Source organism: Ammospiza caudacuta, chromosome 8, assembly GCF_027887145.1.
Source record: "Ammospiza caudacuta isolate bAmmCau1 chromosome 8, bAmmCau1.pri, whole genome shotgun sequence".
NCBI lineage: Eukaryota > Metazoa > Chordata > Aves > Passeriformes > Passerellidae > Ammospiza > Ammospiza caudacuta.
The window spans coordinates 5,104,434-5,172,736 of NC_080600.1; the positions used below are offsets into that span (position 1 = coordinate 5,104,434).

The following is a 68,303-nucleotide window of genomic DNA, read 5'->3' on the forward strand; positions in this document are numbered from 1 at the left end:
AATAGCACCAGGGCTACTCCAAGGTCCAGCAGGGCTGGCACATGGTGGGTTGGTGGGGTGTGTTTGAGAGCTGCCATTGTGTGGGGCTGGATGGGGAGCCTGTACACCATCTGGATCGCTAGCAGCCCCTGGATTGCCGGGCTGCTCCCAGGGCCCGGCAGTGACTCACGCCTGCCATAAACACATCCCCTGATGGATAATGAATCCCAGTCGTCACTGCCTTTCAGGAACACTCTGGATTCTCTGTGCAGTGCTCCCCCATTCCCCCTCCCTCCTGGCAGCCCTGCTCCCATGTGGGATCATTTCCTGATGCTGAGTGGAGCCAGGGCTCTGAGGCCCATTTCCCAAACCACGTTTTGCTTCAGGGCCTGAGTTTCCCCATTAACCATTCTGGGGGCACCGAGGCTTTTGTGCTGCGGGGACACCCCAGCACCCCACATCCCTCCTTGTGGGTGCCCCACTGCCCAAACCCCGGCTTGCTCCCCAGCCTCATTCCACTCACCACGGAGGGCATTTCAAGCAACAAAAGCTTTATTGCAATGACAGGGATAAGCCACGAAATACATCGCAAAGCATCGGGGCGTGAGGGGCGATGAGGAAGCGCAGATGAGGGCGGTGGGGAGCAGTGGCTCGCACTGGGAACCGCTGCACGCTGGCTGCACGCTGCTGTCCTCCTGAGACCTGCTGCCCCAGCCCGCGAGCCCGCTGCTGCCCCATGCCCCGGCCGAGGGAGCAGGGTCTGGACAGCCACGGGTGGGGGCTCGGGCAGTGGCCCCAAGGGTGCCACGAAGGAGCGGGAGAAGCTCACAGGACGCTGGCAGCATCTTCAGAGGGGGCTCAAGCATCAGCCATTGGCACCAGGTCAGGCGGTGAAGGTGTTCCTCCCGTGGGGGTCAGGGTCTGCAGAGCTGGGGGCAAGCAAGGGAGATGGTCAGGGCTCGGCCAAGGCTCCCACACCGGCACCTCCTGGCCTCTCAGGCTGCTTCAACACCCTGAGCAACCATGACAAATTAAGAAGAATGATAGTGAATTTATCTTGTGGTGGAAAAGTAGATTTTGGGGTTTCTAGAATGGGGATTCAGGGGGCAAGATGGAGGGATCTGGGCGTGTCCAGCCTTTCTCCTTATTCTTCTTGGCCTCCATCTTCTGCTGTGATGTTGGTACTTTCAGATTGGTTTAGAGTAGAAGCTCACTGTCTAACACAGGTGATAGGTATTGGAAAGTAATTGTAAATGTTGTATATGTAGTTTTTAGTATAAAGACATAACTCCACCCTGGGGGCAGGCAGAGTGCCTGGACTGTCTTGCTGAACTGACCTCAGCTGGACAGGAGAAAAAAATTTATAGATAAGGAGCAATAAACAACCTTGAGACTGAGAACTGAAGAGCTCTGACTCCTTCTTCAAGCACCAGGCTGGGAAAAGAGACTTTCTGACATTTCTCGGGGTCACTCTGACCAATGAGAGGCCCCCACAACCTCAAGCAGAGGTTTTGCTGCATTAGCACAGCTGAGGGCCTCTGGCAGATCAGTGTGATGCTGAAATCACCCACACCCCAAAAAGCCAAGCTGGAGGAGCCATGCCCACACAGAGCTCTGCTACACCACAACAAATCTCCCTTTTCTTCCATGGGAGCTCACATCCAGCATGAGCTGGGCTGCCAGGTAAGCCCAGGTGGTTGCACGGCATGCTGCATTTGCCTCATGGGTTCTCACTGAGGGCTGAGAGTGGCCTTTTGGGAGCTTCAGAGAAGGCATCTGAACACACTGAGGCTGTTGCTTGGGCTGAGGATCTGCCCTTTCTCTGCCCTACAAACCCATGCCTGCAGGGATGGTGACTGTGGAGAGCTGGTTCTGTTGGACCCCATCAGCAAGGCTTGGGGGTGATGAGCAAGGGCACAGCTGTGCTGGGGATGATGGGCAGCTGAGAGAGGAGCACTGGGGAGGGGCACACATTCCCTACAACCTCTGCCTGGTGCTGCACTGCACCGCCCTGCCTCTGAAAATCACACTTCAGCCCAAAATATGTTGAGGGGAGATCTACTTGCAACAAGAATAAATTTTACTCTGCAACTGAAAAATTGTTATAAGCATAGAAATGGCAGTTTCTCTGGGTTTGCATTTTTAACTGGCTTTTTACTGACAGCTCCTTTGCAGTGCTCCTGTAAGTGATTTAGGAGCATGGCTGCGTGCTGCACGGGGCAGCATCCCTTGAGAAAACCACATCACCAGCTGCAGCAACAGTGTCAGGTTATATCACTGCAATGTCCTCCCACCAAAAAACCCTCCACACCACTAGCTGACTGGTTTTGGGTGAGCACATTATGGCCTGCTCCTCTTTGCACTGGGAAATCCTGTTGGATATCGGTTGTGGTTTGATCCCAAGCTGTGCACGCAGCCCTCAGTTCCGGGGCAATGCTGCCCCATCCCTTGGGGCTCTGTGGGCCTGGCCATGCTGCCAGCTGGCTGCTGGCCCATCACCACTGTGCCCACAGAGCATCTCACACCCTACACGTGCCCACGCTCCCATGGGGCATCCTGTGCTACCCAGTTCCATTGGACACAAGAAAACCCAGAGAAGCTCCAGAGACAAATGCCACTCATCCCATTTGATCCAGACACAAATCCTCTCAGACACAGGCTTTCTCCAGGGACAAACAGTGACACTGCCTGCAGACAACCAGGACACGGCACTCCTAGTGTGCCTCAAATATTCCAGTCCTCATGCACATCCCAGCCTATCCTTTTGGGATCAAAGCAATTCTTTGATCCCAAACAGCACGTGTGTCCTAAATCAGCCACAGTTCTGCTGCTCAGCACAGGGCTCACACACAAAGCCTCCTCCCACTGCTCCGTCCTCATCCCCATCTCCTGGCTGATCTTCTTCCTGTTGTGCAGAGTGGACTTGATCATCATTTCTGGGAAGAGACATCACTGTGGTTAAACTGCCTAAACACAAGTGTGGGAATCCAGAGCCAGCCTGGCTTTGAACCTGGCAGTATTTGATCTCTGGGATGCTTTTGGAGCAATCTGGAGTGTCATCTTCCTCTTTGCAGGACAAGGGCGCTGGGGCAGTCGGAGGACGGCTGCACATCTGGGTGGAGGGAGTTGCACATCTGGTACATTCAGTACTTCCTAAAAGTCACTGCCACGTTACCCTTTGGACAGGGGCCTGGGGCTCGCTGCATAGCACAGCAGATCAGGATCTGCAGCTGCATTCCTTCTGAAGGGAAAGCAAAAATATCCCTCTCAGCAGAGTCCCAGCTCCCTGTAACATCCAGCATGGGAGCAGGGGGACAGCATGGAGACCACGACCTTTCTGCAAGCCATTCCGGCAGCTGCAGGGGCTCCTGCTGCCAGCCAAGGCACAGAGCAGCCGGCTTGGGAATGCCTCCCTGGGGCCCTCAGACCCGTGTGGCGTCCCCGGCAAGACCTTGTCCTTGTGTCAGCCAGAGGGGCTCGGGCCACCCATGGCCAGGGAGGCGCTCGACACACGTCCCTGCCCGTGCGGGCTGGCTCCAGGCAGGGCCCAGCACTGGCGGGGCCGTTCCTGCCGAGGGGCACGGCGCGGGATGTCGCTGCCGTCACCGGTGTCACGGAACACACACACACCAAACCCGCTCCCTGCCCGCAGCGCTGGGTGTCTGTCTGTCCCCGGCACGCAGCGGAGCGGCGGCTGGAAGCACGGACACCGCAGCGCCGCCCGCACCCCGGCGCGGCTGCGGATGATGCGTGAAGAGCTGGGCAATGGGGACATCTAGTGACCAGCAGGAGGCGGGGGCTGCAGCCAGGCAGGGCTGGGGGAGATGCCTTCCATCCCTGTGGCCAGGGAGCAAATGGGATTAAGCATTCATTCATCCCTGCCGCACCACACAGAGATCCCCAGAAACTCTACCTCTGCCCGTACAGGAGGCTGGAAATTACCCTTGGTAATGGGAATTAATATAATTAATATAATTAACAGTGACTAGCATGGATACAGTAACAAATGCTGGAATAACAGTTCAAAGAGAGTATGAAATTTAAAGAGTCTCCCCAGTGAAAGTCACTTTCCCTTAGGGGAAACAGTCTATTTTTTTTCAGCCTTATTCTGTACTAGAGGGAAAAAATGCACAGAACAATACTCCAAACAATTTTGGGAGCACAATAAGGATATGCAGGGGTAGTGGGGACCTTCAGCTGAGGCTAAAGGGCTGAGCACAGACCTCAACAGCCCCCTCTCTGATGGAGACCCCCACACTCCAGAGACAGGAGGAGGCACTGGACCAATACTTTCCAGTCAAAGTCAAAATATCACCCTAAATAACTTATTTCTAAAGAGTTTGACTGAGTTGGTTGCTTCCAGAAATGTTAAATCATTCTGGCTGGATAACACTGCATTGTTTTGGGAGAGAAAAGCAATGTACTAAAGCTATTCAGTTGATTAACTGGGACATTCACCTTGTACTGAATATTCACTGCAATATTCGAGTTTTTTTCCCAGTGGACGCATCATCACAGTATTTTAAGTTAATATAAAATGGAAACCCAAGACCTGTCACAAATCAAAGCAAAACACTGAGGCTCTTTCCAAAGAAAACAGCAAATCTCCTTTTGAGTTATCCCAAGGAAATCAAAGCTGAGTTTGATAGATTCTTTGTAATTTTGTTGTTATCCTTGTTGATATCAACATGCTCCCAGGAGATGCTGCAATGGTTTCAACACCTCTTTCTCCAAAGTTAGCACAAGCCCAGATGATGAAGGTTAAGCTGATTCCCACATAACACTGCAGTTTCATCTTTTTTTTTTCCTTTTTAAATTTGCAAAATAAGCTTGGCAATGTGACCCCCAAAGAAAAGTTGTGAAGTCAAGGAGAGTGCCAGGAGGAGGGATGCTTCAGGTTGTCTTGTGCAGTATCAGGAGCTGGACTCGATGATCTTTGTGGATCCCTTCCAGCTGAGGATATTCCTGGATTCTGTGACTGTGCAGTGCTCCTGTGAGGTGACCCAGTGACTGCTGCTGCTCGGACTGTCTCTTATCCCCCTGTGGCCACATCCAGCATTCCCTGGAGCACTCCCATGAGCACAGATCCTCGTGGCAGCACAAGCCTTGACACAGTGCCTCGGACACCTGCCTGGCGCCAGAGCAACACTCACATCCAGCCTCTTCTGCCTCAGCCCCGATTCCTGGGGTGGCCTTCCTGCAGCCTGGCTGGGTGATGGATGCCTGGCAGTGGGCTGGGATGGGGACGGTACCCAGAAGGGGTGTTGTCCATGGGTTCGCTGGTGTGGGGATGGGTGCAGAGGTATTGCTGCAGTCTGCTCCCCCTCTCCAGCAGCCTCTGAGCTCAGCTGCATCTGGCAGACCCAACCTGGCATTTGCTATTTTTGGCAGCAATCTCTCTGTGGAGGTGGGGAACGGCACAGGAAGCACACACACACACAGAGAGCAGGGGAATTCAGGGCAGCCATGATCTGCAGGCACTGTGCAAAGCCATTTCTGTGTCCAGGATGCTGTCACACTCCCCGGCCTTCCCCAGGTGTCTGAACCCACAGCCTTGTTGGCCTGGGATGGATTTCTCAGTCTTGGTCAACATGATTCTGCTGCTGCTGTGCCTCTGTCTTCTCCTCATGAAGAAGCTCTCCTCATGCTCCAGCTTGTCCTGCAGCTCCACAGAGGAGCTAAGAGTGGCAGGATGGGCTAGCTTCCTCCATACACCATCCCCCTCTGAGGGGACAGCACCCCACAGGCAGGCTGCCATGGAGTGTGGTGGAAGTGGGACGGATGGGAAGCTTTTGCCCTGGCTCATCCCCCAGGCCACCGGGGTGGTTGTTTTCACTGGGTCTCACACACAGATATTTCATTCTTCCAACAGATAAAACACTTGTTCTAAAGCAGAATGAGGAGAAAATGGGGAGTGCCCCTAGTCAACAGCTGACTCACCACCTTGGCAGGTGGGTCTGTGCTTTGCTGGTCAGTTGGTGACTTGGAGGAGGCCCTGTTTGGTGCCTGCCTCCCTCCCTCCATCCTCAGCATCAGCACAAACACATGGGGGAGGCGACAGCAAAGGGTGCCAGCTCCACCTGAGCTCCTCAGCACTCCCCACAGCACCTGTGCTCCTCTGGACGGGGAACCAGGGGATGCTCTTGAGCTTGTGTGGCTGCTGGGCCACCCAAAATACACAGCTGAACCCAAAGTGCCAGGGAGAGCAGCGCAAGCAGTTGGAGACAGGCAGCAAAGCACCTCATGGAGGATCTGGGAGCACCTGGGAGCACCTTTCAGCCACAGAAGCTTGGAATGCTGCAGACAGCTGAGCATGAACAGGTTTCAGGATACCTGGGCAGAGCAAACCCTGATGCTCAGCGGCACCACCTTCACCTTTCTAGGCTCCTGGGCTGGCTCTCATCCTCACCAGCTCCCTGCTGGAGCCCACAACCCCCTGCCCATCCTTGGCCCCACGGATGCAGTGGATCACCCGGGATCCCTGACACAGCCTGAGTGCTGAGCAGGCAGTGCTGGAGACAGGAGGAGAAGTGGCCCAGCATCCTGGCAGGAGAAGGGTGGGAAACTGCCAGTGGTGCCTGCTCAGTGGTACTGAGGGCTGAAGACAGGGAAAGGCCCAGGAAGTCTTGGGGCTCACCTCAAAAACAATGCATTTTCCATGTGGTACAGTGCAAAAATGTACTGTGTGGCTGCCTCAGCTGTCTTGGGACACAGTGTATCATGGTCCCCTCATGTGCAATCTGGGAAAAGGGACAGTCAGGAATTAAGAAATGAAAAATGTACCTTTCCCTGCTGGAGAGGCAGGAGACCGAAGAAAAGCTGGGAAGCAGAAGGCAGGGCTGGGCAGAGAGGGTCTTGGGGAAGGGTGTGGGAGACACACATGGCAGATCCGTCCAGACAAGGGGGCAGTGAAAGATGATGGTTGTCACACCATAACTTATGAATTAATCTCAGGGAAAACCAAAGGATTATGCAAGCCAAATACTCTCCCTTTGGAAAAAAAAAAGAAAAAACAGAAAGCATGGAATCACTCAGGAAGTGCCTTGGTCATTTCTCTAAAAAAATGAAAACAAAAAAAAATTATGATGCTGATGAGAAATAATAATAGTAATAATAGTAATAATAATGATAATAATAAAAAAATTGAGAACTCTTGCATACAACCCCCACCTTCCCTCCAAGTAGCTAAAAAGGTGTGGAAGGATGCAGAGGGAAGGATGGGGCTGGCATTGTTGGGGCGACCCAGGAGAAGAACAATCGGAGCCCATCAGTACCAGAGCTGCACAGACATTTATTGAACACAAACAACGACAAACACAGCTGGCTCACAGAGCTTCCTGAGGTTTTGTTTGTGGGGGATTGCCAAAAGAGTGCTTTCAAAGGCCCCTGGGGGTGTGAGTCCCATACAGCTGAGTTCTTCCCACTTCCAGGTGCTTGTTAGTTAAAAAAGAAAAGAGCATTTGTGTGTATCTGTGTGTGTGTGATTCTCTTAGCCTAGCAGGAAAATGGGCTTGTCTGGACCATGCCATGTTCCAAGAGAGAAGCCTGCAGGCTGAACCCGTACTTGGCTTCTGCTTCCCAAATAACACAGGGTGAAAAGTATGCCTTTACCCTAAGGGCAGGGGCGTGAGGCGGCAAAGGTGAGCCAGGACAAGCAAGGGGGAGCACCAAAGGAAGGAGGGTGAGAAAAATTAATTCGCCTGAAACATGCACAGCTCTGGGTGGCATCATTATGTCCATACGCTACAGAAAGTACCGCCAACATCAACTCAATGTACAGGTAGCTATGCTAGACTGACACTAGAGACCCCGCCAGCTCCTGAAGTGTCGCCAAGTGAGAGAAAATAAACAACGGCCCCCCCCCCCCCCCCGCCCCGCTGTCCCCAAGAAGCAGATGAAGTAGATGAAGAATTAACACCCTAACGCTGAAAACAAGGACCATAACCAAAGAGTTTGGGAGCAGCTTCGGGAGCACAGATTAAAGAGCTTGTAAAGAAACGTTCCAGTGTGTGCATACGCGCCCGTGTGTTTATATATATATATATACGTTAGTAAAGAAAAGAGTATCTGTGGAGGCAAAGGGAAGACGGTAAATGTACAGGCAGTACAGGCTGGGTGGAGTGCCGGTGGCTGGAGAGGGTCGGGTGGTGCGGAGTGGAGGATGGTGGGTGGAAATTAGAGTGCGCCCATTCCAGTGACCTCAGACGTCAGCCTAGAATAGACAGGGGCAGAGAGAGGGGTGGGGGGGAGACAAAAAACAAGCGCTTAATCACCAGAGCAGAAAAGAAAACGAAGACCCTGCGGGGCAGCGCTCCTCCTCTTGCCCAGATCCCGCGTAGATGGAGTGGGCAGAGCATCACTGGGTGGCCTGGCGGTCCCCCGAGGAGGGCATGGGGGGCTGGAGCACAGAGCCAGCACGATGGCTGGCTGGCTTTCCCTCTCCTCACTGCAGCCAGGCCGCGGCAGGGGTGTCACCCACCAGAGGTACTGGCAGGAGTCATCCCAGAGCACAGCTTCTTTTCCAGCAGCATCCCTTCACGGGGGACAGGCAGCTGTGCCAGCTCCCCAGGCTGCTTTGTTTTGCTCTGGTTGAGAGAGGCTGAGCCCTGTTGTGCTGCCCCACCAGGTCACCTCTGCATAGGGGCAGCTCAGCCAGCCCTTCCCAGCAACTAAGAGCCACTTCTTTTTCTTTTCTTTCTCTTTCCTGTCTCAGGGAGGGTGGGGGGAGACTGGCAAGGATCTGCAGGGAAGCCACTCAGCCATGCCCACGGGTGGGGGGCTGGCCCTGTCCCTCACCCAAGCAGGGCGAGGGGTGCCACGGGCATGGGCAGCGGGGTAGCAGGGCAGGATGGGATCGCGGGGGTCTGCTACGGGTCGGGGCTCAAGTGGGTTGGGTGCAAGGAGGAGAAAGCACATACAGACCTCACCGGTGCTCCCAGCCCACACCCCAACAAGTGTCCATCACCGCCAGCAGCCCCCCGTCCTCGGGGCCCTGCCAGCAGCCTCCGTCCTGCGCGCATCCAGGGCTGGCAGCGGGCTGGCACGGCATCAATCCTGCCCAGGCGGATGGGCCCATTTGAGTGGCTCTGCCAGGTGGGTGCAAAGATACCAGAAAGGTCCTCTATCCCCTTAAACTCACTTCCCACAAGTCCACAGACACAGGCAAACAGGTCTGAGTGAGCACCCTGGACACAGCTCCCTGCCTGCATGGAACAGGTCCCCAGCTCATCTCTGCAGCTACGCCTCACCATGGCACAGGCTGCATCTCTCCCCAGACAGCAGCAGCGCTGGGAACCCTTGGCCCTGTGAAGTCCTGCAGTACCAAGCTTTTCATGATGAAAAGGAAGCAGTCAGGCCATTCCCATGTCTTGCGTTTACTGGACTGATTGTTGTCACTGAATGGAGGAAAGCCTTTTGGAGGCCTGGAAGCACGTGGAAGAGGCAGTAAGCGATGCTGGGATCCCAGCAAGCAGGTCCCAAGTGATGCCTCCCTGCCAGTGGCTCAGCTCCATTCCTGTCCCCGTCCCCTGCCTCATTCACAGGAAAGACAGCGGCAACTTTGCCCACCCACGAGCAAAATCCTTGAGCGAGGGTGGATGGAAGGCAGGTGCCCGGCACGACCTGTGGCCGCTCCGCCAGCAGCATGGTGGCTCCTGGTCCCCAGCCAAAGTGCCAGCTGAGGCCAGATGTCCTGCTGGCAATGTCTGGTCCCTGCTCAGAGGTCTTAGCAAGACACCATCCATCCCAGCCGGCCTCAGAAAGCCCCTGCTGGCCCATGGCACTGGGATGGAGCGTGGGTGCTCCCAGCGAGCCGGCAGGACGGGATGGGCCATGGTGGGAGGCGGTGGAGGTCGGCAGGGGGTCTCACCTGGCGTTGATGAGGTACTGCGCAAGGCTGATGTTTGCAGGGGTTCCTGTGATGGTAATTTGGCGCTCCGATGACCCTTCCGTGGCGTTGGCAATTTTGATCTGCGCTCCCGACATCTGCCGAATTTCATTGATTTTGGTCCCTTGGCGTCCGATTATGCAGCCTATTAGCTAGGAAAGAAAGCACGGAGGGAATGTCTGAGAAGCAGCAGCTCTGGCAGTCACCAGCAGGACATGAGCACGCCTGGGACAAGAGTGACCTTAATGCTCATGAAAACAGGAGAGGGACAGCCCAGGGTGATTCCTACCAGCATGTGAGCACAGTCCTCCAAGGACACATCCAGAGTCCTGCCCTGCTCTGCTCCTTGTGGGGAAGAATCTCCATTATCTGCACATGATGCCCAGCACCTCAGAGGGCTTCAAGGAGGGCTCATTTCAGTAATAATAATTTTCATGGTTTAATGAATGATCAATGTTTTGCAAGTACTTATCCCCTTCCCAGTCAAAGCAAACCCAAAGGTGGTTTGGACACATTACTAGAAGGAAACAAGCCTGCTGCATTCACCGGGGACAGGCCAACCCCAGGAGTCCCCTCATCAGCTGGTGCAGTGACCCCATCCCACATTTCTTCTATCCCACTGAGACACCCTCAGTGTCTCTGCTACCCCCTCCAGCTCTTTTGGTGCAATCCAGTGGCTCATCAGCAGGCACAAGTGACACCCACAGAAAAGGTGGACTCTGCGTAAAAACACGTCTTTCATACTCTTCTGAAAAAATGAGAGCCAGATGGAGACTTGAATTTCCTTAACTGTTCATCCCTTGAATTTCCTCCGTGATCCTCAGTGTTTTGAATTTCTTCAATGGTCTTTGCTCATTTGTGCATCTTCCTCAAATCATCTCCAAAGCTTGGTAACACATATGGGGATATCCAGCTTGACCAATACAGGCATGAAGTGCTCTGCATGCCCTTTCAGGCCGTTTAAGCTCTTTTCCAAGGGCATTTTATACACGGGATGTTCATCTTGGCAGCTGCTGGATTTCTGTACAGTATAAGTAAAGATGATTACTCCTCCAAATACTCCCTGATCCTTTGATCAGACCATGGGGCTGCCATGGTAGTTTATCCCATATGGACCTGAATATACACTGGAAAGGTGTATATTGTCCCATTGTCAATATACATTGTCCCAGGGTCTGTGGGAGGATGTTCAGCCCATCCTGGTCTTCACATCACAGAAATAACTCCGAGCTGGTTCAGCAAATGAAAATCTGCTGGAGAGACTTGAGGAGCAGGTTTTATTTAGGCAGATGCTCAGCTACACCCAAGCTGAACAACGTTCAAGTTTCTGACAGTCAGAGGAGCAGCAAGATGGGTATCATCCGATTTCATTCCGCTGTAGCACAACTCCAAGCTACACCACTAAAACACACCTGGTGACTCTTAAAGGAACACAAACCTGTCCTCTGCTTCCTGAGAGGGTGTCAGTGGGTGTTTAAAAGCCTTTGAAACAACAATGGGGAGAGCTAAGGAGCAGTTTTTCAAGGTCCAGGTGATAACATCTAATATCTCCCAGGTCTGGTGAGAGCTCGGCCTCTGGTGAGTGAACGACCCAAGTGCTCCTGAGTTCTCAGAGGTCTCCTGGCATCCTTTCCTCCCATGTGAGTTCTTTTGCAAGGGGTCTCTTCATATTTCTGAAGATACCTTCACTACAGTCCTGCTACAGTCCTGCATGCTCAGCAGACATGACTGCTGGAACCTCAGGAGCGCTTGCAGAGCTCTCTGCAGCTTCCTGGACAGGGATCCTTGCTGGGTGGAGCAGATCTGGGATCAGCCCCCACTGTCTGCTCTGCAGATCCCTCCCGTGGTGATCTGACCGAGGGTGAAGCATCTCCAAGGGTTTCAGTCAGCAGGTACTCACAGGCTCTTGCACTGCATGTCTCTTGGGTGGACACAAGTCTTGGCAGAGGTGCCTGGCAGCTGCAGCCAGGATTGCTGACCTTCCAGGGCACTGCCAGCTGCTGCTGAACAGCAGGAAGAAAGAGCAACTGCTGCCAGGCCCTATCCAGAGACTCCTGATGAGGATGGGCTAAAGGTGCTTGTTAGTGATGGACATGGGAACGGAGACTGGATGTCATGCCTCCACTTGCCCTCATCCTGATCTGAGCACAGACTGGGTCTTAATCCATAGAAACCAGTCCAGAAGCAAGTGAGCTCATGGATCCAGGTGGTGGCTGTGTCATGCTCTCCATCCCACCGCCTCCTGGCCCAACATGGCTCCAGCCTCCTCCCAGCAAATATCCCAGTCCAGCACCCATGTTACCACAAAGCTTCCACCTATCAGACCCCACAGCTGCCTGCCAGCAGTACTGAAACACACTGCCCTTCAGACACTCATGTGGCACTTTGTGGCATCAGAAATGTCACTTACTTACTTACCTCCTCTCCCCCCCCACCCCACCCCATCACTACCCTTGAGCTGGAACATCATCTCAGACCCGCCACGGCCTGATTAAGCAATTAAGAGTTTAATCAGAGCTGGCATGGGAGCTCTCTCCCTTTCCCAATGCTGTCAACTGGGCATGTTTCATGAGCACTGAGTTCACTTGGAAAGGAAAATGGAGCATTAAGGATTGTACCTGGGCAAGCTACCGACGGAGTAAAGTCCAACCGGTGCTTTGTGCTACAGATTGATCCCCAACCGACTGCACAAGGATGAGGGAACATGGGGAAGGGATATCTCTAAATATATTTAACAAAGCCAAATGGCTGCACATTATACATAGATACATGTACGTATATATTTGTATGTATATATACACACACACACACACGGACATGCCAAGGAAGCACTTGGATTTACTTACATCATTGGGAATGGTGAGTTCATGAGTACTGGCCGGGGGACTGGCATCCAAACCTGGGCAGATGCAAGAGAACATGGTTAGAGCTGGCAGAGGCAACGCGATGAAGCTCCGCTGCTTTCCCGCAACACTGCCAAGGCTGCGTCCTGCTCCGGGCTGGGAGGGGAAGGGGATCACACATTCCGGGACAAGGAGGAGGAAGACAGTTGCTACCTGACTCTGCTGGAGCTGGGTGTCACCTTCCCTGCATCCCACGAGTGCCTCGCTTCCCACCCCTCATCCTATCCACTGGGAATGGCTTCAGAGGAGGGTGCAAGGTTCCAGCATCAGCGAAGAGAGGTGGGTTAAGCACATCCCACAAAGCAACAGAGAGCATGCTGGCTGGGCCACCCAGATGCTCCACAAGAATGATGTCCATGCACCCTCCAGCCCCTCTGGATGGAGCAGCATTGAGCTGCTGGCATGTGACAGCAGCTTGGTGCCCCAAAACCAGTGTCCCTGCGGGATCCGGCAGCACAAGTCCTCTGCAAGTTAAGTCCCACAGACTCTCATGCTGAATTTGAGCCAGACTGTTAAGACATGCAACCTAACTGGACCAGGACCACCTGTCCCTCTTATTCCTAAGAGAAAGCAAGATGAACAGTATGGAGATTTAGATCCTGCTTCCCTCCAAAATCACACAGTGAGGAGCAAAGGCAGGGGCATGCTTTCTCCCACCCTCCCCTGGGTCAGGGAGAGCTCTCTCCTCCATGGTGGGAATGGCTGGAGCCAGCAGGATACCCTGTGCATGCAGCTCCAGAAGTAAGGGGACACCATGCCATAGTGCTCCTAGGTTTCCCATATTAAATCACCTCAGTGCTGAAGCAGGGACGTCCTGTGTGAAATCTGCAAGAAAGAAGCTGTATGGTGCCTGACAGGAATTTGTAGTAACTGGAAAAAAACCCCTTATCCTTATGATATAAACCACTGATGAAAGGTTGTAAGAGCAGAAGAGACTGCCAGATCTGCAGCCATGGAAAGAGGGTGGTTAAGGAGGTGCAGAATGAAGAAGCACAAAGAGACTGGAACTGCAGGGCTCCTGCAAAACAAGACAGCAGCAGCACCCAATTCCTCACATATTTCCATGGAGGGCCTCAGCACAGAGGAAGAGGAGCTCTGGTTATCTCTGATGTGCTCATGCATGATCTTAGGATGTTAGGAAGTGAGGGTGAGGAGGCCCTGGCACCAGTTGTCCAGAGAAGCTGTGGCTGCTCCATCCCTGGAAGTGTTCACGGTCAGGGGTGATGGGATTTCGAACAACCTGCTCTAATGGAAGGTGTCACTGCCCATGGCACGGGGGTAGAACAAGATGGGCTGTAAGGGCCCTTCCAATCCAAACCATTCCATGATTGTGTGACAATGTACTTCCTGTGCTTTCCTGAATGCATCTTCCCAGATACACATTGCTGACATTTGCCTGCAGGAGGCTTCCTCACCAGACTTTTCACTTGGGACCACAGAGAGGAGAGGAATTGCAGAGAATGAGGATGCAAATCCTCCGGCTGTCAGCCCTTTGCTGTCATTCACCCTTGCCAGGGGTACTAATGCCAAAGCCTGCACAAAACATCTCCTGCCCGGGTATTATACCACAGTCAATGCTCAATGCTGACTTTACAGCACACACTTCACCTGGACCGGCCGGTACACTGAGCCTCCTCACAGTGTGGGGCAAGGTGGACTGCACCCATCACAGACATATCCCTCTGGTGAGGGTGTCCCTCTCCTTTGGCCATGCATTACAAGGCTCAGTTCAGCAGCAGCCTGGGTGTGGCAGAAAATGTCTTCTAAAGGGAGCAGAGCACCAGTGAGGGCTCTGAGCAGCACTGAGGCATCCAGGGATCTTAGGGAACAGAAACTAAGCTCCTCAGACTCCTAGGCAGCATCCTCCATCCCGCACTCAGATGACATGGATGATGCTGAAAGCCCTTGCGACACCTGGTGCCATGGCACTGCACCATCCCTCCATCCTTTGAGGAATGGCTACATTCTTCTCCATGATCTGGAGACTGTTAATTTCATCACTCCAGATCCTCCTTTTCTGATATCTACAAGCAGTCCTTGAGGCTGTAACAAGGGTGTCAGGGCAGGATTAATGCCTTGGGTGACTGCAAAGGGCAAAGGGGGCATGCAGAAAACATGGCTGCACAGGTTGGTGTCATGAAATCTGTATTTCTGCAATCTTGTGGGGTCTATTTGCTCAGGCTACACTTGCTTTCATAATTAGGTGCTGTCACCAAACCTTTCAGGCATGCATGGGATGGCTGTGTGCCCTAGGTCTGGCTCATCCTGCCTGTGAGCCTCCAGGTCTCAAGATAGCTCCTCTATGCAATGGTAGGAAACAAAAGACAAATCTTTTTCTCGCATATGGATGAATGTGGCACATCTGACAGCAAAATTTCTCCAAGGCTGCAGCCATGCTTCGGGTGGGTCCTCAGGGTCCTGTCCCACTAAAATTGCAACTCACCCTGAATGGCTCAGAGCCGCCTGTCACGGCTGCTCCCATCAGCACTGTTCTGTTGTTTCTGAGCAAAGTTTATGTAAAATTAAATGCAGGAATAAGGGTGATGACTCCGGTATCTTCCTGGTACACAGACAGCATTGAGGGAGACCTCACCACACCTGAGGGGCAGCACAGATCTCTGCTCTCTGTGGCCAGGGACAGAACCCGAGGGAACAGCATGAAGCTGTGCCAGGGGAGGGTCAGGCTGGACATCAGGAAAAGGTTCTTCCCCCAGAGGTGCAGGGGCACTAACCAGGCTCCCCAGGGAATGGGCACGGCATCAAGGCTGCCAGAGCCCAAGGAGCATTTGAACAATACTCCCAGGCACATGGTGGGATTGTTGAGGTGTCTGTGCAAGGCCAGGGGCTGGACTGGATGATCCCTGTGGGTCCCTTCCAACTCAAGATATTCTGTGGTTCTATGGCAATTGCACAAAAACATCACAGAGCCAGGTAATAAAGCCCAGGCACTTTTGCTTTGACATGCTGAACAAGGAGAAGGGTGCTGCCTGATCTCTTCCTGCACACCAAGACAATCTGCTGTCTTCTCCATGAATACCATGATTCCTCTCGGAGCACAACAACGGCACAGTCCTATTTACGGAATACATTTCAACCAAAGCCTGCTTACTTCCTTCTAGCTTTGTGTTTTACCTGATGACTGGCCCATCAGATTTTGAGCTTCTTCGGAGGAATGTAAGGGCAGCTTTTCTCCTGAAGAGCAAAGAAGAAACAGGTTTAATGCTTTTCCCTTCGAGGAGATAAGCAATGTCACTTCATCTAGGAAGCTCAAAATATGATGAACATACTGTCAGAACAGTAATTTCCAAGCAGTACTTTATGTACCTCCATCCCCTGTGCTCCATCTGCTTCCCAGGTCACCGGGAACGTGCCGGCCTTGAGGACAAGGCTCGGGCCATGCTGGGGCTGGCTGTCCTCCCATCAGCGCAGCCCCCTCCGGCCATGCCTCCTTCCCACCGCGGCAGCTCCATCCTGCCTGGCTCAGCACCGCTCCCCGCGGCAGCACGCCCGGCCGGCCCGAGCCGCTCCTGCTAGGAGGGTGGGGTGTCCCGCTGGGAGACCTCGGGCGTTGTGCCGGGAAAGCACGCGTGTCCTGCCAGAATCCGGAGCGGCGTGGGGCAGAGGATGTCGCTCCTCCGTGGAGGGAGGGAGGGAGGGAGGGAGGGAGGGAGGGAGGGATGGTGCTCACGGCCTCTGCTGGGAAAGCCCAGGCTGAGAGCTCGCCTTGAGCACCACAGCCCCCACAACATCCGTCAAGCCTCTCCTTAACCTCTCCCCATGGATATTGCCGCTTTTTACTTGCCCTGCTCATTTCCATTAAACAACAAGAGTTTAGAAAGAGAGAGAAAGTCTACAGGTAAGAGAAGGATATCTTGAAAGGGCGTGTGGGTACGTACCAGGGAAAGCGGGGGTGGTCTGTCCAAGGGGAGTAAAGGGGGTTTGCTGCATAGCCAACTGGTGGAGCTTGGTCAACTGCTGAGGGGTAGGAGGGACATTAGAGCTAAGAAGGTTATTGTCATAGAGTACAACAAGTCACACCAAAAAGCAAGAACAAAATTATAACGGGGCGGGTGGGGGAAAAGGAAAACAAACTGAAAAATAAAAATTAAAAAAAAAAAAAAAACAAAACAAAAAAACCAAAACCAAACCAGGAAGCCATGGTGAGACATGGCAAAAACATTAGCAGAAAGGACTTGGCCTGGGTATAGTGCAATAAAGCCCAAATCTTTGGCAGAAGTGCTTGGTCAGGGTCTGAAGTACGATACCAGCAAGAAGCCCATTCTTAGTGTCAGTTCAACTCCTCTGCCTCCGTGCAGGGCCAGCTGGTGGGCGTCACAGCCAACACCCAGGAACCCTCTGTGCCACCAGAGCCACATTGTCACCGCTTGACCCTGCAGCACACATTCCTGTGCTGTGCCTCCAATTGGAATGGCCTCTGGGAGATGGATAAACCGCATTTCTAAACGCCAGCTCATTAGAAATATGGGGAATTATGGGCTTCAGTCATGACCAGTAGGTATTTCAGATCCTTGTATCCCATGTTGTGCTGAGGAGGTTTGGCTGCCTGGTCAGAGAGTTTCATAGAGAGAGAGGTGTTTGTTTGGAATACATTTTGTGCTCAGTTTTACTGCTCCAAATTTAAAAAAACAAACAAACAAACAAACAAAAAACCACCAAATAAAACAAAAAAACAAAAAGACAGGAAAAGAAAACAAACCAAACTGGGCTGAAGACTGGCAGTGAGCAGGGGGGGAGACTCTTTACAGCCTCCCACTTTCACAGGTGCTCTGGGAGTTTTCAGCACCATATCACTCTCTAAATTTAAACTGCTTCTTTTGCCCATCATCCCTGGCAATGGGGAGGCAGGAGTTATAGTTTCAATGTTTTGGGGGGCAACAAGACTCAAATGTCTCCTTGCTGCTGCAGCAGGGCTAGGGAGGGAGAGTGAGGAGGTCCGGCTGGCAGCAGTGAGGGGGAAATGCTGGGAAGAGCTGACCTGGGGGCCTGAGCACATTGGGGGAGGCTGGAGGGAAGCAGCAGGAAGGAGTGAAACACCTGAAAATTCCTGGACAGGTTACCTGTGGGATACCTGTCCTGTCTGGAGAGGCATGAGGACACCCAGCCTCTGCTGCCTCAGGGGAGAGGTCTCACCACTCCACAAAATGAAGTGTCTGCACATCTCTGTGCCTATTTTGGCTGTCTTTGGCTTACTTTAGCCAAAGGTGTGATAGGACGGGCTCCTGCCACAACACAGCTGTCTCCAGATAACACCGGGCATGCTACTGCTCCTGCAGGGAGCAAGGACATCAGCATCTAATGCTTTTTAACTTCAGAACTATCCTGAAGTTGCACCCTGTTTCTGGAATTCCTTGTGACACCGTGTCCCACTGGCAGGACTCCAGATGAAATCTCTTTGCCCAGTGGGCTCCAGCCATGCCCTGGGACAGGGGTCCTGCTTTGCCACGTGGGGGAGACCAAAATCTTTTCTAACACTGACCTAGTAGATCTTCCAGACATAGTTCAGATAGTGGTATTTATGCAGCCCCTGCAATTAGAGCAATAAACAAGTCTAGGAGAGGAGAAGATGGCTGCATCCAGGTGTCATGGAAAAAGCTGCTACATCCATCTCTTCCAGCTCATCCGCTCTGCTCTGGTGAGACTGTACCTGAGGTACTGCATCCAGCTCTGGGGTCTCCAGCACAGGAAGGATATGGATCTGTTGGAGCGAGTCCAGAGGAGGTCATGGAGATGCTCCAAGGGGCTAAGGGGGGTCCAAGAGCTGGAGAGGGACTTTGGACAAGGGCCCAGAGTTACAGGACAAGGTGGCTTCACATTGACAGAGGGCAGGGTTAGATGGGATTCTGGGAAGAAATTGTTCCCTGTGAGGGTGCTGACGCCCTGGCACAGAGTTCCCAGAGAAGCTGTGATTGCCCCTGGATCCCTGGCAGTGCCCAAGGCCGGGTTGGACGGGGCTTGGAGCAGCCTGGGACAGTGGAAGGTGTCCCTGCCCATGGCAGGGGTTTGGAGTGAGATGAGTTTTAAGGGTCCTTCCAAACCAAGCCAGTCTCTGACTCTATGATCCCGCAGCTTTTGGGACAGCAGGCAGCTACCCATCACATCCCAAACAGCCAAAAACACCCAGGCAATGCTAAAGCCCCTTATGAGCCAAAGCTTTCCCTGTCCTGGAGTGCTTCTCCAGGGACAAAATCATGGCAGGAGAACACACCGGGCATTCAAAATTCTGCCCGTTTTGCAAAGGGCAGCCACTAAAAACAGACACCTAAAATGTGTTTAAAATGCCCTAAAAGCACATTCAAGACTGGGTTCTGCACTGAACATTGTTTGAAATGACCAGTCATTGAAAGAACAACCTGAGAGTAAGGATGTGAGTAGCCCCTGTACCAACAGCTTTATTCAGGAAATTTGCTGGGAGTGGGGCACAGTGCAGTCAGCAAATGTATTTTAATCCTGACAATCAGAGGAATACAGGAACAAGGAAAACACTGAGCTGTTGGCACCACTTGCAAAGAAAAACTGGGATAAAGACTGCATTGATCTATCCTAACTATACAGGTTATTTAGTTATATTCTGCTTTTGGAGGAAAAGCAAAGAGTACATAATTAGGAATATTTCTTATCAACCATCACAGCAGCCTCTTCAGAGTACACACATACTGGTGTCACAAGCCAAAGCCTGGATTCCTTTAATTCCAGCAAAAACATTTCTCCTAGGATGAAAATCCAGCCTATAGCTCCCTTATGTTCCCATGTGGGGCAGGCATTCATGGTATCAAACAGCCTTGCCACCTTCTCAACCACGGGAAAAGTAATTCCATTATTCAGTACCCAACTCACTCACTGGAAAAGGGAACTCTAAGCTGCATCAACCCCATGCCACAGGTGGATGACTGGAGAAGGCTTTCCACCTACTGCCACATCCTCAGCCCCACTGCAGAACCCTGCCTCACAGCAGGAAAGACCATCTGCAATGAGACCTGATGGGTATTTTATCCCCTTGGAAACACACTTAGAAAGTCCCTGCCTTTTCTAAAAGCCATGACCACCTCAGAAGCTGAGCTTCACTGCTTTCCTCAAAGAAATCCTCCAAACGGACTGATTTTCTATTTCCCTTGGTAATTTCAGGTGCACACATTCCAGCTGTCAATCCCTCCATGTCCCCCCACAGGCATGGGAGCCCAGGGGATGAGCTCAAGCCTCAGTGAGAGCAGCTCAGAGCAGCTCCTGTCTCTGCCTCAAGGAGCCCGAGGTGAAGTGGGGGCTGTCCCCATGCTGCCCTGCCACCCACAGCAGTGAAGACAGCGACCAAACCCGGGGTGACCACGTTGGGCTGGGGGCCCTCAGCAAGGTGAGATCCAGCATCAACACCTGCCCCATCCCTCTGGGAGACACGGTGGGGGGTTTGTCCAATTTCCATGTCACCCAAAGAAGCGCCCCTTCAGAAAGGCACATACCTGCCCAGGCTTGGAAGAAGCCAGAGCTCTGGCTTCTTCCCACCCCACTAAGGCACTCAGCAGCTAAATATGACTTTGGCTTACCAAAATTTTAAAGACAAGGGGAAAATAGAAGGGAAATTTTTGGGGTTTTTTTCCCCCTGTTTTGATCATTTTGAGGCACAAAATGCACAGGTTTCTCTCAGAACAAAGGGATAGCACTGAATAATGCAAACATTTTAGCATCAGGCCAAGTCCTCAGAAGTAATAAAGTTTAGTGCTTACAGGTTAAAAGGCTACTCAAGGTATTACAGATACTACACATGGCCAGTTACTTTGAAAATACACTATTAATATTATTGGCTAATATTAATATTATGTGAATTGACAGTAGCATGCAGGTGACAGAAAAGGGTATAAGAAAAATTAGGGTAAAACTCACATCTGGGTGTGGAATAGCGTATTGTCCCTGAATTGCATAGGCCTGTAAAGGAAAAGCAAAGATGTTACTAGGGCTGGCAGGACATGAGGAGAGACTCCATCCCTCTGTTGGGACCCCCTGTATCACATTAAATTCCCTAGGGCACCAAATCCTTGGGGCAGGAGAGAGATGTTCCACCTTCCATTCAACCTAGAGCATGCTGAGCTATCTGACTTCAAGGGCTCAGGCTCAGTTTGGCTTTTTCAGAGGGAAAGAAACAGCTCTTTATAGGTGCCAGCATTGCATAGAGCAGGAATATCAGGCTGTGGCTGGTCTTTGCTGTACAAAAAATAAGGATCAGTTGCACGGGGGTTGAAAGTGGACGATCTTTAGTGCCCCTCTAACAACCAGAATCTGTGTAGCAGGTGCACAGTGACATCGCTGCCCAAGCGTGATCCCAAAAAGCAAGCCAGCTCCGTGAGCCTCTCCATATTTCCAGGTGCACAAGTCCCAGTGGATGCTTTACATCCACCCAGTATATTCCAGTGCTCTGCTGGGGCATGGAGGCGAGGGCAGCCTGCACTGCAATGCCTTTCACCAGCTGTAATTGATAAATCCATGCAAGTATCTGCCAGGCAAATGGGTTTGTGTGTTTTTCCCATCCTTTATAGCAATCCTTTCTCTTTTTGTTTGTAAATAACCTCAAAATAAGTACCAATGTGGGTGAAGAGCCAGACACTAGAGAGCCCAATATTTAGGACTTAACCAGCAAGCAAAACATATCTCACTTGTTGACACATTATTCAGATGATTCTGAAAGAAATGGCAAAAGAGATGGAGAACACTTTGAAAAGGGAGAGTAAAGATTGCCAAGACAAATGAAAGGAAAAAACTCTGGAACCACCTGCAAATTTGCTGCATTGTTTGCAAAGAGCAAAGTGCTTTGTGTAAAGGAAATCCCCAAAATCATGCAGGAGGAAAAGGGAAAATGGCTGTCTCAGTGCCCACCAGCAACCCAGCACAACGGGGACGTGACAGAGGCTGAAAAGTTGCCTGTCCTGGTGGTTTAATTTGGCCATTGGTTTTTGATTAGAAAAACTGAGTCAAAAAAGGTAATCAAGGGCAGGAAGGTGTCTTGGACAGATGCAACTCAACTCTGACCTTTGAGGGCTGGTCCCTTTGGCAGCAGCCGTTGGCTGCTACATCACTCAGCCTGCTGAGCTCCTGGAGGCTCATCCCACCCCAAACACCTGTCACCAGCTGTCACCAGCTGTCCTTGACCCACCCGCCCCATGCCACCCCTCAGGCAGAGCCAAAGGGCTCCCAACATTGGGAAGAACTCTCACTTCAGAGACAGTTGCTTCCTCCCATGATGTTACTTCTGTCCAAGAAACCAGCCATTCACAGCAGAAGAACTGCTGCCTCCATCTCACTCTCCCTTTTGAACAGACCAGGCAGCTGGACTCGAAGTTCTTTTCCAGGACGGCTGCTCAGATGGAGTGACATACTCCTGATCCCAATGATTGGCTAATGCAGCCTAAAATAGCCTGTGCTCTGGACTCTGCTCCTGTTCTTAGTTTGTCCTTCTATTTATTATGATTGGAGAGAAATTAAGTGACTTGTGTGGAGCTGCTCTGGGTGGCATAAGCTGTGGTTTTGTGGTGCTGGCCCTGCCTGGATGCTGGAGCTCTTGGGAAGGTACATCCCCTGCTGGATGTCATGCACCTCAGCAGAGTGGCATCTACAGGCAGGCCCTCAGTCACCAGGTGAGGTGATGGGATGAGGTGGAGAAAGCAACAGTGCAAGTTCCCTCTTTAGAAACAGCCATGTGCTCAGTTGCTCTTGTTTCTGCTGATTTTTGTTTTCAGAATAACCTCCAGCTCACCCGTGTGATGGTCATCCCACAAAGGAAAAACCACCCCAAAGCTCATGGCTGGAAATAGCACGAGATGTCTGCAAGGCTGCAGTGTCACTGGGGTGACACAGTGCAGGCTCTGGCACAGGGGGAAGCAATACCCCAAACCAGCTGAGCGCCAAGGAGGGGGACACGGCTCTCCCATGGTGGCTGGCCTGAACAGAGAAGGAGCTGTGACAAGCCCTTCCTACGATGGATCAATTACAGCTACACAAAGGTATTTCTAATTGAGCTGGAGGTGCCAGAGAGCAGCGACATCCTCTTGTTCAACAATGCTTTTCTAATCCTCTCCTTCTCAACCACTGACAAATACTGAACTTGGGTCTGGTGAAGTAAATTCTAGCCTTTCCTTTGTGTCTCCCCAGGCTGGCTGTTCCCTTCTGCTCATTGTCCAGCATCCATCACAGGAGCTAAGCCAAGAGCTTTCAGTCCAGCTGCCATGGCACACAATGGATGGGATGACACCATGCAAGTCAGAAGGCAAGAAACCTGAGTGCACTAACGGGCAGCGGCTGGTGCTGCAGTAAAAGGCTGAGGTTGGCAGTGGAGGCTGCAAGCGGGTCGGCTCTTACCTGACCACCTGCAAAAATGACAGGGGTGGAGGCGGGCTTTGGGCGGTAGGGAATGGTGGCACCTTTTGGTGGGGACTAGGAAAAGGGATAAGGAGAGGGAGAGAGAACATTAGAACAGCTTTCCTGAAACAGCGGCAAAAAGAGTGTTAGAAAGCACCTAACAGAGCACGGCCCCCGGGGCCGCCACGGCAACACCCGCACCAGGCAACACCGCGTTTCTGGACAGGAGCACACAGGGGAAAGAGGGGTTCCATGGGCAACAAGGACAACCTGGGGCATGGGAGATCCCCTGCCAAGGAACAGGCCCCTAAATGGCCTCCTGGACCTCCGCTGCCTGCCTCAGCTTTGCTCTGCTCTGCGCAAACCGCATCACCTGCTCCAGGCTCTGGGAATCCTCCTCAGAATGCCCTGAGGAGAGCCTCAAACAGCAAGATGGGGAGGTACAGCCCATCTGAGCAACCCAGCACCATGCTCAAGCTCTTTGGCTGCCCTCATCTTCCTCACTGCCTGAAAAGGGTCACCTTCAGGCCTTGGTGTGGTCATCGCCATCTGAGCTGTGACATGGATGCTGCAAGGCACCTGTGGTCAGCTGATAGGTGTCCCTGCACATGGCAGCGGGCTGGAATTAGATGGCCTTTAAGGTCCTTTCCAACCCACACATTCTGTGATTCCATGATTCTGTGGTCTTGCTGCTCTGTTTCCTCCCTGGGTAGGTCTGAGCAGAGCTGCAGTGAACGAGCTGCAGGTGTGATGCGCAGGAGCTGCTCACCCAAGTTCTTCCTCTGGTTTTCTCCTGAACAACTTACGGGCTATAGGAAACATGGAAATTTCTAGGGATCAGGAGAGATTTCAGCTCTCTTCTTCCTTTCTACCCAAAGTTAAAACAACTCAGTGACTGCTATATAAGGACAGGCAATAGAAATTACACAATCTCATGGAAAAAAAAAATCCTGTACATTCTTTGGATATCCACTTGTAGGAAAGCAACATTACCTAAATCCTGCTGCTAAGCACCTCTCTGTGGGAAAGCTGATCAAAGTACATCTCCAGCATCCCAAACCCACTTGTTCTTTTATTGCATTACAAATCTTGGAGGCAACGAGATGGGATTATCTGTTTAAGACTGAAAGGTGATATGGAACATCTCTATGAGCCATTAAAGCCAGGGCATTTTCCAGATTTCAGACTGCAAGAAGACTTGTGGGTTTTTCTCTTTCCTCTCTGTACAGAGGAGCAGCTCATCTTGCTTTGTGAGAAAAACTTTTTAATACACCTGGCAAGCATCATCTCAGGCTCATCTCTACTGCAGTCTGATGATGACCCAGATGTCATTGGGTGCTGCAGTCTACGACCTGGTCATCCAAAATTCCTACGGCAGCAGTGCAGCTGCCTGAGCATCACAGCCAGCAGGCATGGGAAATGTGGCTCCCGGCTATCCCTGCTGAGATGTGCTGCTGCCAAGCTGAAGATGCTTCCATCTGGCTTTGCATCACCTTCACCAAGCCTTGCCATCCACATCTGATGCTTTTCCAGTGGGAAACAATGCAAGAGCGCCTCACATTGGTCCTTGTTTTGTCTGTCTCTGAGATGCACCAGAAGTGGAATGTGTCACCATCCTGTGTCCCAGGAGCTTTCCTCCTGGAGCTTCTCCCATCTGAGGTGGCAGGTGTGGACATGAGGCATGTGGCTGAGGTCATCTCCAGCAACTGGTACAGCAGCATTTCTCCATGGCAGAGATCTTCCAGCTCTGCTTGTCACCATTTATCCCAGAAAAGGGCACCTTGGACATATATCCATGTGCCCTACAGTCCCTGCTCTCCACCAGCCTTCCTCACTACCATTCCCACTGTGCCTCACTGGAACACAGCCTTGTGCTCCCAGTTGCAGCTCCCCCAGTGCATGGGATGCTCTGGCCTCCTCCTCCTGGTTGTGGTCCTTGTGAAGCAGAGACCAGGTTCTTGGAGCAGTGGCTGTCTGTAGCCCCCATATCCTTCTCACAGCACCCTGAGTGCTGCTGGGACGCCAGGCCAGGCTGTCCCAGCTTGCTGGCACCCCTCTGCCCTAAAGCCACCCCCTGCTCTGACACAAACCACCTCCTCTGGGGCACCCAACCAGACAGGCTTCCAGTGTGGGACTCTAGAAACTATGGACAATGGTGGGGAAAAGACACGGGGTGTATTTCCAGCAGAGGTACCAGGAAATGAGAGTGGTCTGACAACGCGTGGTGAAGGGGACACGAGAGACACGCTCTACAGCTCCCAGCACTCTGGTGGGGCCAGCTGGGATTTTTTTTTCCATATGTACTTTACCCTCTTTGTTACAGACTGTACCTCCAGCATCACCACACAGATCTGTTTGACACACTGGATAATTGCGTCGGGTGTCCCCGAGATTGTCACCGCCCGCTCCGTGGAGTTGGGCAGCATGTCCCCTGCCACTTGGACCTGAGCACCTGTGGACTGGAGACAGAAAGAGAGAGGAAGGAGAAATCCCACAGCTGAACGCCTTCACTCAGAGCCAGCTCCAGCCCCAACACCATGCGCCTCCTGAGGGCCCGGCACCGGGGCATCCCATGGGATGCTGCTCCTACATCAGCCACACCATTCCGGGAAGCAACGTGATCCGTGATGCAGCACAGGGATCCCCTTTTCCAAGGCAGCTCCCCTTTGGATGCAGATCAGCTCCGAGGAGCTGCACTGAAGGGCAATAATGAAACAGAATCTGCCGTACCTCTCGGATTTCCTTGATCTTGGAGCCCCCCTTGCCGATGAGGGACCCGCACTGACTCGCTGGCACCACAAGCCGCAGTGTCACTGGAGGCTTGCTGGTAGCGGTGCTGTTGCTCATGGAGTTGGTTATGTCCTTGGGAAGGAAAAGTGCAGCACATCAGCCCTTGGTACCTGACCAGAGCCACCTCCAGTGCCCAGGTGGCACATCTATACACATCGTGGTCAGGTGACTAAAGTGTTCCCTCTTAAACACTTCCAGGGATGGTGACCACTACTGCCCTGGGCAGCCTGTTCCCAGGCCTGACAGACCTTCCAGTGAAGAAATCTTCCCTAATATCCAACCCAAACCTGAGGTTATTTCCTCTGGTCCTGTCACTGGTTACCTGGGAGAAAAGACCAACCCCTAAATGGCTACACTCTCCTTCCAAGTAGTTGTAGAGAGTGAGAAGGTCACCCCGGAGCCTCCTTTTCTCCGGGCTGAGTCTCCCAGCCCCCTGAGCTACTCCCCATCAGACTCGTGCTCCAGACCCACCCTACTCAGAGATGTGTGAAAGGTTCTGTGCTGAGGCCATGTCCCAGTTAGTAAAACCCAAGCAGGCACTGCTGTCCCCAGCCATGGGCTGCCTCACATTTCTCACCTCCTCAAATTTGTAGGCGATCATGGCAAAAGCCTTGAAGATGGCATCAGTGGGGCCAGTGATGGTCACAATCCGCTCAGGGCAGTTCCCCTCCGAGATGTTGATCCTTGCCCCACTCTGGAAAGAGAAGAGGAGTCCTGGAATAGCCACGGCCAAGCAGGTTGGGTCCTCTCTCAGCCTGATACCTGTGCCAGCCTCACAGCATTCCAGCTACCCTTCCCAACTCGCACCCTCCTCTGCAGTGATTTCAGCCCTGCCTTATCCCAGCCCTTAGAAAGGGTTTCCAATGTTTTATCACAAAGCAAACCCATGGGATCGAGGTAAGACCAGCTCACAGGGTCATTGCCTGTGAAGAGTTTTGCTCACTGTCCTGACAATTCCCCAGGAGCTGCAGGCACAAAGACCCTGGAAAAACTCAAAGCATCTTACAAGTGACTTAATTTCAATGTTTCATTAAATACTTGACTCTGGAAAATGTGACAGGAGTTTGAGTGTGAAGGAAAAAACTGGTTCAAAGAGCTCTGGGGACAGCTGGCTTGCTTGTCCTGACCCTGGGAATTACTGCACATATCACACAGGGCAATATGCAGCTCTGGCCACTCTGCACTCCCTTTCTCCTACAAATCATCCACAGAGCAGGCTGCTCACCTCCTCACGCATCTTCTTCACGGTCTCTCCTTTCTGAAACAAGAGGGAAAACCAAGCCATTACTGAAAATTCACCACTTCTACCTTTAAAACAACCCTACCAAAATGCATCTCCCTAATACATGCCAATGTGTAGCCAAACACGTGGGGGCTGTGATGCCTGGCCCTGCATTCACACGTGACGGTCAGCTGAAGAGCTGAGCATGTAAATGATCAAATATGTATATACAAATTCACAACTGTGAATCTTCCCAGAGTTGGACAAAATGGAAAAATAAGGCACAAGCATACAGGGAAATGGGTTCATGCTGAAAATGTTTGCCACCCTAAACCTTTCTTTTAAAACCACCCAAAAAAACCCCTAATCCTGTATAGCCAGGACTTTCCAAAACACTGTGGAAACACCAGAGCAACTCAGGAAGCTTTTTTGGACAAGGTAAATGGAGTCCTCTGGCCTCAGAGACAGGGGCTATAGAATTACTTAAAATATAATTTAAATGTATCTGTGTGACATTTTTAGTATCTCTTAATGAAGTTATTTGATGAAAACACCAGAGCAACATGACTGTAAACTCCCAGCCATCACCCAGTGAAGCAGCTGGAAACAGGTGAGTTTGGTGAGGTTTTTAGGGGAATGGTCTTTTGACCCCTTTGTGGGTTTCTCCTAATTTCTGGCTCACAAATGCAGCACCTAGCTCAGGCACCCAACACTTTTCAGGACATCACAGGGAAGAGGTGACTGTGGCATATGTCACACCACAGGTGCAGGAAAAGCATCAAAGGTACATTAAAAGGCATCCTTACCTTCCCAATGATGCTTCCAACTTCCTACACAGAGAAAAAGCCAAAACCAGAGGAAATGACATTAGAAAACGTGATGAGAATCCAACCCAACCCCATAACCAAGTGAAGACCTGGTGGACATAGTTCCCAGCAGAGGGACAGGGCTGAGGGGCAGGAACGAGAGGGAGTGGGAGCACCATGCCGCTCTCCCCACCGGCATGACAGCTATTCCTGGGGCTGGGACAGCTGGACAGAGCTGTGTGTGGGGCTGGGCAGGTGGGACAGGGGCCTGTGAAGACACCCCCACTGTGGGAGCCCCTTACCTTGCCGTGCATCAGCAGCCGGATGGTGAGGGTGACGTTGAGGCCGCCCTCGGAGACCTTGGACTCCATTTCCTACCGGGAACAGGAGACGTGCACTAGCTGGGAGAGCAGCCCGGCACAGGCAGCACCTTGGCGGGATCACCTGGGACACAGCGGGGAAGGCTGGCTCTCAGAATGGGTTCCTGGGGGTGGGACAGACTCCACAGAGTAGCTAAAACCAACTCTGGAGCCAGGCATCAGATGAGCAGCCTGGCCAAGGGCCAGCGGCTGCAGTGGGGCTTTAAAGCGATCACAGCACCTGTCTAGCAAACCAAAGTTCACCATTTCCAGCATAAAGAAAACACAAGGCACCTTTCCTGTGGTCAGGATTGTCTATCTGACTCGAGGAGCACTGAATGGGAAGGACAGAACTGGCATCCTGGTTGCCATGCATCCTGACCTGAGAGCTCCCAGCTAGGCAGACTGTGGACCACACCCCTTCCAGCCACTTGTGTCACAAATATCTAAGGAAACCATGCTGTTTTCCCTTTCCATTTTCTCTCTTTCCTCCTCCGCCCTCTAGAGGGTCACTGATGTTTTGAAGTCAAGAGGATGAAATAAATAAAAACCACAGAATGGCAACAAATCCTTCATTTTTCACGCATGATGCCTCTTTAGGAGCATCTCTGCATGAGGACGTGGCATATGAAATGTCCCTGCAGCCCACTGCATGGGGAGAGCAGTCCCATCCCAGAGGGAGGTGCCAGCATTCTTCTACATGCAGTGCTGAGGGATACAGAGCAATCCTCCCTCACGTTATTTAATCCCTCAGTCTGTATGAGATGGGAGATTTTTCATCCTGCTCACAAGCATCTGGCATTTCCCTTTGCTCAGACAGGGACTTATTGAGCAAAAACAGCAGAAGATAAACACGTTCTCAAGTACTGCTTTAATGCAAGTCAGGATGAATAAACAGCAGCAATGCACAGACCTGGGATATGGGTTTGATGCAAAACCTCTTCCCAGAGGTTATTATGAAACCCAAAATGGATAAACCCACGTGGGTTGCAGGGGGATAGAATTCCCTGAAGCTAAAGGACACTGGCTCACTGGGAATGAGGCTGCTTATGACCTACATGCAAACATGGGGCTTGAGGCTGCTGCATCTTACAAATGGAAAAAAAAGATGGAATCTTCACAAGAAGGATAAGAAATGAAACGTGCTGAACACCAAAACAGATTCACTGGCACAGGCTGCCCAGAGAGGCTGTGGGGTCCCAATCCCTGACAGTGCCCAAGGCCAGGTTGGACAGGGCTTGGAGCAACCTGGGAGAGTGGAAGGTGTCCCTGCCTATGGCGGGGGTGAAATGAGATGAGCTTTAAGGTCCCTTCCAACCCAAACCATCTGGTTCTATGTCAAGACAAAAGGTGCTTTTAAGGGTGGGGAGAAGGAGAATATTTCCAAGGAAAAAGGCGATGACATTGGAGACCAAAATAACAGGAATGGGCTGAGAGACTGTAACAGAACAGGCAAGATCAGGAATTTTCAGGACTGAGCCTACTGTAAGGTGTACAATGAAGGAAAATAGTAACTGGCTGTGTTGGTTAACCCCAGGCCGACTCCTGTGCATAGGAGGCAGTGCCAGAAAGGGTCAATAAGCAGACAGGTGGAGGTCAGCATTTCCAGTGCTCACAATGTGCCAGGAGATATACTGCTCACCAGAGACATCACAGAATCACAAAATGGTTTGGGTTGGAAGGGAGCTTAAGATATCCCATTCCACTCCCCTGCCATGGGCAGTGACACCTTCCACTATCCCAGGCTGCTCCAAGCCCTGGAGTTCAACCTCGCCTTGGACACTTCCAGGGATCCAGCTTCTCCAGGCACCCTGTTCCAGGGCCTCTCCACCCTCACAAGGAAGAATTTCTTCCTAAAATCTCATCTAATCCTCCCTTCTTTCAATCCAAAGCCATTCGCCCTGGTCCTGTGGCAGGGAGAGTGTTTGCCATCTCCAGCTCCACACCCCTTGCAGGAGGAACCCTGCATCAGGCTGTTACGTAAATGCCTCCAATTGATTGAAAAAGTGGGTCATGTGTTAGCCAAATGCTCCTGGCTTTAAGATTTATCAGCATTATTAAATTAAACACGCTTCATGCTCCAGTGAGCAGGAAAGCTATATTGGCCTTTTCTTAATCATACTAGTGAAAGGTAAGTGTTTTATAGGGGGCTCATGGGCTCAATGGAAGGCATGGCAACAATAGATCCGAAGCATTTACTCGGGGCACAGGCCTCCCCCAACAGCCCTCATTCTACATGGACAAAGGGCTGGGAAAACTATCCCCCAGAATGTCATTTTGGGCATTTCAGAGCATTCCCTGCCTGGAGAGAATAATCTCAGCCCCTTCCTCTCCACCATCGTGTTCTGCCTTGTTCACCACAGCTCTGAAATAGCTCCTTTGTCCCCCACTTGAAAGCCCCGAGGACACCATTACATGCGGCCCAATGGACAGAGGAGACACAGAGCCCTGCTCCAGCCCAGTGCCAAGCAGGTGCAGCCCCACAGAGGTCAAAGACATGGAATTGGGAGACAGAAGTGTCAGGCTAGGCCCCAGAAGGGAAGCTGCACAGTGAGTCAAGCGAGGCTCTGCCAAGCATCACACCTGGGCAACCACAGGTGGAGGACTGGAGCATCCTTCTTCCATGTATGAGGAGCAGCCAAAAGGTTTTGCACCACAGCAAGGCGAGATCTGCCCCAAAGCAGGACAATGTACTTCCAAAGGATGATCCCATGCCACAATAAATAGGCCTGTTAATTGCAGCTGCCTTTGCACAAGTGCCTAGAGAAGACATCATCAGTTCTCAGAGCAATCTGGTTCTTCCTTGTTTCAAATATATTAAATTCTGGGAAATTTCCTTATTCTATCAGGAAACCCTTTTGTCTGAAAAAGCAACTCAGGAATCCAAGAACAAGGCATAGGAGGGAAAATGAGAGCCCAGACCAGCAGGAAGACTCCTCTTCCCCACGTGCAAACGTACACATTCCAATTTTTCTCTTTTCTCATTTTTTAGAGAATTTGGAACAATTGCCTCAACTGGGGCTCTTGTGTTTATGCTTGCTGATACTTCACAAATACCAAGACATCCCCAAAATAGGAGCAATTCCCTTCCAATTAGGGGAAATCTGAACACTGTGTTTTGAATTAATTTTATAACACAATCATCACAATCATCATACAGGAGGAGGCACATGAAGCAGAACAGGAGAAGGGAAATGGAGCTCTGGGCTGGATGTTGCTCTCCAGCCTAGCTTCCATACAGGAGCTGGAAAAAGCAGAAGCTGGGAGCCAGGGAATCATGCCTCTGATATCCTATCAGGGATGCTATCCCTGATGGCAGGAGGCTCAGCTGAGCTTGAGCAGAGGCCAAATCCCTGCAGGGGGGCTGGGGAACATTGCTGGCTTTGCCCTTGTCCTCCACTTGCTCTTCCTCCTGCCATGCATTCCTAGGGCTCGCTGGGTGCACAAGTCCCATGCAAGCAACCTTTGCTTCCTAGAGTTGTTTTTGGGGGGCACAGGAATATTTTGTTCAAGCTGTCCGAAAACAAACAGAGAGGACAACTCTGTGCAAAGATGCCCCACTGGCATAACTCACCCCCTCCCTAAAACGTTTGAGTGGAAAGTTCACAGGCAACACCAAGCCAATGCAAAGGAAAAAGTCTCCATCACCCCCCCACACCCATCACAGGGCCTCTAGAAAATCCCACTTTCTTGTAGGCATATCACAGAATCACAAAATGGTTTGGGTTGGAAGGGACCTTAATGCTCATCTTGTTCCCCCCCTGCTGTGGGCAAGGACACCTTCCACTATCCCAGGCTCCTCCAAGCCCTGTCCAACCTGGCATTGGACACTTCCAGGGATGGGGCAGCCACAGCCTGGTCAGTGCAGGCTGATAAAATCCAACACCTCAGAGCCCTGCTGACCAAGAGCCCTTGATGACCCGTGCAGGTAAAGAGCAGGGTGGGCAGGGCTTGGTCTGTGCAATCCCTGCTGTGCTACCTTCCCGAAGGACTACACCCAAAACCCTGCCCTGGAGCATCTTGGGTGCTCAGTGGTAATGCCATCCTGGAAAACATCCAGCACACTTCCCAGACTCTCTGGTGCTCCACAAACCCCACCAGCACAGATGTTAAAGACAGCCACAAACCCTTGGCATCCTCCAGCACACTGCAATGTCCCACAGCCAGGATTTCTAACAGAGGTGGCAGAATTTAGTGTTGGGAATTAACATCTGGGACAGAACATCCAACACTCAAGACAGCATTTTCCTCTGTGAGGGCGTCTTCACAAAACTCAGACCAGGGTTTTCTGACTCTTGGAAAACTATGGATGTGTTGAAAGTAGAGAAAAGCCAGGGAGGCCAGGAAAGAGGATGTTTTTCTGACATTTCAGGCTCTCTAGCCTGTTTTTTCAAGAAGGGCTGCCTGCCCATCTGCGTAAGCAGAGGAGCTTTCTCCCCACTCATCTCCCGCTGACTTGATCTTGCCATTAAGACCTAATCCAGAGATTTCCAGCGCAGTGTTTTAGAGGCTGGGAAGCTTGGCAATGCAGCCAGCTCAGGATTATGACGACGGCACAGTCTGGCCAGGTCAAGACAGGGTTGGAAGGAGGAAAAACCTTAAACCACACAGAAATGCATCAGCCACCAAAGAGCTTCAGCTGCTGGGAGATGAAGCTGTGGGAGGGAAGTAGCACCATCTACATGAGTGACACCAAAAGCCACTTGGGAACAAAGATGCAATTCCAGCTGCTGCCATTTTCCATAGCTGTAGTCATTTCGGTTGACTTTTCCTCCTCTCCACTCTCCAGCTTCGGTGGAAACATTTTACCAAAAAAGATGCCCTGTGCCATCCTAGTACGTCAGCCAGCAGGATATTCCTGCCTCTCCCCTGCCCATAACCATTAAAAGCAGCACAGGAGATGAACGTCCTGCTCTGGCCCCCACACCAGGCATCTCTGGAGGCTTCTTTCTCAGTCACCTGCTCTCATTTCCCTGCTTCCCTCCAGCTGAGATCACAGCCTAACAGAATCATTTAGGTTGGAAAAGACTTCTATGAACACCGAGCCCAACTGCTTCCCCAGCACTGTCAAAGCAAACCCTGTCCCCAAGTGCCACGTCAATGCGCCTTTTTAGCAGTTCCTGGGATGGGGACACCACCACTGTCCTGGACTGCCTGTGCCAGTGGCTGACCACCCTTTCCATGAAGAAATTTTTCCCAATGTCCTATCTAAACCTCCTGGAGCACATCCTGGGGCCATTTCCTCTTGTTCTGAATGTCTGCGCTGATACAATGGTGCAGAGCTCCAGCACAGTCACACTGCAGTGGGCACAGCCACATCCCAGCCAAACACCTGCCCTCCCCTCCAGGAGATTCCCAGCCGATTTCCTGGTTTTCTCCTTTATCTGGTGAACCTCACTTATAGGCTCAGGCATTAGCCTCCAACAAAGCAAGTTCAGTCCAGGGAGAATGGCTTGTTTTGTTGCGATGGTTCTACTGCAATCTTTTGTATCAAGACCACTGGATGAAACTGTAGCCTTTCCCTGCCAACCTCCCCAGGATGATGGTTTGGAACACAATTTTCCCCACTGCAACAGGACTGCAGGATGACAGTACCTATCTCTGTGCCCTGATACATTTGTGGGAGATAAAACCTTGAGGTTTGTGTTAATTGCAGGCTTAGAGGAAATTCAGGTACCTTAGACATGCCTCTACAGAGATCTAGGATGCAGAATTCCCATTCACTCACATGAGCTGCTGCAGTGTTGCAAGCAGGGGTCAGACACAGAGTGAGGGAAATGCAATGTAGTAGCAGCAGGATGTTAGATGTCCTTAGGAAAGCCAGAAAACCTTGTTTGGGCTGTTTTCAGGGCTTTTTGATTGTGAGACCTTGAACCCCTTTAACCACTACCTCAACAACGTTATTAGAATTATTAAGAGTTATTCAAAGACTAACTTAATTTGTTTAATTAAAGCTAATTTTGGAAGGTTGGGGTGAGCAGGGAGGGGATGGGAACACTGTGCTCTAATTCAGCCACTTCCAAATCACTCTTTTAATTACTTCTGGAACAACTCGCCAATGAGAACAGTATTTTCAGTGAATGTCATACTGCATAAGTGCATCAGAAACTTCCCCATATGAGGTGATGAAAGCCAGTGCTCATTGCAGCTGGGTCCTCCATGACTCAGTGACCAGAAGCACCGGCATGTGTCTAAGCTTTTGGCAAGACCCCAAGTGCCAAGGAAATAACATTTCCCAGGATAAGGAACATCAACTCTTTCTCCTTTTGTCTGCCAGCAGATTAAAGGATATATAAAAGGAATTACAGTTTTTTCCTGAAATATCAGCTGTCCCCCCAAGATCAAGCCATTATTTTGGAGCATCCATGGGAGCTGCTGATGGTGCAGCGAGGATCAAGCACTGGCTGGGTCGTGGCTGATGCCAGGCGCCCCGGTGGGCCGAGGGAGGCAGAGCCTGCAGCAGCGCACTGCCCGCCTTGCCCGGGCGCTGCCACGGGGCTCGGCACTGCAGAGCGGGGCGGGCTCTGCTGCAGGAGCCCAGCCGGGGGAAAGCATCCCCAGCGTCACCGCCTGGCACTGCAGAGAGCGGGGAAGGGACTGCTTCGGCGCCACGCTCTGCGTCCGCGTCCCTGACCGCCAGTGGGACCTGGGGAGCACCACGAGCAGCGCTGCAGCCGGACCGAGCCCACCGGAGAGCAGAGTAACTGTGGCGTGTGCAGGGAGCTGGGGTGGGTGAAACCACTGGAAAATGGCTGGGAAATGCTCTAAAACCCCCCAAAACACTGCTCAGGGACACTCCTGTTAAAATGCCAGGTGACAACCCAGGTGGGAGAAGCTCTTGGCGAGCAGAGCAAGAAGCCAAAATGAGTGCAGCAATGTGAAGAAAATAAGATAGAATTTTGCAACTTAACTGTGTGCAATTAAGTGCGCAGGAACAGAGGAAATGCTCCCCATCCACCTGAAAGTGGCTGGGAGTGACACGCTGAATTGCAAGACCAGGAGAAGGAAACCAGGAATGGTGAACTGGCTCTTCCAAGGAGATCCAGGCAGCAGAGAGCAACCCCACAGCCCTGGGGCCAGCAAACACGGACCCACAGGCAAGGGCTGGAGGAACCAGGGCTCTGCAGCACAGGAGGGCAGAGGGACACAGGGCCTTGAGCGAGGGGCTTAAAGCTACACTGAAGAAGAACCAGGAAAAGAGCTTCTCCACAGCCATGCCATGCTGCCAGTTATCCTTCTTTAAATCTTCCAAACATTCATGTGTTGGCAAATAAAGCTCATCTCTGTTCAACAACCACATTTACAACCTTGGCACCAAGCCAGATGCACCCAATTCAGGGTTATTTCCTCCCAGCCAAAGGCCAAGGAATGGAAGTCAGGAGGTGCCACCTTGCAGCAGGAGATGCCTCCACAGATGCCCCAGGGATGCCCTGTCAGGGTTGAGCATCAGCCCCAAAGAACCCATATCTTGTCCCAAAGGAGCCAGGGCAGTTGGAAACATGCCCCAAGGGATGAGACAGTCAAATATGAGCTCCCTAAATGCCAGATTTTATATGTCATTTTTCAGGGGAACCCAAAGGACTTCCCAAAAAGGATGCTCACGGCCACAGACCCGTGCTGGATGCCAGCAAAGGAGAGAGCAGAGGGAGATGTGTGGACCTCCAGAGACAAGCAGCTTGTTCCCCAGCATTATGGAAATGAGAGGCACAGCACTGCAAAAAGCTCCAGGCACATTCCCAACATCCTTGCAGCTGGGGGACAGCTGACAGGAGAATCCCTCCATGGACCTGGGAAAGCAGAAAGTGCCCACCTTCCAGGGCACCCTGCAAAACAGATAGGATGCAACCAGGAGCATCTCTCCACAGCGCCCAGCAGCAGCCATCCCACAACCCCCCTCATTCACCTCCTCCAGACCCTGCTGGCTGCCCTGGCTTTAATCCCACAGGCAGCATCATCCCAATAATTTCCTCCATTTTCAATCTACTTCCCTCCATTTTCAATCCACTGATCTGGGGGCAGTCCACAAATCCCTTCATCCTGAGAGTGAAGCAATCTACTGTTTCATCTCATCCCATCTCCATTTCTCTAATCCCTGGAAACAGGAATGAGGTTCGGAGCACGTGGGCTGCCCCGGAGCAGTCTGTCCAGGCACTGCTGGACAGAAACATGGGGGGCTGGGGCTACTCTCATAAATGTCACCCAACTTCCCAAAGCACCTGGGGCAGTTCCGAGCCCCTCCTGATCCAGGGATAGGGGAATAGGTCTTCCCACTCTCCCCAGCTGCCATGCTGGGGACGTAAGGGACAGATTAGGTGCAGCACAGAAACATGTGGGGATCAATCAAGGGTGATGGGGGGAGTTAAAAATATCCTGGTCCCATCAATCCCGGTCGAATCCAGTGCTCCTTGTCCGCAATCCCAAACCCATGATCTTCCTCCTGGCCATGGATGCTCTTTGGGAATGGTAGACTGATCAGTGGGAAATGGGACTCTTGTTTCTGCCTTCCCTGGAGTAGCATCCCAGCACCCTGAGGGGCTCAGTTGGGATGCAGACTGACCCCGTCCCTCCTTTGCCAAGCCCCCACTGGTGCAGGGCTGGAGGAGGCAGGAGCAGGGGATCCCACACCCACGGCCACCACAGGGCCGTGTCCCACCGGACACTGTCCCCAGCCCAAAGGAAGGGGCTGCAGGGCCATGTGTGACAGGGCTGCGTGGTGGCCATGCTGGGCTGCGCTGTCCCCATCCTGCGCAACGCTGCCTCTCCCCGCTCCAGCTGGCAAGGAGGAGGATGGGGGCCCTCGGCATCCGGGGGTGGATCGCCAGCGTGCTGCGCTCAGACCCTGACAGCAGGCTCCAAAACTGTCACTCCCGATCTGTTTTCACTTCAGCTAAACCTCAGCCCCGATTACAATCAAGGAGAGCCGCCTCTCCTCTCCCCTTCTCCCTGTGGTAGGTCCTCTGTAACCTCGGGTCTCAATGCTGAGCCAAACCCCAGCCAGGGAATGGGTGAACTGGCTCTGCTGGGAAATGGGGCTGCTGGAGGTGGGGTCACGACTGCCCCTGTCCCCAAGCCTGGCCCTGGAAGTGAGGGCACAGCCACTGCAGTGGTTGTATCCCTGAAGGGCCATGGGTCTGTCAAAATCCATGGGGGATGCACCTCCGATATCACCAAAGCCACAACCTGCCTCTGCCATGGATGTTATCCAGCTCCAAGGTTGCATCCATGGGATGGAGGGGGTTTGGTGGCAGTAGGGTGCCCCCACTGCCTGCTGCCAGCTCACTTAGCAACCCCCAAATTAAATAAATTAAACCAGATCTGTGTGTATGCATGCGATCACAGCACCAGGATGGATGTGTTCAGCAGAAAGCTGGGAAACGCTCAGCAGATGGAGACAGCCCTCATCGACTGGGGAAGCTTTCAGATTCCCTTTCCAACTGAGCTGGCCACAAAGCAGCTGCGGAGAACCATCGGACTCCCGCCATGGGGGCTGTCACCCATCCTCACGCTGCAGGACTGGGGGGCTCAAGGGCAGAGGTGCCACCCTGCGGGTTTGGGGACCATCCCCTGCTCTCCAAAGGCACACAAAGTCTGCAGTCAGGGCTCCCAGGGCTCCACTACCACCGGGACCAAGCTCATCCCAGTGTGCCAGGCATGTTCCGCCCCCAGCACGGAGAGCCATGCCGCCAGCAAGGTGCCCTCTCCACCTGCTCCGCAACAAACACCCATTTTCCAAGAGGGAGTCTAGAAAAAGCAACTGATCCCCTGGGAAAAGCAATCCTGGGACCACAAAAGCAGCATGGCTGGCTGGCACCCAGGGGAGTACCCCTCAAGGTGGGCGGTGAGCAGCTCCCCATGCCCCCTGGTCCACCACTGAGGGATTTGCTCCCTCTGCCAGTGATCCCAACGGCATTCCTCTTCCCGCATCCCATGCCACATTCCCGCAGCTTCACCAATGCTATTTTGAAAGTATTGAAATAATGTTGGAGGCACTTATAAAGAGATTTGTCCCAGCAGCCTTTTGTCCCCACCTCAAAATGACCATTTTTCTTTGAAGGAATAAGCGTCCTCTTGATGCAGCAAGATTAAAAGAACATTTCCTGCAGTTGTTTCCCAAGAAGAAAAATTTGCTTTTGTGTCTGAGAACGCTGAAAATATTTATATAAACAAATCCCTAAAAGGGGGAAGTCTGAGATTAAGTGCTTTGGAAATATTACCAAGTTATTCTAGAATTCTGTATTAAGAGCAAAATGCCAGCTATTAGGAAAGAATGCCTGTTTTTTTTTTTTTAATTCAGGGTTGGGTTTCTGTATCAAAATGCAGCCTAGCATCTGTCCTTGCATCTGTCAAAACAAAGGTCAATCATTTTATGGAAACTTAAACACAATGTCCTTGAGCTACTGTTTTTTTCTTGTTTATTTTTAAGCTGGACGTGACTTCCAGTTAATAAAATCAGACTTTTTAAGATGGTTCACATTCAAATCACATTATCCCAGAAATCTCAGATTATGAGAAAAACATACCTGAGAATATTTTTCCTTTATAGTATAGAGATGATAATTTGGGGTTGATTTCAACAGCTTTTAAGTACTCTACAACATTTGCCACTAATATTTCACTTTTCTACTTACAAAGAGATCATGAAACCAAGAAAAATACAACAGAAACATGACAGTTTCAGGAAGAATTTTGACACCCTTTTTGAGGAAAATGGGTATCTGAGGGCAAACAGAAAACAAAGCGAGCATCATAATAAAAGGGATTCCTCTCTCTGAATCAAATTTCCCCAGCAAAAGGAAAGAAAATGAATGAAAATAGGATGGAATTAAATAATAAGAATATTTACAGCATTAAAAATTAATGGATGTGGAATGGAAATAGAAATATTTTTTAAAAATACTGGAACTAGAATGGAATTCAAAATAAAAATATTTTAAGTTTGGAAATATACTGGAACTAAAAAGTAGAAATACCTAAAACCAAACAAAACAAAATAACAGAAGGTAAAAATCAAATTAATTGGGGTTGAAGGTTTTATTATGTAGCCACACTAAGACATGATTAACATCCCTGTTATTTTAGTGTCCATTCCTTGAAGGCAATTCCATTTGTGCCATTCCCACCCTAGAGCACACACAAGTGACACTCTCCAAAGCCTGACTTGCAAATCACGGAATTTAGGAAGAGCTGGATATTCTGGTTAAGGAAGAGATGGATGCCTCCCTACCCACGGCGGCACTGGCTGCTGGGCATGGGTAAAATGGAATTTAACTAAAATAACTAATTTAACTATTTAATAAATAATTTAACTAAAGCGCACGCTTCGAGAATGATGTGATTTTGCAAAACAAAGTTGCAGCAAGATTTGCCAAATTGAACTCACAAAAAATATTTGGATTTTTTTTTTGCAAAAACAAAACCAAAAAGATATTTGGCAAAATAATTTCCCACAAATATTTTGGGAATTTCTCCTAGGAGAGACTTGGGGAGCAGCCGCTAACTTAAGGGAATCCCATTGCCTGCGTGCCGATGTCTCCCACAATCCCACCTCGCACTGCCACACATGTAAATTTCCTCCAGGAGAGATCCCCTTCAAACTGCTCCTAAGCATTCAAAGCTCTTCCAACCCAACCAGAGCCCAGGACCCAGCTCATTCCAGGACTCTTCCCTGACTTACACTGGTGGGAAAAGTTGCCCGCGGCGGGTGGTCCTCCACCAAGACAATCTGTTAAATCTCCTTACCTTTCCCAAAGAACCGCTCTCGTGCCGCTTTGGCAGGAGGGGGATCCAGACAGATGGCCAGTCTTTTCACGTTTGGAAAGGATGAAAAATGCTACAGGGGGGAAGAAAAAATCCCAGTGATTTTTTTCTTATTCCGCTGTTCAGCGCAGAAGGGCTCCCAACCTCATTGGCCCTGGGAGATCCACCACGTGGCATGGGATGAAGGGCACGTGACCTATTTTCTCCCAAATCCCTGGGTTTGCTGGAAAGGGGGATGCACCCACTGCTGATGCTCTTGTCATTTCATGGACTCTGATTTATTTATTTATTTTTATTATTTTTTTTTAAGGCCACTGAGCAAATCTGGATGCCCTGAGGTGATGAAGGCGAACCAGCCAACACTTCCAACACGAAGGAGAAAGGATCTCAGCATCAGATGAGCTCTGGTGCACTGCCTGTGTGCAGGGGGAATTTTAGGCATGTTTTAGAGGGTGCCTGCCCTCCCAGTGCAGGGCCAGAGCCTCCAGGAGGGACAGGAGGGCTGTGCCAGACCCTCCATCTCAGAGGCAGCAGCACGGTGGGAAGGAGCAGGCTGAAGCCCTGCCTGCACATCCCAGAGTTCAGCTGGCTCCCTGCAGGAAGCGGGTATGTTACAACTGCTCCATCACCCAAACCAGACGATCTCGTGCCCCGATGCTGCTCCTGACCCCTCCTCAGCTGTGCCCATCCTCTGCTGCCCTCCCGGCTGATGCACCCAACAACTGCTCCAAAAGATGACAATCTCCTTCGGAGGCTGCTGGAACAGCTTTTTGGGAAGCTGGACCACAAGCAGGGAGGGAGCGTGGCACACTGCCCGCTCCCACCAGCCCTTGGCCACACCAGGCCCAAAAGGTGTTTCAGTGTCCCGCCCCACAGACACTCACCCAGCCCAAAATGCAGCACAATTCTGGGCATCCCAAAAAGATCCCCAAGACTCTGTGGAGCAAAGAAAGCCAAGCCACTGCTCTCAGTGTCTGATTTTGATGGGTGCTGGGGGTGTCCCCTTGTCCCAGCTCTGAGCCACCATATCCCAGCTGGCCATGGTCCACAGGCCAAGCATCTCCTGTCCTTCCCTAAGTAGCCAGGGCAGGTACCAGCACTTTGGTGTCCAGACATTCCATTTGGGGAAGGGAAAAGGAATTTTTGGAGTCCCCAGATAGCCTCATGTTTTGTCCATCAGAGCTCAAGCCAGTTGGACCAGCCAGAAGAGGCATTTTTCTGGCAACCCAAGTCTCCACTGGTCTGTGCCAACTCTTGACTGTGCCGTCTTTCCATGCCACACCTGTTCACCTGAAAGCAATGGCCAAATCCACCTTGGGCATCTACCCTTGGCAGAGCCCTTCTGCAGAGCAGCTGTCCCCAGCCACCCCATCACCCAAGGGCTCAAGACCTTTTATCCGGGGGGGCACCTAAGGCTCCAGAGAGGACCAGCTGAGCTTGGTGAAGCAGCCGTGGCCACCTCCAGCCCTTCTTGGCATCACCACCATGCTCCAAATGCTGGTTCTTCCTTGCAGATGTTCCCTTTCCACGGCTCTGCACAGAGACTGGAAGCATCAGAAGCACAGCCCCTAATTCCAGATTCTTCCTGAGGCCAGACTGTCTCACCATGCTGTTCCCAAAACCACAAGTACAGCCATAAAAGACCTCAAACAGTGTAGAAAAGTGCAGGGTTTCACCCAAATCCTCTCTGGCTCGGAGGGTCACGCTCCAGCCAGATCATGGACGCTCAATTCCAATAAATACACACTGAGGGAGAAACTTCCCACACTAGAATTTTCAAATGCAAACTATGGCCACAGCCCAAAGCACCCAGCTCATTGCTTGCCCCTCCCATGTTTTCTGATGGCCACAGAGAAGAAACCTGAGCACCCTGGGATAGTGGAAGGTGTCCTGGCCCATGATAGGGGTTTGGAACGAGATGACCTTCAAGGTCCCTTCCAACCCAAAGCATTCCATGATTCTGTGGTTCCATGAACCTCCACCCCATCTTTCAGCCCCCTCCTCCTTCCCCAGCAAAGCTAAAGCTGGGTCCCCAGTAATCTTCCCAATAATTATATAATAGAGAGGCAGTGGATAAATCATTTCAGGCCACTGTGCCGACAGAAAGCAAGCTGGATTAAAAGATCAGAACAAGCAAATACTTAGATTAAAATGGTTTGTTATTTTCAGCTGCAGGAAAAAATCTGTGGCCAAAGCACAGAAGATGCGAAGCAAAGGCGCATCATCTTCTTTCCCCCCAAAACCTGACCTTTTTATGGATTTGCCAAGACAAGTTCTAAGTTTCCAACCTCAAATCAGGTTTTGCTTCCCAACAGGTAAAATATGCACTTTGCCAGTTCATATGACTTTTTAGCTAAAGATTAAGAGATGCTTCAAGTTGTATTTTGCCCATGTGAAGCCATCAGAGCCCTTAACTCAGGAGAACCAGTGCATGGCTAGGCAGATAACGTCACTGCCTACGAAAAATGTGGCTCCTGGCAAGATGGGCAGCAACCCCTTTCCCTTGCCCCATGCCTCCCCACAGCCCCGAGCTGATGGCAGGCGCTTGCCAGGCTTACCAGCACTGCAGAGGCGGCAGTGGCAACTGGGAGAAGCCCATCAGACAGTGGGTTGGCTCTCCACAGGGACCTATATGTTGTCCCCCTAGCCCCCAGCAAGGTCAGCGGCCTGGGGTGCTATGCTCTGACTGATGGCTTTGGAAAGGCGTGAAGGGGAGGCAGGAACAAAAGGGGGGGAGAGGGAGGTGGTGCTGGGGGCTGAGCTCTCCGCAGGGCATGGCGCTCATCAGCCCAGTTTGGATCGATGGGTGATTCACCTTCAAGTTCAGATTGAGCAGAAGGGTCAAACTGGGAAATGGTTTGGCACTGGCAGGCACGTCCCCATCACCACCCTGCAGCCTCATGTCACAGCTGTTTGCCTTGCTGGAATGGACAACTCCCACCCGACAGTATCTCCAGAATCAGCATTCCCACCTGAACACATTGCTAACCCCGTAGAGTCTCCATCTTCCAGCATCAGCAGTGACCACTCATCCCATCACCTGGATGGGAGATGGAGCAGCAGTTTTTTCAGAGTGAAGTACCAGAATATCCTGAGTTGGAAAGGATCCACAAGGATCATCGAGGCCAGGTCCCGGCCCTGCACAGGACAATGCCCACAATCCAACCTTGTGTTCTTCCAGGTGTCTCTCCCAGCTGTAGCTTTGCTATAAAAACATCACGGTACCACACACACAGGATCCGCCTAGAGTTCCGACGATGGAATCCCATGGGGCAAGAGGTCCAAGACACAGCCTTGGGGAGGGCTTGGACAGAGACAAGCACCAGGCTCCTCTCCCTCCTGTGGATGTGGGAGAGGGGCTGGGACACAGACCTGGGAGAAGGGATAGGATGGTGGGCAGGGAGCATGAGAAGGCAGAAAAGTTATGTCAGAGGCCTTAGCAGAGGGAGATGGGAGCTATGAGATGTTTTGATGTTCACCAAAACTCCACCTTATATTGTAGGAAAGTGTATTCACTAAAGCCAGAGAACAAAACACACTTGCTGGACAGGTGATGGTGGAAACTCAGACCAAACACAACCAGTACCCACCACATCAACAGAGGCCATGGGTAAACCTCCTCACAGTTTTCTTTGGCAAGTTCTATCCTTGCTGCACCTCACTGGGTCACCTGCAGCTCCACTGGGAAGCCTCCATCCCCCTATCCAAAACCCACCCTTGTGCTGCAGGTGCAGGCTGTTTGCTCTGGCCAGTCTCTCCCAATGTTTTCCGGGCAGAAAACAGGGATAAGTGACACTCATAAAAGGAATGGGAGAAAAGAGAAATGGGTTTGTCTGTCGGTACATTTCTGCTTTATGGAGCTGTCTTCTCCCTCGGAGACACGCATCCTCCCCTCCACTAATGGAGACGCTGCCCTGCCATCCATTCGTGCCAGTCAATGCCTGGGACAACACGATGGCCTAGGGCCACTCCGGATCTATTTTAGTCACAAAAGCAGAGTGGCTGATGAAAATCACTCCATCTCTGCACTTCCCAGCTAAGTTCTTTTACTGGTTTTAATGGAATGGCCAGCGTGGTGGAAAGCAGGCGGCGAGGGCAGAGATGGCGGATTGAGAGACCTGCACAGATGCAGGAGAGAGGCCCCAGCACCCTCCTTGCAGGTGCTTTACAGCCTGAGGGACCTGCAAAGATCACTCCTCCCAAGATTTGCCCAGAGAAGCTGTTGCTGCCTTGTCCCTGAAGTGTTCTGGGCCAGGTTGGACGGGGCCTGTGGAAGTGTCCCCTGGAACAAGATGAGCTTTAAGGCCCCTTCCAATCTGAGCCATTCTGGGGTTGTATGACTTGGAAAGGACCTTACCTTACCCTAGAGAATGGCCTCAAGCTCCAGAGTGATTCCTGGGAAGGTCTGGCTGCACCAGAAAAGGGCATGCTGAGTGTGGGGGGGAGCCCAGCAGTCCACGGCACAAGCCTGCAGATAAGGACACAGCAGAGGTTAAGGCACAGCACAGAGAAAAGACCAAAGCTGCTTAATGTGAACTTGACAGAGAAGTAAAACACAGACTGGGTTGGGGGTCAGGGGAGAATAATCAAGAGCATCACCTCCAGGTTGTGTTTAGGTAGGCAAGCAGATTTTTTTTTTCCTACATTGCAAAGAGGTTTGGGCAGACCCTCAGCATCCACCAACCACACGAAATCATCCTGTGGAGGAGGAGATCCCTGGAATGCCAGAGAGACCCCGCGGTGCTCACAGCCCAGCAGACCTCCTCTGTGGTCACCTCCCTGTGGCTGTGCCCAGCTGTGGAGCCAGGAGCCTGCTTCCTGCAGAAATCCAGCAGTGGTGGAAAGGATCCAGCACGTTTCAGCACCACGAGTTCCAGGTGCCAGCTGGATTTTTGCTGCTGCTCCCAGTAAGTTAACTGGGGCATGCACTACCCGTCAATACAATCGATGGAGCAGCCTCAGCCACTAATAAACTGAGTGCCAGAGGGCTGGAAAACCTCTCCACTGCCCAGCATATTCCCCAGGCAGCAGGGTGAGTGAACTGCAGATCCCTTGGTTGAACTTGGTGCTGCTCTTAACGTGCTGGGGCACCTTATGTGTTAACAAGGAAAAACCTGCCTCTCCCGGTGACTCAGCAACCTCCGTGCTCATCCTCAGTGACCCCGGCACTTTCCTGCCATGGGAAGGAGCTTGTCAGTGGAAGGGGAGCCCATGGGACCTCCTGAGGTCAGTCTTCAGCCCTGTTGATGCTCACAACAGCATCAGCACTAAGGTCAGACCAGGTTGCCCAGGGCTTTATCCCTTTGGGGCTGAAAACCTCCAAGGATGGAGCATACACAGCCTCTCTCAGGAACCAGCTGTCCTCAGAATTCATGTTTTTTCTCTCAACAGTTCTCTCCATGTCCTCCAAGGTACTGGCTATGTCCTCAGCTAGTGTCACCTACAAGCAGCACAGGTGCCAGGATGGACTCTGAGGGATTTCCCGGCTCTCCACTGAGCCTACACCAGCCAGATAAATTTTAAATCCCAGTAACTTCTGCAATCGCAACATCCAGTGCCATGGGCTCTGGCCAAAAGGAAAAGCCTGGAAAGGATGGAAATCTCAAAGTGTGACTCACCGTTGGAGGACCCGCAGGGCCAGGTCAGGGACCCCGTGGAGTTGGTGGTCAGCAGTGCAGGAGGCAGGGAAGGATCTGGAAGACAGCACATGCTGAGGAGCCCACCTGGAATCCACAGAGCATCCTCCCAGCCCTGCTGCTGTGGCCAAGGGCAAGACAGGGAACAGGGAAGCCCAGGGCCATATCAGAGGAGTCCTTGGTAATTGTTTTATTCCAATCAGTACCAATTGCTGGTCACTGATTCCAGGACTGATAACAAGAAGGGAAAATCCTCATCACAGCACCAGTCTCATCTACATACCCATGAAAAGGGAGCTCAGGCAAGCATTTAGCAATGCTGGAAGGACAAGGGGTTGCAAGGAAACACCAATCCTTCTTCCCAGAGCCAGTGTGGGCACAATTCAACCTGCATCCCATAAATGGGGGGAAGAGACTTGTACTTATCTCCTGGGTCCTAGGTTTGAGTTTTTCCCAAGGCAAGGCTTACCATCCTGCGAACTCAGCATTAAGGAATTTTTTCGCAGTTTTCTTAAACAAAAATGGGTCCATCTTTCAGCAGCTCTGCTCCTTGTTATGCCCCATCCAGCACCTGCCACATAACACCACAGTAGCTCCTTCCTCATCACTGACCAGTCCAAGGCACTCAGGAATTGTCCTAAAAGGTATCCTGAGATGGATAAACAACATTTGGGCTGCTGGGGGACTATCACCCTTGCCATCTCCCAAATCCTCTCTCCAGCATGGCTGAAGGCCCTGCACCTTGTGGCTGCCCTGACAGTAAAAGCAAAGGAGCCAACTGAATTTTTTTTCCTGGTTGCTCTCTCCAGTGAAGCATGCATTTCCAGGAGAGGCAGCAGTAGGCTTCTCCCACCAAAACCTTTCCATCTGCTGATCCATGGCAGTGGAGAGCACAGCTCCATCCCTACACAGCCAGCTTGCCTGCTAGCTCTCATGGACTATGTCAGGAAATTTGGTCAGGAATGTTCAAAAGCATCACTCAGGATGCTGAAGGAGTCATTTCTCAACAGCAGAGTGCCCAAATCTCAGCAAAATCCCGCCTCCTGCTCCCAGATAAAAGCACCTGAGGATGCAAGGAATTCCAATGCATCGAGATGTGACCAATCCCAAAAATCAGCCTCTGGAGACTACAGGATTTCACTGCCCTTAGCTCATCCCAGTGAGGCCACAGGGACCCAGGGGCTGGGCAGCACCTGCAGCTTGATGACGCCCCCTGCACTGGAGCCCTCGGCCACTCCATTCCAGGGGGCTCGAAATTTGGTCTGGGATGGGAACAGAGGAAACACAAACACGTGGACAAATCTGGGGCCATCAGCAGAATGCCAAGGAGAAGGACTGAGGGTGGATCCTTGCTCATGCCCATCTTCCAAGGTGAGCTGGTAGCACTTCCATGTGGGGGCAGCTCCCATGCCTGGTCCCACAGGGTTGTGAAAACTCCCTGCTCTCCTACCACCCCAAATACCACATCCCCTACTCCACACCACTCCCCTTCCCCAAAAACACCAAAGCCTGCTGTGACACCCACCCTGCCTCCCCTGCAAACTCAGGACTTCAGCTTCCCCTCGCTGGTGAGTCCCTGGATTTTTGTGACCATCAGGAACCTTCCTTGGGATGTTTGGGACCATGGGGCACATGTGCAAGGTCCAAGCTCTGCAGAGAGCGTAGAGAGCTTGGAGAGGTCCTATAGCTTTGCTGTGACCCTCCAGGGAAAATTCAAGGTCTTTTGGAAGGCATGCCGTGCAATGGTGAGAGAGGGATGGGATGGGAATGGGAATGGCTGCGATGGGATGGATGGTATAGGGATGAGACAGGATATGACGGGATGAGATGGATGGAATGGGGCAGGATAGGATGGGATGGGATGGGATGGGATGGGATGGGATGGGATGGGATGGGATGGGATGGGAATGGAGATGGGATGGGAATGGAGATGGGACAGGATGGGATGGGGATGTTCTCCCACCACACCACCAAACCCTGATCCACAGTACACCCCAAGGCAGGAATACCAGTGAGATGGCTCCATCTGCATTGACCCCCAAGCTGCCAGCCCCTTCTGTGCTGGAGGGAACTCCCCTTCTCTCTCCTGGGGATGCAGCAGCCCCCACACTGCCGGGATCTGCGCGGCTCTGGGGTTCTGGGCTCCCTGCACAGGGAGAGAGGGATCCTGCCCTGACCCATGTTCCCATCACCCGCCCGCCCGGGTGCTCCACGCAGACAGAGGCAACGATTGTGATGTCCCAGTGAACAAGCTGTCGGGATGCATCAGCCTCAAAGAGCAGCCTTCAGAGCTGCCTTCTCGTCCCCTGCGCTGCCTGGGCAAGGAAAACGAAATCCAGCTCCGAGCACGCAAACACACGCGCACATACACACACCGCATCACCAGTGCCTGAGGTTTTCCAGCCTTTTAGCTAAAAATCCTTGCAAACCTTGCCCACGAGGAGGGGGAGGCAGCGAGCCCGGGGCGGGGGTTGGAGGGGAGGTGCTGCCCAGCTGGCAGAGGGGCAGCCCCACGGGCAGAGCCCCGTGACATGATGGAACCTGAGCACTGCAGAGCCGTCAGGAGCATGGGCAGAGATGAGCTGAGAAAAGCCATGAGCAGAGCTGACATCTGCCCCTGGGTGGGTACCTAATGAGCGGAGACACTGTCCATTTGTGGAGATGAGGAAAAGTTAAAAGATTTCCAAGCTGACACCTGGCAGCCTCCATCGGTGTTCCTGACCACACAGCAGGGCAAGGAGAACAGCGGTTGCCCCCCGGCGCTGCAGGTCTGGGTGAGCTCCATTGCCGTGGGGTTGACATCTCAGCAGCTCATCCACGCTGCCCAAATCTCCCCTGCTTGTGTTTTTCTGTCACCTTAAAAGAGAAACTGGTGCTTTATGGGAGCTGGGGTGGTGTGGTCTGGCAGGGTCCCATGCCACCCCATACTCCAGGAAAAGGCAGCAGCATGGCAGGGAGCACATTCCTGGGTCTAGCAGCATGCCAGACCTGCTCTAGGCTGGGATCTGGGCACGGGCAAAGGCTCCCTGTATCCTGTGGTCTCCACATCCCAGGAGCAGGATGGCACTCAGCAATGCCCAGCAGCCCCCCACGCTTCCACAAACCCAGTTCTGTCAGTGCCTATAAATCCAGCCTCCCTAAGCCCACTTGTCACAAGCTCTTCTGTAACTCACCTCCAGCCTCTTCCCTACCCACCACCTTCCACTGGTGACAAGACAGGAGCGATGGAGCAGGAGAAGGGAGAGCCCTGTATCACTCCAACCACCTCCCAGCTTTCTCCTCAGGAAAACCTGGGTCTAAAAGTACTTGTCAGCCAGCAAACAGCCCCATTCCCCCCAAAACCCACAGTGAAATGCTCTTCTCCCCACCTGCCTGCCTGCTTTCCTAAAGGCCAAGTGGATTTACAGAGAAAACACCTTTCTGCAAGTATCCTGGCTGAAAGGGGAGACCCTGGAGCATCCTCAAGGCTTTTCACCAGCCTAAAAAGCAGCTTAAAAAAACACTGACATTACTTCACATGGTTTTCACCACCTCCATCAGCGAACAGTCTAAGGTCTAAACCCCATTACAAGCATGACTTTCACCTTCCTGGCTCCAGAGATTTTTGCTCCTTTCCAACAAATATAGCCAGAAATGACCAAAAGAAGGGTGCAACCCTTTCCCTGGGATGCCTGGGAGTACAAACAGCAGCTGGGTTCAGGCTGCTCTTCCCTGGCACCCACTCACCTGCTGGGCTCGAGCAGATGGAGCAGCCACAAATCCCCCTGTAAGCCAGGGAAGGGACTAATCTTCTAGAGGACAAATCGGTTGGTGAGGGGGGGGAACCTCAACATTCCACCTTTTCCTCCCTCCTCTGGCAAATCCAGCAGCACGCAGCACACCCAGAGGGATCACAGCACTCCCCAGGGCAGAGGAGGCACCAGGAGTTTGGGTACCTGGTGGAGACCCAGTCTGGGGACAGGCAGACATTCAGGTCACAGTGAGCTAAGCCGTACATGCCCTGTGCAGACAGGGGCAGCAGCCGGCGTGTCTCTGCAGAAAACCACATCTGGTGAGCTCTTAAAACTTCCAAAATGCTCTCCAGCCATGACGGGCTGAGGCTTCTTCAAGACTGAGAGGTCCTTGGTGCGTGTGGAAAGCCAGAGGAGCAGCCACTGGGATGAGGTGGATTACCCACAGTGGAATCCCTGGTCCTTCCTCACTGTTGGAGGAGGATTACGTCCACTGGAGAGGGTTAGTCCAGGTTCACAGGATGAGATCCAGAGAGCCAAACACGCTCTCTCCAAAACACAGATATGCCCAGAAGGACTGGGAATGACAACGTGCCGATGCCAAAGCCCCACAGCAGATCCCCCCACAGACATCACCCACAGCCACGCCCACCCCATGTCCTTCAGAAAGGTGTTTCTGCCCCAAAGACCCCAAACCACAGGTCAGCCCAAGGACGCACAGCCTGGTCCCGCTACTGGGGCCATCCACAAGCGCCAACCCTCTCCAACTCATTCTCCTTCTGCTCCAGAGGCCACAGAAAGTAAGAAGGTCAGCAAATTTCGTGCCACCCTTCATTCTTCTGGGTTGTGTTCTTTTCTTTCTTGTGCTCCCTCTTCCCTTGCCTAAGGGCTGGAAAATTCCTCCTGTGTGCTTGCAAGGGACAAATGTCTCGCCAGATATTGTCGGCCCTGCTCAGAAAACTCCAAGACAGGAGCGCTGATGAGGACAGGCACGAGAGCTCTCAGAAACGCTTGGGAGGAGGAGGCTGCAGCCCAGGGAGAGGATGGACAAGGTACAGGCTGGGCTGTGCGCCATCTGGGTTTGGATTGCACCCTGCCCCTCAGATGGAGGATCAGGAATGGCCAGCAGAGCCTGGGGAAGCCCTGATGAGGTGTGATACCCATGAGTGCAGCACAGCACCAGTGCCACTGCACATCCAAAGGAATGGCCTGGAACAGAGGGTAAGCCATTGCTGTGTCCCTGGGGATCATGGCCACTCAAGCTATGCAGTCAAAATAGGCAATTTCAAGTCCCCCACAAATCCATCCCGTTGTTCTGGAGGGGAGATTTGGGGAAAATCACAAAATTTCCCTGAGGGAACCCCAGAAAAAACTGTTTTCCAGTTGGGGAAACTGAGTCACAGAGGAAACCACCATGGACAGGCTTGCCTGTCCCATGGAGCCACACAGTGCCAGGGAAGGGCTTCATTTCCCAGATACCCTGGGCTCATGTTGTCATGCCCTGCCTTCATGTTATCAGTCCAATAAAAGCCTTTAAATGGGAAATTGTTTCTACATTTTAAGGAAAGTTTAGAGGCACAGAGTGAGTGAGCATCTCTGGAGGTCTCTGGCCCAGCTCCCACACCGAGCAGGGTCACTCCAGAGATGGATTAGGCTGCCTGGTATGAAATTACTCCACCCTGAAACCTCAAAACTTTTTCCAAGCCCTCCATTTTCTGCCTGCACAAAAGGAGATGTTCCCTGGATGCCCTCAGCCACTGCCATTGCCCAAAGGTCTCATTTTTATCCTTTTCTGATCACACTGGACAGCAGGGACATCATCACCTGGATAAAAGGGGACCAATCCATGGTGGTGCCCACAGTGGTGACATCCCCATACCCACAGTTGTGACCCCATGCCCACAGCAGTGTCCAGCCTGGAATGGCCACCAGCCTGCGTGACCTGTGCCGGGGGGAACGTGCCACCATCACCCCAAGGGTCCCCTGGACAGCCCCAGGCCCGGGGTGGGGCTGTTCCTGCCCCCTCACCTCTGGAGCAGGCTGCAGGTGCAGCACAACCTGGAGGCACATCTGGAAGGGTGGTGCTGCAGCTGGATGGGCGGCTCCTTCCCTGCGGAATAAAGGGAGGAGAGTCAGTTATGGAGCAAAAGCATCCTCCAACCATGTGCCCCCCACAGGTCCCCATCGTGGGGATACCCACACAAGCGTCTGAACCCGTGCCAGAGATGTCACCACCACAGCTCTCTCAGGACAAGCAAGTCCTAGATGCAGCTTTCCCCAGCCCAGCTGAGCAGAGTCCTATAAGGCATGATCAGAGGACTCTGGGGCACTTGGATTTTCAGGAAATCATCACCTTGTACTGAGAAAGTAGGGACAAGAGGGTTTGCTCCTGGGTGGCAGGGATGCATGAGTCATCCTCCAGCCTGATGCCCTTGAAACAGAGCCAAAAAAGCTTTTATCCAAAGTAGCCAGCAATAGGATACCAGAGCTGGAGTTCCAGCATTAACCCTTTCCTGGCAGAAGCTGGCTGGCTGCCCTGCCATGCAGACCCTTTCTCCTCCTCTGCTCAGTGCTGGGTTTTCCCACTGTGTGCACCCACCAGGTGCCAACACTGCCCTGGCAAGGGCAGGGGGGGACATGCCGTGAGACCCCAGACCTGGGCTGCTACCAGACCAAATGGGGTTGGAAACACAGGCCCCTCAAGTGGGGAACATCATTTCTCTTCCACATGTCTCACCACAAAGCCTGCCCAGCAAACAGGACAATGTTTGGGGTCCACCAAAGTGAAAACACAACTCAAAAAAATAAAGTGGAAAATTTAAAGCTCTCTATTTCCATTGCTTTGAGGGGAAGGCTCTTGATCCCTGCAGTCCTGAGTCCTTGCTTCATTTAGGAACCCACCAACCATCCGTAGTTCTGATGGGATCCTCACTGTTTGGTGTGCCAAGACTTTATGAGCTTTCCCCAAATAGGGGGAACTAGCCTGCTGGAGAATCCCATATTTCCTCCCTGATGGAAAAGTGCCCCTTAGGGACAAGTGGGAATTTCTGTGTTAAAAGGAGGTTTTCCTCCCTGCAGGCAGGCAGAGAGGTGGCAGCACTCAGCTTTCCTACCAACCTGATGACAATGGACCTATTCCTGCAGTGTGGAAAGGTGGGAGCTTCAAACCATGACCGTGGCAGTGGGCACGAGCATCGCTGAGCTGGGACAGGGCAGGAAGATGGAGGGTGATGCGCCCAACTCCCAGGGCTGGGAGTGAAGGCTCCACCCAGGAGTGGCTGCTGCACTGCAGCCTTGCTGTACCGGGCCCCAAAACAAGCCCAGCCTCTCCTGGGGCTGTCAAAAAGAGAATGGAAAGGTGCTGGGGGTTACACTGGTACTAAGCTGGGCTGGGGCCTCCTGCCATGGCCCCATGGACCCAAGCACCACTCGACCCACTTCAGCAGTCTGGCAGTGCTTTGGTACCTGCAAGGACTAGCCCAGGGCATTTAAAGCAAGACAGAGATTTCCCTCTCGCATTCTCCCACAGGCCGCTACGCAAATGCTCCTTGAAAGCACGGATCAGGTCATAGAGATTTTGATGAGCTTGAGATTGCCCAGAGTTCTCCATCCCCAGTTTGCTTCCTTACAGTCTGCAGCGGGGGCTGCTGAGCATCCCCTCAATGCTGGGGGATCCCTGTGCCCCTGCCACCCCACCCAGAGCCACCAGGACCACCCGCTCCCTGGTACCGCATCCCTTGTGACGCACCGACGCTCTCGGCTCTCCCGAGGATGGGCAGCATGAACCGCCCAGGCCTGGAAAGCCTGGAACACCCAACCTGTGCCACAGCAGCAGTGGGCATTCCCCAACATCCCCAGCACCCAGATGGGGCCCCAAGCTGCCCCACCTGCCCTGCGTGCCTGCAGTGATTCCCGGGGAGCCACGCAGCACCCGCATGGCGTAGGGATCTCTGCAGCGCCTGCTGGAGCATGCTGCACTGGCTGGGCTGCTGCACAGAGCCCTCCCCAGAACGGGGGTCACCCAGGCCCCAGGAGCACCTGCTGAAAGGAGGTCAGCAAAAGACACAGCCCTGGGAGCCAGAGCTGAATAAACTGGCCCCTCCTGAGCCTGCTCCGTGGGATGAGAGGTGGTGGCTCCAGTGGGGAGCACAGGGCACCCACTGCTCCCTTGATGTCCCTCAAGGCACATGCTGAAGAACCAGCTCAGTGACACAGTGGGTGACAGCCCTGTCTGTGGCAGGGAGTTAAAATTAGATGGTCTCTAAGGTCCTTTCCAACCCAAATCATTCTGCGATTCTATGATGATTCTGACTTCGGAGGAAGGACAGAAAGTTCTGCCTGGGGAAATGGGTTCCCAAGAGATATCTACCCAAATACAGCAGAAGTTTTGAGGCCTGGGACCCTTTTTCTCCCCCCAGTGCTGATGCTAAGGCTGCATTTGCACCACTTGGTAATCTCCACACCTGGAGGACGGCTCATAAATGACCACCAGCCTGACACTCTTGAGACGCCACGGGTGCTGGCACCCAAAAACAGCAGCCACGGCTCAGAAAAGCACCGTGGGACCCCTTGGGATATTCCCAGCCAAAGTCATGAAGTATCCCCGCCGTCACCCATCCCTATGCACACTTCTCCCTGTGCTAGCGAGTGGGGGTGGAATTGGAAAGCCGTTCCCTTTGGGGATCCCCACTTATCCCCACGCGAGGATAGCACTTTCGGATTGTTTCAGCAGAGCCCGGGAGCCTCCCAGGGATGGGAGCCAGGGACCGCAAACTCCCAGCAGCCGGGAAGGCGGCAGCACACGCGGGCACCTCTTGGGGACGGGGGGGGACACGGGGACAGGGTCGGTGGGCGGACGCCCTCAGCTCCCCGGAGCGATGGGGAGCGCCGGGAGCCGCCCAGCCCCGGTGCTGCCGCCCCCACACGCATCGGCGGCCCCGCACCGGGAGCCTCCTTCCCCGCTCCGGGTCCCGGCCCCCCAGGCCCAGAACGCGCCCCTCAGAGAAGGCAAAGTCCTACCTGTGTCCGGACGGACGGACGGACGGACGAAGCGAGGGACGGCTGGGGCAGGGCGGGGAGCGGCGGGGCTGACCCAGGGGCGGCGGCAGCCGGAGCCGAGCGGGAGCGCCCAGCCCTGCCCGGCCCCCCGACTTCCTGCCCCTGCCCCGGCCCTTCCCGTCCCAGAGCTAGTCCCTGCCCCTGTTGCCGTCTCTAAACCTGCTCCTCCCCTGCCCCAACTCCTCCTCTAGCCCCTGCTCCTGCCCTAGCCCCTCCACTGCCCTCTCCCTAATTCAGCCCCTGCCGCAGCCCCTGTACCTGCTCCTCCCCTGCCCCTACTACTGCTCTTCCCCCTACTCAGTCTCTGCTCCTGCCCCCGCCCCGTCATTGCCCTCTCGCTAATACAGCCCCTGCCCCTGCTCCTGCCCCTAAACCGGCTCCTCCTGTCCTAGCTCCTGCTTTCCACCCTACTCAGTCCCTACTCCTTCCCCCGCCCTTCACTGTCCTCGCCCTACTGCAGCCCCTGTTCCTGTCGCTAAAGCAGCTCTGCCCCTACCCAGTCCCTGCCGCTGCCCTGTGGCGCTGGGGGCAGTCCCCGGTGACACCGCTCACGGTGACTCTGCCCCAGGGTGGCTCTGCCCCAGGATGCTGGCATTTCCCTGGTGCCCAACACCGCCCCGGACCCACACCCTGCGGAGCTCCTGCACCCGGAGCCGGCTGCGTGTACGGGAGGAAGCCAACCCTGCCTCCATCCTGGCCACCAGCGAGCGACAGACAGGTCCCACCTGCCCGCGGGAGGGACAGCGTGCACACAGGGAGCTGACAGACACGTCTGCTGTGGTCTGGCCACCCTCCCCAGGACCAGCTGGGGGGCTCAATTGGGCTGGGAGCCTCTGGGTTGGAATATCCAGGGCTGCCTGGACCTTACAGGCTGACTTGAGTGTGTGTGTGTGTGTGTGTGTGTGTGTGAGAGAGAGAGAGAGACAGTCCCCCAGTCCCCGGACGTCTGGGATCCTGCTGCCGCACTTCCAGGCGGGAAGACATAAATATTTCAGCGGAATAGCCGAGCCCTGTCAGCTTGCATTTGCTTCTGGCAGGGTGAGCGCTGGGAAAGGGGGAGGAAAGGCGGGGAGAGAGGATGCCCTCGGAAGATGCACTCTGAAGATGCATCATCTCCCGGGAGATGGGGCACTAGCTCCGAGGCGCGATTCCCCGCGGGCTCCACCTCCTCTAGGGATGCTCTTCCCTCCAGAAGAAGTGCACGGCTATGCTTCAGTCCCTCCAGGTCCTGAAGGTCGGACTCACCCCATAAGCAACTCTCGGGGGTCGCTGCCAGGCTGGGTGAGGGGACGTGAAGTTTCGGAAGCTCTGCTTGGAGCACAGCGGGGAACTGTTCGGGACCCTCTGGGATACGGTACAACTGCGTAGACTGGAACAAATCCACCCCCAGGAAACAAACGGGCTGCAGAAATAAATCCAAGCAGCCATGGGTGTCATAAATCAGCGGAGGCAGCCAAGGCGGGGGCAGCGTCCCCCAGGGCCCGCAGCCCAGCGGCCACGGCAGATGGGCAAGGAGCGGAGCCCGGCTGAGGGCAGTGGAAAAGGGGGTCCTTCACGCCCTGCCGACGCCTTCGGAGGGGGATTTGTCCCTATACGGGACTCAGGGGCCGGCACAGCTCTGTTCCGGCGTGGCCGGGCTTTTCCTGTTCCTCCTCCTCCCCTTCCTCCCGCCCGCTGCACTGTGGGCTTTGGAGTCCCCACGCCGCCCCGCACCTGGACAGCGACTACATTTCCCGAGGTACTCCTACATTCTCCTCCTCCTCCTCTTCCTCCTCCTCCTCCTCCTGCTGCTGTCGCTGTCCCGGGCTCGCCGCCGACCGGACTCGGGTGGCAGCGGGGAGCCGCGGATTCCACCTAGCCGCGGCCCGCAGTGCCCATGCCCGCAGGTACGGGGTGCGGGCTGCGGGGTGCGGGTGCCGTGCCCGGGGGCGGTCCCTGGGATGCCGGCAGTGTTGTTTCCCCCGGGTGCTGGGCATGTGTGCCGGGTGCTGTGTTGTTTCCCCCCGCTCTGTTGGTTCCCCCGCCGTTGTTTCGGGGTGAGCAGGTGCCGCGTACCCTCAACACCCTCCTCTGCCAAGCGCACCCTGCACCACCCCGCAGCGCCCATCCCTTGGTGCTGGGCGGTGGGAGGCAGAGAGGTGCCCGTAGGGTGGGCGAGGGTGCATTCTCAGGAGCTTCCCAGCCCTTGTTTTAGGGAGGGTACCCCAGGGATTCGCGCGCCCCATTCGGCGCGGCAGCTCCGCACACAGCACTTGGCGCCTTGGCAGTGTCCCTTGTGTGCCCCAGGGCTGTCCCCTCCGGACCGCGGTGGCTCTGCCGCCCGTGTCGCCTCTGACCCCGGGATGGCAGCGGTGTGTGACGTGACAGTGATCCATGTCAAGGTCACACCCAGGTAACTCGGTGATAAATCAGTTCACACGGTGATAACGGACCGGCTCTGCTCCCTCTCCCTCCCTCTCTCTTCTCCTTTTTCCTCTTTCCTCAACTCCCTGGCTTGCGCCAGGTACTCATGCCCGCTCACTTCGAGCTAAGTAGCTCCCTGGATGTTCTGGATAAGGGAGATTGGGTGCAGCTAGGTGGGTTCTGGTCTGGAGTCCCTTAGTGTGTGGGGACACACATGCTGGAAGGTAGGAGCCAGTGCTCCTGGGAATGGAGCAGCTTTGTCCTGGATTTGGTGTGGATGGTGTTCTGTGGGCCAGGGATCCATGTATATATCCCTCCTGGATGGACAGGGCAGGAATGGGGAGCAGAGGGTGGCAAACATCCCACAGGGGTTGTGGTGCACGTGGCGGCAAGCAGCTGCTGCAGGTGACATCTACAGCCCAGCCTGGGGACAAGAAAGTGATGGAGCAGAGTCCAGGCTCTTGCAGCTGGCAGTGGCCCCGGCACGGTGCTGGGCTGGGTGTTTGCCAGGGCTTAGCCCTTGCTCCTTGCTCCTTGCCCTTCCTGCCACCGCAGGGGCCGGTGCTCCAGCCGGTGCCGGACAGGCAGCGAGGGAGCAAGCAAGCGCCTCTTTGATCCCCAGGGATCTGTTTAGGGGCTGCCCCAGCCGTGAGCTCTGGCACACACATGTTTTGGTGATACTCAGGCACCAGTGCTGAGTAAATCCCATGGGAATGCTGCTGGAGTGGTGGGTCCTCACTGGGGCAGATGGACACTTGGCATCCTGTAGGTTTAGGTCACCACCAGCTTCCTCTGCCACCACTGGTGCTGGCTCATGTCCCTGTTTATCCTGTGTTATCTGGCAGCAGGGGGGGGGATTATCCCCCAGTTTCACCATGCAGGATGCAGTGGGACACAGACTAGGACCATGAACTTACTTTTTAATGACTGTGATTAGTTGTTCTGTGGTTATCTGGGTAATCAGGTTTCTAAACCTTGCTCCTGTGGTGTGTGTTGGAATACGAGGAATCATGTGGCATGAAAAGTCACCTAGGTGACTTCTTGTGGGAGTGGGGAGTGCTGGGAGGACATCAGTCCAGGCCTTCTCCTGTCCCTGCCCTCATCCCATGACTGCTAATCAGGTCTCCTGGCACTGCCAGCTTTCCTGCAGCCAAACCTCAGGATTTGAGCTTTTAATCCCTCTCTGGACCATGAATCTCGTGGCATTTTGCATTTCCCCCGGCTGGGCATTGTGTCCCCCTGGGAAGAGCCAAGGGGCAGCCACTTGCCTGCGGCTCAGCTGAAGTCCTGCCAACCATCCCGCTACTGAGTAACACGGGTGGCCCCATGCCCGGTGTGCACATTAACTCATTTCCACAGCCAGCACATTCTTGTGCCATCCCCTCCAGAGCATTCCCAGTGCAGGGCGTCTGCATCCCTCTGCCTCTGCAGCCCAGAGGAAGTGTTGCTCCAAGAAGCAGCAAAACCCCACTGAGTCTTAAAGGGGAGGAAAAAGTGGTGTTGGGAGCTGAGGATGCCCCACTGTGGATCCAGATGCTCCGTGCATCCAGGCTCCGGATGCACATGATGTACGAATGCCGCCCAAAATTACCCTCCCCCTGCTTCTGCACAGCAAGATGCACGGCTGCTTTTCTTCTTCCCAGAACATCTCCTGGGGAGAAGGTAGTGGTATTTATTTGCCTTGCGATTCTTGAGGAATTTTGAGCCTGTGCCAAATGCTGCTTTTTCCACAGAAACTGCAGCGCCCTGGTTTTCCATGCGTCCGAGAGCGCCTGTGGACAGAGAGGGGCTGCGTGGTCCAGCAGAGCCTGTGTAGCTGATGGCTCCCAGGATAATGCTGCTGTCCTGCTGCAGAGCCATGCCCAAGAATGATGGCGTCAAAAAGCCGGTGCCGGAGAAGGTGCCGGACCAGCGCTGGAAGCTACAAGTCTGCTACCTCTGCTTCTATGGCTTCATGACACAGATCCGGCCCGGGGAGAGCTTCATCACCCCCTATCTGCTGGGGACTGACAAGAACTTCACAAAGGCAGAGGTGAGCTGTGGGCATCTGGTCCCCCACCCTGGTGTCCCCCTTTATGGCCATGGTCACCATCCTGGGGCTGTACAGAGCATCCCTCGGTGCTTCTGGGGTGCACAGGGGTGTCGTGTCCTGGGCATGGCAGCATGTGGTGACTCATGGTGGTGCTTTGTAGGCAGGGAAGGTGGGGTGTTGTGGGGCCTTGTCTCACTTGGCTGTGAGGTCACCCTATCCCCTGAGTCCCAGGCTCAACTTGCCCTGGCATAAAACCTCGTGTCCAGGCTGGCAACTGATTTTGGGGGCAGTGTGTGACTGCTGCCCACCTTAGCAGCCTGTTGGAGAGTGCTGGGCTGGGAGAAGTTATGCTCCATCCCACTGGGGAGACTTTTCCATGATGGCATAGTGCACTGCTAGGCCGCTGGCAACGATGGGGTTAGACAAGGAGGGGCCACAATGTTTTCATCTCCCAACCAAGGGATGCTCGCCTCAATCCCAGCTGGCCGCTGCGCTGTGGGAACGCTGCATTCCTGGCATGGGAAGGGGCCAAGGCTCAGCCAGATCCCCAGCTGAGCATGCTGCTGGTCACAGCCCTCCCCGAGGAGGCGCTGCCATGGGGGTCAGCAGCCAGTGCCCATACCACCTGCAGGTTGGGGGGCATTGCCAGGGATGTGCCCAGCGCTCAGCCCCTCCTTGCCCTCATGGCAGGTGACCAATGCGATCACACCGGTGCTGTCCTACTCCTACATGGCCGTGCTGGTGCCCATCTTCCTGCTGACAGACTACCTGCGCTACAAGCCTGTGCTGGTGCTGCAGAGCCTGAGCCACATCTCCATCTGGCTGCTGCTGGTGCTGGGCACTTCTGTCCTGGCCATGCAGCTGATGGAGTTCTTCTACGGCATCACCATGGCTGCCCGCATTGCCTACTCTTCCTACATCTTCTCCCTGGTCGCCCCGTCCCGCTACCAGCGAATGGCCAGTTATTCCCGCTCCGCTGTGCTCCTAGGGGTTTTCACCAGCTCCGTGTTGGGCCAGCTCTGCGTCACCTTGGGTGGTGTCCGCTTCCTCACCCTTAACTACGTCTCCTTGGGCTTCGTCAGCTTCGGCCTCATCCTCACCCTCTTCCTCGAGCGGCCCCGGCGCAGCCTCTTCTTCAATCGTCCCGGGGGGGCTGGTGACGCTGCTGTGCCCACTGAGCTGGACAGGATGGCCGGGGGAGACGGCGGGAGGGGGACACGGGGCTGGCGGGACATGGTGCTCTGCCGGATGCTGCAGGAGTTGGGAGCGCTGGCCAGGCAGCCCCAGCTCCGCCTCTGGTCCCTGTGGTGGGTCTTCAACTCGGCTGGGTACTACCTGATGCTGTACTATGCTCACATCCTCTGGAACGAGATCTCTCCCCCCACGGACAACCGCCGGGTGTACAATGGAGGCGTGGATGCTGCCTCCACTCTGCTGGGTAACTCACCTGGGATTGGGACACTGGGGGTGTGGGGGGACACTCACATCCTGCTGCCTCCTGTGGGAATGGCTGGGGACACCAGAGAGGCAGGGGGTCACTGCTGTCCTGCTCCACCCCTTGGGAATGGTGGTCCTTACGGTATTTTTGGTGGTTTGGCATTGGGGATGACATTATGGTTACTGGGCTGGGTCCCAGCCTAGGTATGGCGGGGGATCCTTGAGCTGTTCACAGCATCCTTCATCCCTCCTCAGGAGCTGTCGCCTCCTTCGCTGCTGGCTACGTGAAGATCCGCTGGAAGCTGTGGTCAGAGCTGGTGATTGGAGTGGTTACGGCATTCCAGGCGGGATTGCTCCTGCTTATGAACTCCACCACCAATATCTGGCTGTGCTATGCTGCCTACATCCTCTTCCGTGGCTCCCACCAGTTCCTGGTGCCCATTGCCATGTGCGTGGTGCTCCTGGGGACCCACTCCCACCCCGGCAGCCGGGTTGATGCCAGGGGTTCACCAGTGCTCCCATTTTTCCCAGTTTCCAGATTGCTACCTCCCTCTCCAAAGAGCTCTGTGCTCTGGTCTTCGGGGTCAACACCTTCTTTGCCACAGTGCTGAAGACCATCATCACCATCATCGTGGCTGACAAGAGGGGCTTGGGCTTATCCGTGCATCCCCAGGTAGGGGTAGGGTCACACCTAGGATGGAGGTGGTCCCTGAATGATGCGGGATGAAGGGAGGGCTCCAAGTGCTCTTCTCCCCTCTCTCCTCTTTTGCAGTTTTATGTGTATTTTGGCTACTTCACCCTGCTGGCCGTGGTCTACCTGCTGGCGGCCATCAGAGTGGGTGTCCAGCACAGCCACCGCAGGCAGCCAGTGGAGCTGGCCCTGGCCAAGGAGCTGTGCCAGCTCCCAGTGAAAATTCCAGCACAGGAGAAAAGCCCGGAGGCGGGCACTGTACGAGCCTGAGCGCCGGTGCCACGACACTGTGGCCGGCTCTTGGCTCCCCACGTGAGCATTGTCATCGCCACCGTGTGCTCGGCATCCTGTCCCACTGCTGGTCCTGGCTGCTGTTCTGTCAAGGATGTAACCGCTGGGACATGTTTTCTGCTCTGTGAGGACAGGGCTGTGCCCCTTCCCTGTCCCCACACACAGTGGGGGCAAGATTCCCATGGTGCCACCGCTATGTGTCACACACACACGGGGTATGGATGGGGACCCCATCCCGCTGCATCCCCATCATGGCACGGAGCCAGGCTACAAGAGAATGTTTCTTTATTCAGTGCCTTTAGAAAATGGTTTATAGGACACAACTGATGACAAAAAAAATATAAAGATCCACATGCTTTAAATTGCATTAATTACACAAAATACAGTAGACTGTAAGAAATAGAAACCGTGTGACTCGCACAGCTTTTATGGTAATAATTTCCATAGAATAACAAAAAAGCTAGTTACAAATTCCTCTTTTTTCTTTTCTTTTTTTTTTTGTTTTTTATTTTTTAGCACCTTGGATTTGCCCCCACCAATTCCAACCAGCTTTGCTGTGCCTTTGCCATTCGAGCCCAGCAAAGATGGCACGGGGAGGGGGAATTGGCAGTGCCTGCCCTCGGTACCACACGTGCTCAACACGCACACACAGAGAAACACATGCCAGGGGCACAGCTGGCCACACCTTGGGGCCACACTGTCACCCCAGTACCAGGGCTGGCTGGGGCTGTACCTGGGCTGTGGGGGCACAGCCGGGGGTCCCCAGGGTGCATGGATGGGATGGGGGAGACCAGACCCCCACCAGAGCTCTGCTGGCTGGGAGGTGGAGGTGAGAATGATGATGGGATGGTCCTTACCTGGGGAGGATGGAGACCATCTGGGAGAGCCCCAATGTCACCACAGGACAATCCCTTGGGTGGGATGCTGGTGTCTTGGCTGGAGAAGACCCTATGGCCTCAGCAGCAGGGATTTGGTTCCAACCCCAAGCTCCTGGTGAGGACAGCGCGGGGCTGGGGGCTGGGGTGAGAGAGGCCCTACAGGCTTTTGCGGGGAACAGCCCACATGGCAGCATTGAAATCTCCCTGCCGAGCATCCTCCCACCCAGCCATCCCAGAAACAGCAACCGAGCAGGGAGGGGAACAAGCTGAAGTGGTTAAATATTAGGAGTTAGAAGAGGAGGAGGAGGAGGAAGGCCACCAGCCCATGGCTGCCCTGCCCCGGGTGGGACCTGAGCCCCTGCCAACCCAGGGCAGGGGTCATGGCAATACTCTTTGGCTTCAGGTCTGCAGGAGAATGAAACCCTGCGGGGCAAGAGTGGGCGCGTGGAGGGGGCTGAGGGGCCCAGGGGTGCTGGGCTGCAGGCTTGCCCAACCCTCCCCAGGGACATGGGGGTACTCAGGGGTGCCAGGGTGGGTATCACTTTTTGGTGGCGGTCATGAAGCTGTTCTCGATGCAGAGGACAATGAAGGCTTGCTGGCAGCTGCTGGCTGCCTGCTCCAGCAGTTTTCCAGAGGCCAAGGAGGAAGCCTGGCCGGTGACTGCGCGCTCCTCTGTCCGCCATGTCTCGCAGTAGCTCTCGGGCAGGCGCCGACCCTTGGCATCTGAGCCGTGCCACACACTCTTCTGCGGCCTGGAAGGGTGAAAGGTGGGGGGCTGCTGCTGCCCTGCCAAGGTCCAAACCCCAACTCCCCATCACTCAGTCCTGCACTCACCATCCCGCATCCCGCAGGACATCCCGGCCATCAAAGGAGAGGATGCGGGCGCCGGTTCTCAGTGGGGCCCCGCTGCCCGTGAAAAGGGCTTCCCAGTTATTGAAGAGCACTTCATCCTGGTGGGAAGGGTGGGAAAATGGAGGAGGAGGGGGTTTAGCACTGCCTGCACCCCAGGAGCAGCCCAGAAGCTCCAAGCCCCAGCAGCCTCTGGGAAGGAGATGCTTCATAATGGATTGCAACTTTGCTATGCTCTGCATCCCAGACCTTGGTGGTGCTGGGTTAATAGCTGGACTTGCTGATCTTAAAGAGATCTTTCCCAACCATAACGACTCTGTGATCCTATTCTGTGACCCAATGAGAGCTCAGAGAGTGTTGAGAAGGGGATGGGACAAGCATACCCGGAGGTTGACGATGGGGATGGCGGCGCGGTCGGCCCTGCGCACGATGCTGTAGAGATCCTGCAGGCGCGAGGACAGGAAGGCGCGGAAGGTGCCGGCCAGCCCAACCTGTCGGGCTTGCTGGAAGCACTGGAAATCGGCGCCCCGGATGCCACGCATGCCGCCGCTCAGTGGGGTGTTCAGGGCCACCAGGTGAAGCTGCCAAGAGGGGACAACAGGGCTTGAGGGACACAGCTTTGGCCACCAGAATCAGCTCCCCTCAGCGGGCATGTGGCACTCACGGCAGGCTGGAAGTCCTGGTGCACGTGGGCGGCCACAGGAGCGGGCTCCGGCCGTCGGTGGATGTAGTACCCGTTGATGAGCTCGTGCTGGTGGTGGAGCAGGGGCTGCTCAGGCAGGCGGTGCTGGTTGGCCACCACCTCGTCCCCACGCCAGGGACGGGCAGTGGCCGAGGGGACATGGTTGCGGAGTGGGTGCAGGGGCCCGCGGGGCTGGGGGCCGGCGTAGTGGAGGGTGGGTGGCTTGTCGTACACCTCGTTGTCCTGGGGAGGGGGACACAGTATGAGGGGGGGTGTGGTGCCCCAGATGGGGATGGAGATGGAGAATGTTGGGGATGGATGGAGATGGTTGTGGTTGGATGAAGATGGGCATGGAGATGGTCGGGTTGGATGGATATGGCGCTGGGGATGGAGATGGTTGGGAATGGGGATTGATATGGTTGGGGATGAATGGAGAAGGAGATGAAGTTGATTGATGATGGATAGAGCTGGTTGTGGATGGGATGAGGATAGATGAGGATGGAGGATAGGGATGGGATTGGGAAGGAGGATAGGAATGAGGATGTGCATGGGAAATAGAGGACTCACCAGAGCCGAACTGGGGATCAGGTTGTGCTCCTCCAGCTGCAAGGGCATGGCACATCAGATCCCAGCTGCCCCCCTCTCCTCTTCCTCACGCACGGGTGGGGGGCCCCCAGCATCACCAAGTCCCCACCGAGCCCCCGGGGTGGTGCTGTGCGTGGCCCCCTCCAGCCGGGCAGTGCAGCCCTCTGCCCCCACTCACCAGCACCCTGCGGAAGCCCCCGCGGAGGCGCACGTACAGCTCCTGCCGGTCCGTCAGGAAGACAAGGCCGCCCTCGGGCAGCTCGTGCGCTCCACTCAGCATTGCCTGGTATGTGGGCATGGCCTGGAGCTGTGGGCACAGCCCGGGGCAGGGCTCAGGGACCGGCTGCCTGCACCATGGGCAACCCCTGCCCAGAGCCCTGACTCACCCCCAGGGATATCCCGCTAGTGCCTGGTGGTCCAGGGGGTCCTGGTGGTCCCGGGGGTCCAGGGATGCTGACAGCTGTGGGCGAAGGAGGGTGAGATGGAGAGAGGTGCAGCATGGGGAGGAATGCAGAGCTGCAAGGAGGGATGCTTGGGATACAATCGGGAATGCTGGGGGGGCATGGAGGGATGTGGGGGTGCAGGGTGGAATGCAGCAGAGCAGGTACTCACCTTGTCTGTGGGGACCTGGGAAGGAGGGTGGCCCGGGTGGACCAGGAGGGCCAGGGGGGCCCTGCCGCCCCTCGTATCCGATACCAGGGGGACCCTGAGGTCCTGGAGGCCCCGGTGGCCCAACAATACTGTCCCCCTTGGGACCCTAGGCAGTGTGAGAGAGAATCTGTTGGAGCAAAGCCCCCTGGGATGCCACCTCCCACTGTGCCCCCCTTCACTCTCCACCCTATGAGGTACTCACTGGCAGCCCGGGGTATCCCTGGGGCCCTGGAGGCCCTGGAAGTCCAGAGACTCCAGAACTGTAGAGTGGGATGCTGCCTGGCTCTCCCTTCTCACCCTTGGGACCTGCATCCCCCTTGTCACCCTGTGGGACGGCACAGTCTTAGGGTGAGCAGCTGGGATGTGCTGGGCACCCCAAGTGGTGCTGGGTTCCAGCTGCCAGTGTGCAAAGGGCTTACCCGCAGGCTGGTACCAAAGTGACTCACGTCGTAGGGGAACTGGCCTGTGGAGAGAGGGAGAGGAGGGGACAGGAGCCAGGATGGGTATGAGCCACCCCCTGCCTGCCTCTGCCAGCAGGGACCAGTTACCTACCTGGCGGTCCTGGGGGTCCAGTGTCACCTTTCTCTCCCTTTTGTCCTGAGAACTGGTGGAAACCTGTGGGGAGCAGCAGAGATGCCATCTCAGAGTTGCAGCTATAAGGGATGGGAGGGGGTTCCTCCCCAGCCCTGCTTTGCCAAGGTTCCCCAAAATGCCCAGAGGGGGTGGGGAGAGGGACACCCACTTACCAGGGAACGCTGGGTGGCTGGGGTCACTGAAAGTCTGTGGAGATGCAAAGGAAGTGGCTGCAGAGACAGCAGCATCCTTGAGGACCCCCCCCTAATGCTGGTGACAGTCCCACATGCCAGCTCCAGTCAGGAGATGTCACTAGTGCATTCTCAGTCTCCTCCAGGCAGGCAGGGGACACTGGGGGCCCAGTCACCAGCATGTCCATCACGGTGACCGTGGTGATACTCACATTGCCATTGTTGTAGACTATGCTGCCAGGTGGCCCAGGGGGCCCAGGGGGTCCTGGGGGGCCTGGGGGACCCTGTGGGGGTCAAGAGGATTTGTCAAAGTCTGGCAAAGCGGACAGTCCCCACCATGGAGGGGGACAAGCAGCCCCTGAGAAAAGGAGACATGCCCTTTGCCTGAGGGATTGGGGTCCTTGGGGAGACCCTCGGGGTGTGTGCCCCGGCCTGCAGGGCCAGCAGCTGGGGGGTCACAGCAGTGCTCACCCGCAAGCCCCGCACGTCTGTGGGGTCGCCCTTCTCGCCCTTCAGCCCGTTCATGCCAGGACGTCCCTGCGGATGAGCAGCGCAATGAGCCTTGTCCCCGCTCCCCTGCCAGCCCCTGGTGTCACGTCTGGGGCTCCAGAGTCACCTCTGCCCCCCCAGCACCGCCCCATCCCTCAGGGACATGGCGAGTCGTGGGGCTCAGTGCGTGCAGCGCGTGCAGACGCAGAGCGGGACGCGGTGGACACAAACAAACCGGGAGCAGGTCTTACGGGTCTGCCCGGAAAGCCAATCTCTCCCTTGGTCCCTGCTCGTCCTGGGGGACCCTGGAAGGGAAAGAAGATGAGGGTGAGGGATGCTCAGTATGGAGGCATCTCCTCTGCCTAGGATCATCTCCATCCCTCCCCATGGGACACAAGGAAGGGGATGGTGAGGGTGACTTACCGATGGTCCCATTGGGCCCTGCAGCCCTGGCTCCCCCTGCAAATAATGGAGAGGGACAGGGCATCACAACTGGAACCAGCCGGCACTATCCCAGGGGGATGTGCCCCCCATTCCTGCCAGGAACCCACCTTTTCTCCTTTCACCTTGGCAGTGACCACGGTCCCGTCAGGGCTGATGATGACGCCGGGCTCCCCCTTCTCCCCCTGCAAGAGAAGAGGAGGTGGGAGGGGACACGCAGGGACCAGGCTCCCTCCCATGACAGAGCTGGTGTCACCTGATGGCCCAGGTAGGATGGGGGACCAGGAATGTGACCACTCAATGGGATGCAGGTGACCTGGAGCAATTACCTTCAACCCTGGGGCACCCTGGGGACCAGGTGACCCCTGGTCTCCTTTCGGTCCCACCGGGCCCTGCAGAAAGGACACCAGAGTCCATATCATTCCCAGCTCAACAAAGGCAGGCTCCAAACTCCCCCTCCATCACCACCACTCTGCAGCAAAGCACAGCAGGACTGGCGACCACAGCTGTCACCAGGGCCACCCCGTGGTCCCCAGATGTGTCACCAACTCACCGGGAAGCCAGCGCGGCCTGGTCTGCCCTGCAGAGAGAAGCAGAGATGCTCCTAAGAGCAAACCCCATCTTTCCAAAAACAGGCTGCCCTCCCGGCACTGCTGAGGGGTGGGCACAGGTGGCAGGAGGGCACCTACCTCTGGACCAGGAAAAGCCACCAAGGACTTCTGCAAAAAGAGACAAAATGAGGTTTTTTTCCCCCTGATCTTGGCTCTGAGGGTCAGAGCTGCTGGCAAGGTCTCCCTCACGATGGCTGCTGGAATACCCCTTCCCCTGCCCTGTGCTGAAGCCAGGTGCCATCACTTACATCTTCACCGGAGACACCGATGACCTGTCCGGGGGGACCAGGTGGGCCAGGGGGGCCAGGCAGCCCCACTCCATCTTGGCCTCGCTCTCCCTGGAAAACACAAGCCATCAGCCCAGGGACACCAGTGGCTGGTCCCCGTCCCCAGCCTGGTGGCACCTACCTTCTCACCGGTACTGCCTTTGTCACCTTTGGGTCCCTGCAAAGAGGAGCAGGAGGGAGTGAGCGCCAAATGGAGAGGGACTCTGCCTCACCAGTGCAGACCCCAGTGCAGAAGGCTCAAAAAATCCTTCAGGCAGCCTCACCTCTGCCTCCAGCTCCAGGCAATGGGCCGAGCTGCAATGATTTTGGGTGGGGGTGGTGGCCAGTGCGGTGACAAGGTGGGGGGGACAGGATCCTAGGGGGTGTGGGCACCCCTGACATGTGGTGAGCCAGGTCCCACAGCAGGGAGGGGGAATTTGGGCTGCTGTGGATGGAGCAGCTGCCATCAAAGGTGCCCTGCCTGGAGTGGAGGAGGTCTCCTGGAGCTGGGGGGCTGAAGCTCCTACCTGTGGTCCAGGGAAGCCCTCCAGGCCAGGGCGGCCATCCAAGCCAGGCATGCCAGCATCTCCCTGCAATGGGAGCAGGAAAGGGCAGGATGCAGTCGCAGCTTGCAGAGCACAGGGGTCCTGCCCACTGCCCTGCACACCCGGGTGCTGGTACAAAGCCATCCCAATCTCCCAGTGCAGCTACCTTTGGTCCCGGCAAGCCAGGCTGTCCGGGGCTGCC

At 54.2% G+C, this 68,303-nt stretch overlaps 3 protein-coding genes across 7 annotated transcripts in view; 1 reads left to right on the plus strand and 2 right to left on the minus strand.

The window, feature by feature from the left end:
* Positions 1-595: 595 nt before the first annotated feature.
* Positions 596-45,754, minus strand: PCBP3 (poly(rC) binding protein 3). 5 transcript variants are annotated; one of them, XM_058809215.1, is made up of 16 exons: positions 45,680-45,730; positions 44,419-44,529; positions 40,044-40,134; positions 28,248-28,389; positions 27,946-27,969; positions 27,143-27,175; positions 26,495-26,611; positions 25,858-25,989; positions 25,458-25,586; positions 23,059-23,202; positions 20,662-20,703; positions 16,665-16,743; positions 15,901-15,960; positions 12,712-12,764; positions 9,848-10,017; positions 596-908 (listed from the first exon to the last, which is right to left on the minus strand). In XM_058809215.1, exons 4-16 carry the CDS (start codon positions 28,314-28,316, stop codon positions 863-865), a joined length of 1,098 nt encoding a protein of 365 aa, XP_058665198.1. In that variant the 5' UTR covers positions 28,317-28,389; positions 40,044-40,134; positions 44,419-44,529; positions 45,680-45,730; the 3' UTR covers positions 596-862. The 5 variants fall into 5 exon arrangements, with proteins under 5 accessions (XP_058665198.1, XP_058665200.1, XP_058665199.1 ...); XM_058809217.1 differs by lacking the exon at positions 40,044-40,134 and having other exon boundaries at positions 16,665-16,740; positions 23,128-23,202; positions 45,680-45,754; XM_058809216.1 differs by lacking the exon at positions 40,044-40,134 and having other exon boundaries at positions 23,128-23,202; positions 45,680-45,754.
* A 10,527-nt stretch (positions 45,755-56,281) lies between these two features.
* On the plus strand, positions 56,282-61,910 carry SLC19A1 (solute carrier family 19 member 1). The gene is made up of 6 exons (XM_058809987.1): positions 56,282-56,372; positions 58,623-58,921; positions 59,612-60,359; positions 60,614-60,806; positions 60,890-61,031; positions 61,131-61,910. Exons 2-6 carry the CDS (start codon positions 58,709-58,711, stop codon positions 61,317-61,319), a joined length of 1,485 nt encoding a protein of 494 aa, XP_058665970.1. The 5' UTR covers positions 56,282-56,372; positions 58,623-58,708; the 3' UTR covers positions 61,320-61,910.
* COL18A1 (collagen type XVIII alpha 1 chain) overlaps positions 61,630-68,303 on the minus strand; it is a 19,365-nt gene continuing 12,691 nt past the window's right edge. Inside the window, 24 exon segments of the mRNA XM_058809986.1 lie at positions 61,630-62,970; positions 63,053-63,168; positions 63,451-63,648; positions 63,732-63,992; positions 64,317-64,352; positions 64,513-64,641; positions 64,721-64,794; positions 64,947-65,091; positions 65,188-65,310; positions 65,405-65,448; positions 65,538-65,600; positions 65,732-65,765; positions 65,962-66,033; positions 66,221-66,286; positions 66,490-66,543; positions 66,662-66,697; positions 66,790-66,864; positions 67,009-67,071; positions 67,233-67,259; positions 67,369-67,398; positions 67,539-67,628; positions 67,699-67,734; positions 68,084-68,146; positions 68,268-68,303. The exon segment at positions 68,268-68,303 is cut by the window's right edge and continues 9 nt beyond it. Of these exon segments, the coding sequence (XP_058665969.1) occupies positions 62,757-62,970; positions 63,053-63,168; positions 63,451-63,648; positions 63,732-63,992; positions 64,317-64,352; positions 64,513-64,641; positions 64,721-64,794; positions 64,947-65,091; positions 65,188-65,310; positions 65,405-65,448; positions 65,538-65,600; positions 65,732-65,765; positions 65,962-66,033; positions 66,221-66,286; positions 66,490-66,543; positions 66,662-66,697; positions 66,790-66,864; positions 67,009-67,071; positions 67,233-67,259; positions 67,369-67,398; positions 67,539-67,628; positions 67,699-67,734; positions 68,084-68,146; positions 68,268-68,303 (2,085 nt within the window). The 3' untranslated portion in view covers positions 61,630-62,756.

Coding starts and splice junctions, on each gene's coding strand:
- PCBP3 (XM_058809215.1), bottom strand. CDS start 28,316: ATGGAGTCCAAGGTCTCCGAGGGCGGCCTCAACGTCACCCTCACCATC. Junction 27,176..27,945: donor TTGGAAGCATCATTGGGAAG/GTAAGGATGCCT, acceptor CTCTTGTTTCAG/AAAGGAGAGACCGTGAAGAA. Junction 10,018..12,711: donor AACTCACCATTCCCAATGAT/GTAAGTAAATCC, acceptor TTTCTTTCCTAG/CTAATAGGCTGCATAATCGG.
- SLC19A1 (XM_058809987.1), top strand. CDS start 58,709: ATGGCTCCCAGGATAATGCTGCTGTCCTGCTGCAGAGCCATGCCCAAG. Junction 58,922..59,611: donor AGAACTTCACAAAGGCAGAG/GTGAGCTGTGGG, acceptor CCCTCATGGCAG/GTGACCAATGCGATCACACC. Junction 60,360..60,613: donor TGCTGCCTCCACTCTGCTGG/GTAACTCACCTG, acceptor ATCCCTCCTCAG/GAGCTGTCGCCTCCTTCGCT.